This window comes from Chenopodium quinoa, unplaced genomic scaffold, assembly GCF_001683475.1.
Source record: "Chenopodium quinoa cultivar QQ74 unplaced genomic scaffold, ASM168347v1, whole genome shotgun sequence".
Taxonomy (NCBI): Eukaryota; Viridiplantae; Streptophyta; class Magnoliopsida; order Caryophyllales; family Amaranthaceae; genus Chenopodium; species Chenopodium quinoa.
In genome coordinates, this window is record NW_018744284.1 from 569,901 (window position 1) to 641,989 (window position 72,089).

The window sequence follows — 72,089 nt, forward strand, 5'->3', positions numbered from 1 at the left end:
TGTCGTGCTGTTAAATTAGAAATATTAGAAATTTGCCGGGCTCAACACCAAAGACACACTTCTTTGGATTTAACATCATCTTATGCCGCCTGAGTTCGGTAAACGTTTCTCGAAGGTCACTCAGATGATTGGCCGGCCTCTTTGATTTTACAATCGTATCATCAATATAAGCCTCCATGTTCCGGCCGGTCTGATCTCTAAAGACCGTATTCACAAGTCTCTGAAAGGTGGAAGGGGCATTCTTCAGGCCGAATGACATGACTTTGTAGCAGTATAGACCTTGCTTGGTCACAAATGATGTTTGTTCTAGGTCTTCTTCCTACATAGGGATTTGATGGAATCTAGAGTATTCGTCCATAAAGCTCATCCGGGCATGCCCGGCGGTCGAATCAACCAAGCGGTCAATTTTAGGCAAGGGAAAGCTATATTTAGGGCATGCCTTGTAGAGGTCAGTGTAATCCATGTACATCCTCCAAGTTCCATTCAGCTTTTTGACAAGAGCTACATTGGCCACCAAGTCAGGGTAGTAACATTGTCAAATGAAGCCGGCGTCTAGAAGTTTCTTTACATCGGTTGCGTCCGCCTAATACCTTACTTCACCATGGTTCCTCTTTTTCTAACGGACAGGTTTTTACAGCCGGATTCATTGTCAGCTTATGAACTGCTAATTCTGGGCTTATACCAAGCATCCTCTAAACTTCAAATGCAAACACATCTCTTAGCTCTTTTAACAGTTTCACCAAGTCGTCTCTAAGGAAGCCCATGGCCATAGCTCCTAATTTGACCGTCCGATCAGGGTGGTTTGGGTCAAGCACTATGTTCGTATATTCGCCAGCTGGCTGCGGCCTCAATTCTTCTGGTCGGCCGACGGTCATTAACTACTACACTTGCTCTTTCTCGATCGACTTGCGCTTTTTACCGACCTGGTATGCTTGGAGTGACCCTTCTATCATAATTTTGCTTGGACGCTTTTCCTTGTCTGTGCGCTGTTGGTTTTACAGACAGTTGATTACATTCTTTGGCCATCTTTTGATTTCCTTGAATGGAACCTATCTTCCCATCCGACCGCTCAAACTTCATCAGCTTCAAGTGAGGGACTATTACTGCCTTTGCTAATGTCAAAGTTGGGTGGCCGATGATAACTTTGTAGCTAGTGAGCACCGTAACAACTAGGAAGTGGATTACCATGTCCTTTCCTTCTTCCTTACACCTAAATCGGACGGGCAAGTCTATGCGTCCGATGGGGTGGATGATGCTCCCACCGATTCTTCAAACAAGCTAAACTGATTATGTCGGATGAGCTGCTTGTGTCTATTAGCACTTGTCTGACCCTCAAATTGGTGACTTTCAAGATGAACACCATGGGGTCATTATGGGGGGCTTTGATTTTGCCTTGGCCAGCCTCACAGATTGTCACCTCTAGAAAGGGCTCGGCTCTGACCCCTTCGGTGTACATGACATTCCCCAAGTTCTAAGCAACTTGCTTGATTCCCTTCATGGTTGGACCGCCTGTAGTAAAGCCACCTGATATGATAGCCACAAAGCCTGAGTTTGTGCTATTTCCAACGTCATCTTTTTCTTTTTCTTTCTTCTTCACGGACTTGTTGTCTGTTTGAGAATAAATGAACTTGGACTTCAGAACATATGAGTTGAGCATGCCCTTCTCGGCCAACTTATCAAGCAACCTTTTCAAATTGTTGCAATCGTTTGTGTCATGCCCCACATCCTAGTGGTAGTGACAGTACTTGTTCATGTTTATGTACCAAGCCGGCCCTCTCAAAGGTTGGGGCTTCACAAACTCGAACTTATCTTTGTTTCCCATCAAAATTGAGTAACAATCTTTGTTGTACTCGTATTGCGGCTCATACGTCTTGGCTTTCTTTGACTTTTTCTGTTGGTAGTCGGCCACCCAGATCCTTTTTCTTTTGTTGTTTCCTTCCTTCTTTTTGCCGGTCGAGTCTTGCCGAGAAGATTGTTTCTTCTCGGCACCCTTGGCCGAATCTTCTGTTTTTGTAAGAGAACAAAAATCAGCTGCCTTAATATATGATTCGGCCTCCCGCAAAACATCTGCGTATGTCCGAATCTTTTTCCTGGTCAGATCAAATTTGAAACCATTGTGCCTTAACCCTCGAAGGAACTTTGAGTAGGCCATTTCATTCGACAGATTCTAAATTTGCGCCTTCTCCATATTGAACCTCTATACGTACAAACGCATCCCCTATTTCTTCCCTTGGACGATGATTGCCAAGTTAAGACTAGTCTTGTTAGGTGGTATATTGTAGGAGAAGTTTCTAATGAACAATAAGCTGAGAGTTGTGAAGCAGTTGATACATCCGGCTAGCAGACTATTGTACCAGTCTTAAACCACACCCTTGAGGGTGGGGGGAAAACATTTGGACCAGGTGGCATCATCCACACTTTGCAAGTACATTAAATATCTGTACGAGGAGATGTGATCTTCTAGGATGCTCGTACCTTCATAGGCGCCCACAAGTACACTCTTCACTTTAACTGGATGAGGAGAGTTGAGAATTTCATGAGAAAATGGAGGCGGCTTGTCACCAAGATTCAATAAGCGCATTTGCCAATCAATAGGCTTAGGTTGTGCGGCCGGTCCGCCCAGGTATGTGGCTTGGTTATACGGCCGACCATATTTCCCATACTACCTGTACGCTGGGGTTATAGGCGGCAATACTGCACCATAATCATGGGGCATCTGAAAATGAATTGGTTATGTTAAAGGAACTGGAGTTGGAGTACAGTGAGCTTGACTCCTGCTGGTCGTGGCCGAGCTGGTATGCTTGGAGATAGTGTGGTTGGAGAATTCATCCGGCATGATAGGAGTGGAGGTAGTGTTCGAGTAGTGTGCCTGCTCTTGCCGCTTGTGCTGGAGATAGTATCTAACATCTTTCTAGCGCTGGGACGGTTCATTTGCCAACCTCTGAGGTTGCTTGGCCAGCCCCTTAGCTGACTGTGTTTTCTCAAGTAGCCTAGACCAGTTCATCCGGGGCACCCTTCGTGACCTTGCATGTCTCCTAAACGGAGTATCTCGACGTCCTTAGTACTGGCCATCTTGCCCTGGGGTTTCTTAAGGACACCCTCTCCTTCTGTTCTAGACGGTTGTCTAGAAGAAGAGGGGATCTTACCCTCAAGCTCCTTTTGGAGCTTTTCTAAGGCGGCCTTTAAGGAAGCAGTCGTGATAGGTGGATCCTCTACCTCATGAAATGAACCGGTCAAAGGAACGCTAGTGTTAATTATTGCAATGAGATTCTCTACACGGCCGTCCTGACCACGACCAGGTGTCTTGGGGTTTTTTGGAATCCCTCAGGGTACATGCCTTGAATACAGCCGGACGGTCTTGGACACCTATAAAATAACGAATATTCCTTTTGACAGAATATTCGCCTCCGACGATCAAGTTAATCGAAAAACGAAGTAATTTTATAGAGAGAAAGTAGAGAGAAGTTAGAACAATTTAATACTCTTGAATGATATGTCTCAATCCACCCCTCCCATCGTAAATGATTGGGGTATTTATAGAGGTGGGAATGTGTGCCACTTTAAGGTTAGTACCCTAAAAAGGTGGGCTCTGATTGGCGGCACATCAGGAGAGGAAAAGTGTCGTTCTAGGGGCGTCGTTTTAGTGCTTTTCTCGGGAATTGGGCCTCCTGATGTAAGGAGGCCTTTATATTATTTCAAGAGCTCTTAGGGTTGCCACGTGTCATCATCCTACATGATACGTGTCACCCTTTTTTGGGCCACGTGTCATTATGGGATTGGACCACGTGTTGGGGTATTTTTTTTACCCTAAACACATAGCTCTTTGATACGTTGCCCCTGCATTCTTGATCATATTCATAGAGTCCTAAAGAACCTAGCCACCAAAATGCCGTCTTTGAGCGATCATCTTCAGCAATCCCTATTTGGTGGTACCTAGTAAAGCTATCTAGCGTTGATATAAACTCATGTCTTGATCATGAGGCATTTTTCAAAATATCTGCTATAGGCATGGGTACTGATCCTTTGGGGATGCAAACTAAACAATCTCACCACCTAAGAAACTACCCACTTTCCCATTAATTTTCCCATTACATACATCTCATAACCCCTAGTTGGAACTTTCAGAATAGTTCTCAACCATTCAACATCAAATCCAATAGCAATTTTGTTAATTTCACTAGAAATTACCCCTTGTTTCACCTTAAATTTTTCACAGAACTTATTCATAGCAAGTGGAAACATGCAATTATTAGAAGATTTAGACAACATATGTTCCCATCCCTAAAACCGTAACAAACCAAGAAATTCCAAAAACCTAGCTTTCCTACACCAAGTTAAATCTAATATGTGGCAAATAACATACCTTCTAGCACTAGATTCCTATACGGATTGATCATCCTCCTCCTCAATTGGATCGTTCTCTTCACCCAATTCCAATTCCCCCTCAGCAAAATCTTCAACTTCCTTGATGAGTTTTTCAAGAGATTTTACTTTGCATTTTTTCTTTTCACTCCTTTAGTCTATCGAGAACATTAGAGGACGAAACTTCTCCAACTACTAAAGCTTTCTTCTTAACCATTGGGTTTTTCTTTGTGGTAGAGGTAGTGGGGGTGTTTACTGTAGGAACTTCTTCAGAGTTTTCTTCATTCTTCTTAGGTGAATTGAAACCACCATAGCTAGAGGTGAAGTTTCTTCTGGATTGGATTGTTGTGGTGTGGGAATTTTTTCAATGGAATTCTTGCTGGTTCCAATTTCCATGGATGAGGGTTTAAGGGTTTTTGGTGAGTTTGATGGTTTTACCGATAGTAGTTTTTGTGATTTGACAGTGGAGAGATAAAGTGTGTGAAAGATGCCTTTTATAATTAATGAGGCGGTGCAAAGAATATGAATGGGTTACTGTTCGGTCATTAACTGAACAAGTTCAATTTATTTTTCAAAAATTACCCAGGGTGAGTTTTTTAATAAAATTTATTCTTCCCAAATTCAAGTAATTTCCAAAATTAAGATTTTCCAAAAATCAAACGGATTTGGAACACGCTTTATACACATATGCAATGTACAATACTAATTACACACGCTTTCAAGTATTAGTGAACTAACCTCCAAGAATTTTACCAATGGTGACACTTCTACTATGTTTAGTACACCAAGGTTGTGCTAGATGTCCTTTTAGCTCTTCCACATTGTTTCTGACTTTGCCACATCTTGGAACTTTAGAAGCAATCAAGTAAGCTTGATCATCCCAAGTTCCAATCTCAATTTCTCAAATCTTTCTCTATTCAAGGGCTTGGTTAGAAAATTAGCAATTTGATTTTTAGTATGACAAAATTCTAACTTAATATTCCCTTGTTCCACATTGTCCTTTAGGAAGTAATGCCTAATGTGGATGTGCTTGACCTTTAAGTGTTGAACTGGATCTTTAGAAATACATATAGCACTAGTATTATCACAGTAGATAGGTACACATTTAAATAAAATACCAAATCTATAACCTGTTACTTTATCCATAACATTTGAGAACAACATGTTGAAACAGCTACATATTCAGCTTCAGCTGCAGATAATGCAACTGTGTTTTGTTTCTTGGAACCCCAAGATACTAAACAGGTCCTAAAAAGTTTACCATACCTGAAGTGATCTTTCTATTAACCAAGTTACCTACATAGTCAGCGTCAATAAAACCATTTAATTCAAATGAGTCACTTCTAGGATAGAAGAGACCCAAGTCAATAGTTCATTTTAAGTAACGAAGGATTCTTTTTACTGCTATCAGGTGTGACTCCTTTGGGTTTGCTTGGAACCTGGCACCCAGACCTACACTAAAAGATATGTCAGGTCTACTAGCTATCAAGTAAAGTAGAGATCCAATCATACCTCAGTACATATTCTGATCTATGCAAGTTCCTGATAAGTCTTCATTCAGCTTAGTTGCAACACCCATGGGAATTAAATTGGTCTTAGCATTTTCAAGCTTATATTTCTTGATCAGTTCCTTTATGTACTTTTGTTAATGGATCATGATCCCTTCTTCAGTTTGCTTAATTTGCAAACCAAGAAAGAGATTTAACTCACCCATCATGCTCATTTCAAATCTCCACCCATGAGGTCAGCAAAGTACTTACACAAAGATTCATTAGTTACACCAAATAATATATCATCAACATAAATCTGTACAACTAAGATGTTAGTTCCTTTTGATTTTAAAAAGAAGGTTTTATCAATTTTACCACGTTTAAAACCATTATTCAAAAGGAACTTGGACAACCTTTCATAACATGCTCTAGGAGCTTGCTTCAGTCCATAGAGGGCTTTGTCAAGCTTGTAAACATGGTTTGGGAACTCTGGATTTTCAAATACAGGAGGTTGTTCCGCATAAACTTCATCTTCAAGAAATCCATTTAGAAATGCACACTTGACATCCATCTGGTAAAACCTAAACCCCATGTAAGTAGCAAATGCTATGAGTAAGCGAATGACTTCTAACCTTGCTACAGGAGCAAATGTCTCATCATAGTTGATTCTTTCCTGTTGATTGAATCCTTGAATAACATGTCTTGCTTTGTTTCTGACAATAATACCATGCTCATCCAGTTTGTTCTTGTATACCCATTTGAGACCTATAGTCTTTTGATGTCTGGGTCTAGGTTCCAGGTGCCAAACTTTGTCTCTCTCAAACTCATTCAATTTGGCTTGCATAGCATTAATCCAGTCTGCATCAGTCAAAGATTTAACATGGTTCTTAGGTTCCATGGAGGATAAGAATGCATAGAAAGCACAAAAGTTCCTAAGCTAAGATCTGGTCTAAGTTCCTTTAGCGATATCACTTAGAATAGCCTCCACTGGATGTGATATCTGATGCTTCCAAGACTTAGGTTGAAAGTCTCTGATGGGATACAACCTTTCTTGTGTAGCATTGTTGACTGGTACTTTAGTTGGAACTTTTCCTTGAGTTTCAGCTTGGACTTCTAAAGGAACTTCCACTTGCACTTGTTGTTGATTCTGGAGAGGAGATCCTGGTGCTTCCTCTGTTGTTTTCTCTTTATTTGCTTCATGATTCGCTTCACCTTCCTTTTCAGAGTGCTGCTTCTGCAATGAAGTTTATTCCTCATTTGGATCATACTTTCGCACAAGTACAATTTCAAAATCATCATCACCTTCCCGTACATCAATCAATTGTTCATTTTCATTAAAAATAACATTTACAGATTCTTAAACACACAATGTTCTTTTATTATAGACTCTATAAGCTTTACCATTTGAGGCATATCCTAAGTATAGCCTCATCACTTCGCTCATCAAACTTTCCCAAGTTTCTTTTACCATTATTATGAATAAAACATCTACAACCAAAAGATCCAAAGTAAGAAATATTAGGCTTTCTCCCTTTGATAAGCTCATATGGTGTCTTGTTGGTGATGGCTCTAACAGTAACTCTATTTAGTATATAGCATGTTGTATTCAATACTTTTGTCCAAAAGTTCCTAGGCAGACCACTTGAAATCAGCATTGTCCTAGCCATATCCTCAAGGCTTCTGTTCTTGCGTTCTACCACTCCATTTTTTTGTGGTGTTCTTGGGGAAGAGAAGTTGTGATCCATTCCATGTTCTTTGCAGAATTCATCAAACTTGAAGTTTTCAAACTCTGTTCCATAGAGTAATATGAGATGCAAAAACTGATTACCTATTCTTCTGTTCTTTCTTCACAAAAGCAACAAACTCATCAAATGTTTCATCTTTGCTAACAAGTAAGAAAAGCCATGTAAACCTTGAGAAATCATCAACTATTACCGTAACATACCTCTTACCACTTCTACTTTAGATTCACATTGGACCACAGAGATCCATATGAATAAGTTCTAAAGGTCTTTTGGTGCTGACCATATTTTTAAATTTAAAAGAAATACGAGTTTGTTTTCCTCTAACATATGCATGACAAACTTTATCATTTAGGAATTTTATAAAAGGAATATCGACCTTCCACAAGTTCCGTAGATCTAATCTTATCAAGTAAAGAAAAACTTGCATGACCAAACCTCTTATGCCATAGCAGAGGATCATCCTCAATAACACTAAGACATGTCAAACTACTACTTGGAATCTCATTGAGATTCACTGTATAAGTGTTCCTCTTTTGAGTTCCTTCCAGTATAGTGTTCCTAGTGTCATTGTTGATGATTCTACATGAATTGGAAGTAAAGCTGACAGAGTTACCTTTGTCACAGAATTGTGAAATACTCAACAAGTTGTGTCTTAGACCCTCGACCAAAAATACATTATCAATATCATGGGAACTTGACCTTCCTACTTTTCCAATAGCAATAATATTACCTTTCACATTATCTCCAAAGGTCACAGTCCCACCATAGTAAGAGTCTAGTGAGAGAAATCTTGAGTTATCTCTAGTCATGTGCTTAGAACAACCACTGTCGAGGTACCATGTGTTGTTCCCCCTCACTGGAACCTACATGAAAAATCAAACGTTAGTGTCAGGAACCCAGGTCTCCTTGTATTCCTGTGTAACAGATACAATATCAGATTTCCTAATCCAAATCTGTCTAACATGATTTTCATTCTTAAGAGTGCTCTTTTCTTTCTTAGGACATTTGTTTTGCTTATGTCCTGTCTTACTATAGAAATAATAGACAATACTACTTGGCAAGTCAACATACTTCTTTTCTTTCTGGAACTTCTTCTTGTATCCTAAACCTTCTGTTCTTTTAGCTTGAGCATTAGCAATCCATTTAGGTACGGTGAACTCTATGGTTTGCTTGCCCTTCCTAGCTCTTTCAAGTTCCCCCTTAAGTCTTGCTTTATCCATTTTCTGTTCTTCTAAATCAAATTTTAATTTTTCAAAATTTGGATATTGATCAAGAAGAGGAACTTTAGAGTTAGGAGTAGCACCACTAAGTTTCAATAAGGAGAGTTCAACGTTCGTAAGTATGTTATCATGTTTTAGATGTTCAACAATTTCTTTTAGCTTCACATTATCATCAAACAAGTCAAAGAATCTCTGTTGAAAGTCAAGTTTCATATTATCTATCCATTCATTGTGTTCTTTGTAAGTTTTAAGTTCTTTTTCAACATAAAGATCCATTAAATGACCTTGAACTTCCAAAACAACATCAATTAGTTTTTCTTTAGAGAAAAGTTTTAATTCATTAGAAGTAAACCATACCTTAGCCTCTAGCTCCTTTAATTTGGACTTTTCATCGTTTTTGGCCATCAGACACAAGTGTGTTGATTCTTCTGAGGGTTGTTCTTCTTCTTCTTCTTCTAAATTCGAGTCTCCCCAGGCAGCTATCATTTCCTTTCTCACATTCTCCTTTGAGAAGGATGGATTGTAGGCTTTAAACTCCTTAGCTTGGTTCTTTCCTTTGAACTTTGATCTATCATTCTCCTTTAGAGGACAGTCCCTTATGAAGTGATCTTTTGAACCACACTTGGAACAGGTAGTCTCTTTGGAACTTGAAAATTTCTTGCTCCTATCAAACTTTCTGTTACCCATCATCTTCTTGAATCTTCTCACCAACATAGCCATCTCATCTTCATCAACTTCAGATTCATCCGAGTCTTGAGCTTTCAGAGTAAGACTCTTGTTCTTCGAACATTCAGCATTGGAACCTAAGTGAAGTTCATGAGTCATCAATGATCCAGCCAGTTGTTCCATATTGAACTTTGTGAAGTCCTTGGTTTCTTGTAATGCAGTCACCTTGGATCTCCGACGTCCATCTTGCGGAAGACTCCTTAACACCTTTCTAGCTTGTTCATCTATAGGAATATGCCTATCCAGGGCACCCAACTTATTAATTATATCATTATACTAGTAAACATTTCTTCTATGGTTTCCTTTGGTAGCATTTCAAATCTCTCATATTTAGACATCAATAAATCAATTTTAGAACGTTTTACCTCGTTTGTACCTTCATGAGAAACATCCAGTAGATCCCATATTTGCTTAGCAGACTTGCATCCCATGATTCTGTTGCGCTCATGGGGTCCAAGTTCATATTTTTGAAAATCCTCTTTTTCAAAATCACATAAAGGTTTAGGAACTACCTCGTTTTTCTCATTAGTTTTGGTTACCTCAAAGTCACCAGACTCAATAACGCGCCAAACCTGGTAATTTTCATCCTTGATGAATATCTTCATCCCGTTCATCTAATAAGTATAGAACTTACCATTGAACAAAGGTGGACGTTAGGTAGAGTACCCTTCTTCAAGCTTATCTCGATAGTTCATCTCTACTCAGGAACATACTGAGCAAAGTCATTGGCTTCTACATGAGAACCAATGCTCTGATACCAATTGTTAGTTGAGACGAATACTACAAAGGGTGGTGAATTGTATGTGAGTTCCTATTGACTACTTTTGCGGAATTAAAACAGAATATAAAGGAAATTGGCAATGCACACAAGATTTTACGAGGAAACCTTCCAGGGCCCAACTAAAAGTAAAACCTTGACCCTCCTAGAGTTTTCAAACACAAAAACAATTCACTATAATAGGGAAAACTCTCCTAGTTATAGCCTATTATAATCAGACCTTTACTCACAAGTTCCTTACTGAACTTGCTACTCGATAGGACCTTATCCTACCCAATCTAAATCCTATACTTTGATTCTGCTCTATACTCCCTGAATGTGTACTCACTCAGCTTCAATCTAGAAGCCTACAATCTGTATGCAATAAGCTAAACACTCACCCAAACCAAAACAATACAAACTCTTTGACTCTAATATGTGATACGAAAGCTACACATGGAATCCGAAACTAATATGACAAAGTTTAGACTTAGCAAACTTACCCTAAGAGCTCTCTTCGGATTCTTCACGCATAAACTCACAAGTTGTGTAAATTATGAATTCTACTTTACATACAAGAAGTACTCATATGTAAAGTAGGGTTTTCAAAAAGATAGAAATTATAAAACTACTAATTTCATGAAAAACACGTTTTTTATGTAAATCTTTTGTAAGGAAAATCTTTTTAGAAAACTTATCAAAGATATAATTTATGAAAGGAATAATGATTTGTAAAAGTGGATTTTATAAGATAATATATTTAGAAATTTTTTTCATAAATTAAAACTTATCTTTTATAAACTTTTCATTTTTTAAAGCTTGCCAAGATTTGTCACGTCTCTGATAAATTCCATGCATAAACTAACCTAACTTATTTACAATAATCCTTAGATAAATAAACTTAACAAAAAGACTTAAATAATCTAGCTGGATTATCTCATCATACGCTGTATTGTTTAGGATACTTGGGCTTCACGCAGACCAGGATTGAGTTCCTGTTTCCCTTCACTCTCCAGCTCCTTGCTGGTACCTCGCAGGCTAAGTTCTTATAGAACTTGATGTCTTCATCGCAGACCAAGTCAAACTTCTCAACATGTTATCAAGCTCCTGTTAGAGAGCTTCACTTCATGTTCCTGTTAGGGAACTCAATTAGTTCCACTGAGGAACTCTTCTTCTACTTTCCTTACCTTTCCTTTGAGTCTCTTTGTGTCTTCATAGTCAGATTACTCTTCCACTTCCAAAGTCAACTTCACCTGTTCTAGTTACAACACTTAGAGAAATCACATTAGTTGAAGTTTGCTTTTACTCATCATCATCAAAACTCTTAAGCTTCAACACTACTTACTTCATAATGCATTTTAGAGTCCATAAACACTTCAACTTTGATCTAGCATGAAGAACGAGTTTTTGTAACATCATCGCACTTCTTGTCGAGATAGGAGGCCAAAAGTAGGTGTCTACAGTTAGCCTTCACTTTGATCAAGTCTATAATAGACGTAGATCAAAGTAGTCAAGTAAGTAAATCCGAGACTCATGGCTGATGTCATGTTATGAAAAGGTATCAGGATTAAAAAGATTAAAAGAGGATGATACCCTCTCAATATAGCATCGGCAGTCTAAAGTCCCATGATTTTGTCATTGAAACTTTAGTCCATGATTTTAACAAAAGAAAAGATGATAAATAAGGGGTGTTTCGGCATTCGTAGCCTAACACTTGAATAAAAGTTTGACATACGCTGTCAAAGCAAAGATTTGATGTCCACAAGATAGAAATACATGTCTCAAAGACTGGAGATACATATCCAAATCAAGTGAGAGAAATTAAAATCGGCAACTCTCTCAGAAGTTTTGTCCACAAGATGAAAACACATGTCTTAGGACTAGGGGCACGTGTCTAAATAGGTGTAGCTTCAGTTTAGGCCGCTCTTTATACAAGGGGTGGTCGGACACCTTAATTGTTCGGTGAAGCAAGATTGCTTTCAAGCTAACTATATTTGCTTCCAACGGGGGTCGTCTGCCCCGATGGTCGGCGCGCTTTGTTGACTCGTTAAGCTATCGCCTAAAAAAGGTTCTATCGTTTTTGACGAGAGGCAGATCACGTTGGTAGTGCAATTTTACAAAGCACATACGCCATACAATTTTACGTTGTACGATACGCGGTATTTTTGTTAAGTAACGATAAAGATACGAAAAACATGGCATTTCTTAAGCAAAATAGGAAAAATGCCAAACTGTCTATGGGAGTTTTTACATAAATCACCACTACGTGATATTTTTTAGTCATTTTCCGAGAAATATCCAAAACATATGCTTGGGCAGGCACAAAGCACGGTGCGCATGTAGGAAAAACAATCAAAGAATAAGATAAACTACAAAACGCAAAGCAATAAAAGGTTTTTGAAGGTTTTAAAAATTTTGCGAGAAAGCCTGTCGAGGCACGAATTCGACGAGCTAAAACTTTTGGTTTGGAAGACTTAATAAAAATCGGGAAATGGTCATTTTAACTGACCAGTATCGTGCGCAACTTTGAGGGTTGCGCTGGAGTGTCACGCGTAATATAAGAAGTTGCGCGTAGTTGTCCCGCGCAACTTTGTGAATTGCGCGCAGAACTCAAACAACGAACAATTCTAGAAGAAACACGATCCGCGACTTGTGCTCTTCTTTGTCATTCGCCATTTTTTTATCTCTTTCTCTAGAGCTCTATTTTCGCTGTTGTTTGAAGGTAAGAAAAGTAAATCTTTGATAGGGTCATAAAAGTATATTATTTTATTTCATTAGACTCTTGATTTTATAATGACTACTAATGATTTAAGAGTAATATTAAGCAGTTTTATTCACGAGACACGAGCTACTACTATTTTATTTATTTGTTTGTAGGAAGGTAGATTTTGGTATTACAGTGCAATTTACCAATGTTTGGGTTAAAATTAGCAAATAGCCACGTGGGCCTTCAAGTACATTAACTCCTACTCTTTCATAACAAACTAAAACAGGAGCAGCTCAAAACCTTTCAATTACCTCATTGTTCTTGCGGGTAAACAACAAATATATCTTCCACCGATTCTTGCGGAATCAACTCTAAAACCAGAAGATAAGGATGAAATCAGATGAGGATGAGAGCAAGAAATTCGGGATAGGAAAAGATCTTAAAATAAAAAGAGGTGTATTTTGGCGGATCCGGGGGGAGAAATTTTGGAACTTATCTTAAGAGCTTATTGGCAGCAAAAATCAGCAACAAACGGGAGGAAAACCAGCAGCGTTTTGGAGCTCTAATTGCTACGAAATCAGCAAATTTGGTGGGGTTGAAAACTGTACTTTGGGGCGACACTCTCGAGGACAGCTGGGTAGTTTTCTAGCAGCAGCAACGAAACTTGGTGGGAGTACTGTACCGTTCATGGTTCTTTCATCCATCAATTTGTTATTCTTACTTTAATTGATTGTTTATAAATTTTGCACCAAGAATTTCAATTCATGGGTAATTGTTAAGTTATTTTTGTCTCTAATATTTCATTCGGTTATTAGATCTTGTCAAATAATTTTATAGTTTGTTCCATTATAGTTATTTATATTCTACTTCAAAAATATGATTTATATAAGTGTCATTGTTAGTACTTCAATTCTTGATATGTTAAGCTAGATTACTAGTGGGTACGGGGATTTATTATACATTGGATTATTGTGTTGTGAGAATAAGAATGTGGTAATTTTATAGTATCATGTGTATATCTTGATTGGATTGATAATCTGTTTTATCAGTATGAATTAGTTAAATTATATTCTAGACCGGTCATCTTTAGTTTAGTTTGCTAGTTTATTTGCTAGAATATTAATTTGTGAACGTAACTATCCGGATTATTACTCTTTAGTACCACTTAGGTGTTTGATAGGTGACTAAAATTTGTCCGATGCCTATGATTATCAACCCTTACGAATCCGAGCTCGTGAGATTTGTTTCTCAAGTTAGCTACTTCCTAGTTATTAATGCTGCTAATTAACCGAGTCTAGAGAGCTTGTTCTAGATTGTTAGTTAGTTAGACAATACTCCAAGAGCTTGTTTTTTTTTTTTTGCAATTAAGGGATGTGTCAAATGCTTATTTGTGTTCATCGGCTAACATTGAGATAAAAACGTGATTTATATAATTCGATGATCAATCGATATTCCAATGCTATATTATATCTCCCGTTCCCTATTTCGTCATTCTTGATTTTTGATTATTTATTATTAATGTTAGTTTTATATCTCCGTACTAAGCTTAATTTCAAGTTCGTAGTTTTACATATTAGATCGTAATAGTCATTCTTCAAATCAGGGTTTTTAACATACACAAGTAATAATTTAATAATCCAATTCTTTGTGGGATCGACCCTAGCTTACCCTACTACATTTTTAGGAGGTTAGAGTTAGGTTTTTTTTTTGGTAGAAACGCGACAGTCGTACCAAATTTTGGCGCCGTTGCCGGGGAATTGGCTATTTATTACATTATTACTTGTATTTTTGGTAGAAACGCGACAGTCGTACCAAATTTCTAGTTCCATGTTTGTTTATGTGTGACAAAAATTCGAAGAAACAAAGATTAAGGGAATTTGCAGCAAGGAACCAAGGACTAATAATTAATCATTTTTCTATGTCTTTTGTATTTAAAAGGACTCGTGCTTAGATATTGGAGCAAGCTTGTTAGATTTCGTTGCCCTAAGTGAGAGTTCATTATCTTTGGAAAAGGAAACTGAAGAAATTTTTGAGATGGCTGACGGTACCTTAAAGCAGCTTGCTTTTCCTACCTTTGATCCTAATATGCTCAACATATTAGATGGTGAGACAGAATGTGAGATTAAGCCTAGATTGATTAGAGCATTACCCACATTTTTAGGCTTCCGCAATACTAGCTCCTTGGGTTCAGTTTACATGAATGAGGCGAACAGATTCTTGAAATAATTTCACATAGCATGTGCGGGGATGAAACCTGATAGTTAACCCTTGACCAGCTCAAGTTAAAGGCATTTCCTTTTGCTTTGACTGATGCTGCCAAGGAGTGGTTGTTCGGACTTCCTACAGGAACCATCACAACCTGGACTCAGATGCAAGAAAAATTCATAGAAAAATATTTTCCGGCATCTTTGGCAACAAACATTAGAAAAGAAATATGTGGGATTCGACAAGAAGATGTAGAGTCACTTCATGAGTATTGAGAGCGTTTCAAAAAGTTATATGACAGCTGTCCTAATCATCAGATCAATGAGCAATTGCTAGTGCAATACTTTTATGAAGGGCTCACGGAGTCGGATCGGAACTTAATTGATGCTGCAAGTGGTGGAGCAATGGTTGATAAGACACCCGCAGATGCAAAGATACTGATAGCGAACATGGGAGCAAACTCTCAGTATCGAGGAGGTCGAAATATCAAGTCACTTTTGAACGTCAAGTTAATGAAGTGGTGAGTTCTAACCTCGAGCAACAAGTAGCTAAACTCACTTCCTTAGTGGAGCGAATAATGATAAAAAAAAGGGGCAAGAAATAGCATGTGGCATCTGTATAATGGTAGGACACCCAATTGATATGTGCCCCACTATGCAAGAGGAACAAGTGAATTCTATTGGTGGTGGTCAGGGGTAGCAAAGACGTTATGATTGATTCTCTCAAACTTATAATCCGGGGTGGAGAAATCATCCAAACGTGAGATATGTTCAACAACAGACAGGCAACTCCAACCTCAGAAAATCAGCTTTCCATCAACAACAAGCATCTAATCCTCCACCTGGTTTTCATCAGCAACCACAATATCAGCCGCGACCTCAAAATTAGCAAGTTTCCCAGCCACAATCTGGTAGCATGTCTCTGGAAGATATCGTGAAGGCAATGGCTGACAACACTTTGCATTTTCAGCAAGAAACAAGAAGTGGTCTAAAAAACTTGGAGAACCAAGTTTCTCAGTTAGCTAACACAGTGGGAAAGCTCCAAGCTCAGAGTTCTAACAAGTTGCCAAGTCAACCAGAGAGAAATCCAAAGGATAACGCAAGTGCAATATCACTTAGAAGTGGCAATTCAAGCAATTAGAGGTCCAAGCGAAAACGACTGAAGTGCTGGCTGAACACCAAGAGGAACATGAGACCATTGTTCCAGAAAAAGATGAGCAGCCCTCTAAGGTAAGTGATGTTGTTTCATCCAAAACTGACCATTTTTCTTCTTCTGTACCTTTCCCTAGCAGGTTGTCATCTAAGGATAAAAAGAAAGAGATGGAGAAAGAGGTGCTAGATGTATTTCGCAAGGTAGAGGTGAATATACTTTTACTGGAAGCCGTTAGACAAGTGCCACGGTATGCAAAGTTCTTGAAGGAGTTGTGCACTAACAAGAGGAGATTGAGTGGAGATGAAAAATTCAATGTAAGTAAGAATGTTTCTGCTATTTTACAGAGGAAAGTTCCTCCCAAGTGCAAGGATCCAGGTATTTTTACTATGTCTTGTAAAATAGGTAACAAGAGATACGATAAATGTATGAAAGACTTAGGAGCTTCTACTAATGTCATGCCTTTATATATCTATAAAGCTCTGAACTTAGGACCTTTGAAAGACACTCGAGTGATTATTCAGCTTGCCGACCGTTCTAATACATACCCTGTATGAGTAGTTGAGGATGTCTTAGTGCAAGTGAATGAATTAGTATTTCCTGCTGACTTTTATGTTTTAGATATGCCAAATGATGAATCCCATAGTACAACACCTATCTTATTAGGAAGACCTTTTCTGAAAACATCCAGAACTAAAATTGATGTTCATAGTGGGGTGTTTGACCATGGAATTCGATGGGGAGGTCATACGGTTTAATTTATTCAATGCAATGAGATATCCTGCTGATTATGAATCTGTTTCTAGGATAGATATTGTTGATATTCTAACTGAACAGGTTCAATTTATTTCAAGTCAAGATGCGTTAGACTTTGTTTTAACTGCACTTATGGAAAAAGAAAAATATGCTGACTTGCAAGAACATTTTGAGCTTAAGGGTGAAGTTAAGGAAGCTTTTTCCTCTCTGGAAATACTTCCCGAAAAGAAATTAAGGTATGACAATCGGTTTATGCAGTTACCGATCACTTCTAACATATTGTTACCTTCTATTATGTTTTTTAGGCAAAAATAACACTCTTCCCGTCATAATCGTGAGTAATCTAACTCCGACTCAAGAGCAAAAGCTGGTGCAAGTTCATAGGGAGCATAAAACAGCTCTAGGGTGGACAGTTGCTGATATAAAAGGAATTAGCCCCTATATGTGTCAGCATAGAATCTTATTAGAAGAGGGAGCTAAACCAGTGCGGCAAGTGCAAAGGCGACTTAATCCACCTATGATGGAAGTGGTGAAGAAAGAAGTAATGAAGCTTCTTGAAGTAGGGGTGATATACCCTATATCAGATAGCCCTTGGGTCAGTCCCTTGCAAGTGGTCCCAAAAAAGTCAGGAGTCATAATGGTGGAAGACGATAAGGGAGAAATGGTACCCACCCGAGTGCAAAATGGGTGGAGAGTTTGTGTAGATTACTGAAAACTTAATTCTATGACTCGAAAAGATCATTTTCCCTTACCCTTTATTAATTAAATGGTAGAACGTCTTGCTGGTCATGCTTATTAATGTTTTCTTGACGGATATTGAGGTTATGTGCAGGTCCCTATAGCTCCGGAAGATCAAGAAAAAACGACGTTCACATGCCAGTATGACACATTTATGTATTGTTGTATGCCATTTGGGTTGTGCAATGCTCCAGCGACTTTTCAGAGATGTATGGAAAGCATCTTTTCAGATCATCTTGAAAATTTCATAGAAGTTTTCATGGATGATTTCACTATACATGGAGATTCTTTTGATAGTTGCTTAAAACACCTCACTTTAGTTCTTAAACGTTGTCTTAGCTCGAAACTAACCTTGTGCTTAATTTTGAAAAATGTCATTTCATGGTTCAACAAGGTATAGTTTTAGGCCATTTTGTGTCTTCTAAAGGAATAAAAGTCGATAAAGCTAAAATTGATCTTATTTCTTCTCTGCCTTACCCCGCCTCTGTGCGAGAAGTTCGTTATTTTATTGGCTATGCAGGTTTCTATCGAAGGTTTATTGAAAGCTTTTCGAAGATTGCACAACCACTATGTAGACTACTCCAAAAAGATGTGGAGTTCCACTTTGATGAGGCCTATAAGCAAGCATTTGACAAGCTGAAAGACAAGTTGATCACTGCCCCTGTTCTGCAACCTCCTAACTAGGAGCTTCCATTCAAATTAATGTGCGACGAGTCCAATTATGCTGTAAGGCCAGTACTAGGCCAACGAGTTGGAAAAGTTCCCCATGCCATTTACTATGCCTCGAGGACTTTGGATGCAGCTCAAGCTAATTATACTACAACTGAGAAAGAACTTTTAGCTGTAGTTTTTGCTTTAGACAAATTCAGGTCTTATTTATTGGGTACTAAAATTGTTGTGTTTACTGATCATGCAGCGTTAAAATATTTATGGTCAAAAGATGTATCCAAACCTAGGCTAATAAATTGGATTTTATTGCTTCAACAATTTAATGTTGAAGCAATAGATAAAAAAGGTTATGACAATAGTGTTGCTGGTCATTTAAGCAGGTTAGTTGGGGAAGCTGATGAAGGTAAAGCTCTAATCAATGAAGAGCTCCCTGACGAGAAACTTCATGCCTTGAATTCAGGAACTCCGTGGTATGCTAATTTGGTGAATTTTCTAGTATTTGGGAAGTTTCTAGCCAGCTACACCAATGCACAAAAGGACCGGATGCAAAACATAGCAAAGAACTACATATGGGATGACACATATCTCTGAAAATTTTGTGCTGATCAACTGATCAAAAGGTGCGTACCTGATTCCGAATTTCTTTCTATACTAACTTTCTGCCATTCTTATGCATGTGGGGGACATTTTGGACCAAAGAGAACCGCATGCAAGGTTTTAGAGAGCGAATTCTACTGGCCATCCATATTTAAAGACGCATACGAAATTTGTAAGGCATGTGATATTTGTCAAAGAACAAGTACACTAGGTCCTAGGAATGAAATGCCCCAGACTCCTATTTTAATATGTGAAATCTTTGACGTTTGGGGTATGGATTTCATGGGACCCTTCCCCTCTTCTTTCGGTTTTCAATATATTTTTCTGGCTGTCGATTATGTTTCGAAATGGGTGGAAGCTATAGCCACCCGTATTGATGATTCTAAAGTGGTTACATAATATTTGAAATTGAACATTATTGCTAGATACGGATTTCTGAGGGCTATTATCAACGATAAGGGGACACAATTCTGTAATATAACCGTAAGGGATCTTTTACAGAAGTACAATGTGTTCCATAGAGTCTCCACAGCATACCACCCGTAAACAAATGGACAAGCTAAAGTTTCCAACCGGAAAATCAAATCCATTCTGGAGAAGACTGTGAATCCAACTAGGAAAGATTGGAGTCTCCGCCTCAACGATGCTCTGTGGGCGTACAAAACAGCGTATAAAACACCGATTGGGATGTCTCATTACAGGCTAGTGTTCGGCAAACCTTGTCACCTTCTAGTAGAATTGGAACACAAAGCCTTTTGGGTCGTGAAGCAATGCAATATGGAGATGGATGCAGCAGGTGAGCAAAGGAAACTTCAGTTACAAGAGCTTGAGGAAATCCGAAATGATGCTTATGAGAACACGAGAATTTATAAGGAGAAGACTAAGGCATTTCATGATGAGCGCATCACACGAAAGAAATTTACAATGGGGCAGAAAGTTCTCTTATACCACTCTCGGCTCAAACTTTTCCTGGTAAACTTCGTTCACGATGGGTAGGGCCATTTGTTGTTACCAAGGTATATGACCATGGTGCGGTGGAGATTCGTTGTGAGGACACAGGGAAGGAATTTAAGGTGAACGGTCATCAACTCAAGCCTTATTATGAAGGTTATCAGGTCCAGAACATTAAAGTGATGGAGTTAAAAGCTCCAAGTTATGAAGACTAGTATGCTAGAAAGATGTCGAGCTAACTACGATAAATAAAGCGCTCTTGGGAGGCAGCCCAAGTTTAGGATTATAACATGATTGTTTTTCATTTTTATTTTCATAATTTTATTTTAACTGTTATGTAGTGTGTAAAAAAAATAAAAATAAAAAACAGAGAGCTTCCAGATTTCTGATACGCTTATTTTCAAATCCTTCATAATCTTCTGGAAACAGACACATTTAATTTGCGTGAAATTGGTATTGTTTGTTACAGGCCACATTTAATGGAGAACAGACATATGCTGCTAGATTCAGAGGTGTGAAATATCTAACATTGTGTGGGTAGTCATTTCAGCAACCTAGGAGTGTGCAACGAGAATATGGAGGCATTTTACATAAAGACACATTCACCTCCACTGCTATCTAGCTGTAGCATAAGCATTTTTTTTTAGAAGATTGACAGTGCAGTTGAGCAACTCCAATGTGTTTAAAGCAAGACTTTATGAGCAAGTCCAAGCTTGGGGGGATGTCATCAGGCTAGCTACACGGTAAGTACCCTACGATATTCAACTTCATCCGGTGAGCTCGTTTCTTTGTCTCTTTCTATTATTATCCCCTTTATTTATTTTATTTATTTATTTTTTTACAGTCACACATTGAGGGCAATGTGTGAATTAATCTTAGGAGGATTACATTATATTCAGTCTCTCGGTATGTCTCTAGGTATGGTATTGAGTCTGGTATTGAGTCTGACGATGCAATTTAGACAGCGCTTTGCATATGTGTCAACATTCACTCTTCAATGCTTAACTTTGGTCGATAGACTTGTATGTATGCAGAAAAGAAAAAAAAATGATTCTGTAAACAATTGCTAGCCTGGTGAAAGTCACTATTGTGGTGTTATAATAAGAATGAAATGATTTAGGCATAATTTTTTTTTTACCACATAAGCCAAAAGGTACCATTGAAATGATCCATTATCAAACCGATTTTGAGATTTATTAACCTACTTTTCTTGGGAAATTTCCGGAACATGAAATTCTTACCTTATAAGATTAGTCCAGCATATTGAAGGGTGAATTGGATTATCGTTGTGGTAGTGATGTAATTTGGTGGTGATTTTATATTTTAATAGTTTCATGTTAAAGGCTCTACGTACCAATGTATGGGTTTGGAAAAAAAAATGAATGTTAAATGAATTTCTTTAAAAAAAAAAAAAAACAAAAAAAAAAAAAAAAAAAAAAAAAAAAAAAAACAAGAACCTATATATGTACGTGTGATTAGTAAATCCGTAGGGGTATCTTAAAACCTAGTGTTTAGGGTAAAAATACCCTGTCCACGTGGCCCAATGGCATGCTAACACGTGTCAGCCTCAGAAAGGCCCAAGGGGATCCAATCCTCCTCCGCTGACACGTGGCACCTTAACCCTAAAAGGGGAACTGATCCCCTTCTACTATAAATAGAGGAAAATCCTAATTTATTACACATTCATAAATACAAACACAAAAAATCGAGCAATATTAATTGCAGAATTCTCTCTGAATCATAGAAAAAAAACCTTTATATTCCGCACATCTATACATCCGGAAACGTTCCAACTTGATCGTCGGAGGCGAAACTCCACCCAACCGGAGTTTTGGTGGTTTTGCAGGTACAGACGGTCGACGAGCATTCTTGGAATTGTAACTCTCCCGAGGGACTCCAAAAACCCCGAAACATTTGGCATCGTCTGTGGGGAGAGTACTTCCGAGAAGGCATCCAAATCGGAAAGCGGCCTATGGCCGAGCCGAGGTCCACACGGACCAAGATAGTGGTGACGACTATGAGATCGACACCTATGTGGCCCCAAATGGGTCATTCCGAACTAGGCGGACCCGTTCTAAAGAAACAAGGGAACGGGGCGAAGACAAAGCTGGTCCTAGCAGCCCAATCGGCAAGCCGGCTGAGCGACCCCATGCAGCGGAGGGTACTGCCCCCGTCACCAGAGACGAACTCATGAAATTCATGACGAGTTTCAAAGGGGAGATCAAGGACATAATAAAAAAGTCAATGGGCAGCAACAAGGGTCAGTCAGTCAAGAAGCCTTCTCTCTCCGGGAAGAAGCATATCAAAGATCGGGTGCCTACTCGTCACCCTAAACCAAAGGGGGTGGACGGGCCCCTGATCGACCTATCCAAACTTCGTTTCCCTAAATTAGGGTAAAGGAAGGATATCTGGCAAGTTCAACTGGATGGGTCAAAAAAGACTTACTCAGACGCCCGGATATTCATCCAGGAGAAGAGAAGTCAACAAATGTCTGAGTCGGCCTCAACGTCGACTTACCCAGACAGTTTCCGAAATACTTTAATGAAGTATTCGGAAAAAAATCGAGAGAGTCAGTCACGCGATATGTCCGTGCGTACTGGCCCTCAGATTATCCAGCCGGCTTCGTATGTGCCCCAACCGCCATACATGCCGTATGGATCTCCATACATGCAGTCGACCCTCTTTTGGGGTCAGGCGACACAACAGGTCCACCCCATGGACTGACAGCTCCGGCTGCTAAACGTTGGGGAACAGCCGTCGTCGTTCACTAGGGAGATAACCGAGGCGGCTCAGCAAGCCAAGGTTAAGAACGTGTTGGTTGGAACCTATGACGGTACCACCAACCCGGAAGACTACCTAATGGCTTACACCAACCTCATGTACTTACAGGGGTTAGATGATGCTGCGTGGTGCCGATGCATAACAGCAACATTAAAGGGCATAACCCAACGATGGTTTGTCAATCTGCCAGCCGAATGCATCAACAACTTCAAGACGCTTGCATACCTGTTCGCATCTAACTTCTCCATGAACATCCCTACCAAAAAGACAAGTCTCGACTTGGGGGCTATTCAGCAGGGTGACAAGGAGGGACTAAGGTCTTATGTCAGGCGGTTCAATCTGATGAGAATTCATATCCAAGGGATGTTTGATGAAGTTCCCTATATAGACTTCTTCAAGGGTCTGAAGGACGGGTCAAAAAGAGGGTTGTTACCCTCCAAGAGGCATTGATGGAAGCCGAAGCCTACATACAGACGACGGAGCTATGTGCCATCAAGCACTGGTCGGATCTTAAAAAGACCGTAAAAAAAGAGAGCCACTCTGCTCAGTCGGCCAAAAAGAAGAAAGCAAGAAAAGAAAAGAAGTCTGGGCGGCGGACCATTCTGGTCAGCCGTCCCAGAAGAAAAAGAGGGAGTTGAAGCCGTACGTCCCCAAGTACGAGTTCAATAAGGACTGCTCCTCCATCCTCATGGAGATCAAAGACCGATTGACCCTTGAAAAACCGGCAGCAATGAAGAGTCCCATCAACAGCCGGGACAAAAGCAAGTACTGTCATTTCCATGAGGATATTGGCCATGACACCAATGGTTGCTATAGCCTTAGGCGGCTATTGGACCGTCTTGCTAATGAGGGGGCTTTGAAGTCCTATATGATGAAAACCAAAGCTAACCCCAAAACAAACAATGGACAATCGTCCAAGAAGCCGGCTATGAGCTTTAACACTGATGAAGAGCAGATCCTCACCATAGCAAGCGGCTTCACGGGAGGGGGTCCTACCATCCAGAATACCAAGGACAACATCCGAAAGCTGGTCAACTCAGTGGATGAGGGCCATGCGTTGAAAGACACCTTCCCTAAGGTCCTCATCTCTAAGAAGGATTGGGGCAAGGTCAGGCGGCCTCATGATGACCCAATTGTCATCGAATGCAAGGTTGCCAACCAACGAGTGAGTTAGATTCTTATTGATACCAGGAGCTCGTCTGACCTTCTAAGCTATCAGTGCATGGCGAAGCTCAAGTACAAGCCTAGAAGCATGCACAAGGTCCCTCACCCCTTAGTTGGTTTTGGGGGAGGGGTAGTGCATCCGGTGGGAAGGATTGACCTACCCATCCGGCTAGGAGAGAAGGGGGAAAGACGGCACATGGTCGTCAAGTTCTTGGTGGTCGAGGAATTGACCGCCTACAATCTGATTTTGGGCCGTCCAACCCTCAACGAGTCTAAAGCAGTCATCATCCCATCCCTCATGCTGATTAAATTTGATAGGGATGATGGGTCAGTGGGTTCCCTGAACGGGGATCAGAAGACGGTAAGGGAGTGTTAACTCTCAGACGTCAAGCCTACTGTGGCCGCAGCCGGACAAAGCGAGGAACCCATCGACCTTGATGACTTCAAGGAAGCCGCGCCTGCTCCCAAAGCAGCCGGAAAAAAGAGAAAGGCGGACCACCTGGTGGCCGTAAAAAAAGAGAAGCAATAGTAATCACTGATCGGGGAACGGTCAGATGATCTCCGTCCCCAGCCTGTTGGTGAAAATTTGGACATTGTTCTAGATGACAGCGTCCGGAACGAACCGTTAAAGTGGGGACGGTTGCTTTTGCCAAGTTGGGTGCAGACTTGCGACTTGCACCAACTGCTGAAGGAATTTAAAGACATTTTTGCCTTTGAAGTGGAAGATATGCCAGGCGTCAGCCCGGATCTTGATGTCCAAATACTTGCCGTGGATCCAAAAAAGAAGTCGGTTAGGCAAAAGAAAAGGAACCACAGCGAGGAAAGATCTCAGGCGGCAGCCGCCGAGGTCAAGAAGCTACTTGAGGCCGGGTTCATTCGGCAATGTTACTACTCGGATTGGGTAGCCAATGGTGTCCTTGTCAAAAAGTCGAATGGTACCTGACGGATGTGTGTTGATTACACAAATCTGAACAAGGCATGTCTGAAGGATAGCTATCCACTTCCAAAGATCGACAGTCTGGCCGATTCTACAGCCGGTCATGCCTTGATGAGCTTCATGGACGCCTATTCAGGCTTTCATTAGATACCCTTGTGGAAAAAATATCAAGAGAAGACGACATTCGTCACTGATCAAGGGTTATTTTGTTATACGGTGATGCCGTTTGGGCTGAAGAATGTGTCTGGTACCTTCCAACGGTAATTAATACGGTCTTCATTAATCAAATTGGGAGGAATGTAGAGGCGTACATTGATGACATGATAGTCAAATCCAAGCTCTAGATGGATCACCTTGCTGACCTCCGAGAAACCTTCACCACCCTCAGGCGGCATAAGGTCATGCTTAATCCCAAAAAGTGTGTCTTTGGTGTTGAGTTTGGGAAGTTTCTCGGATTCTTGATTGATCAAAGGGGGATAGAGGCCAATCCGGAATTACAGGCGGTAATTGACATGAAGTCACCCCGCATTGTCAAGGAAGTCCAAAAGCTTATCGGTTGTCTGGCGGCATTGGGGAGATTCCTCAACCGGTCAGGCGACAAGTGCCTCTACTTCTTCTAGGCAATCAAGAAGAAGACTAGATTCGAATTGGGGGAAAATGCTGAGGCGGCATTCTAGAAATTGAAAGAGAACCTCCACTCATTGCCACGGCTGGTCAGCCCTCTAGCAGGAGAGGTTCTATATATGTATTTGGCCGTCTCAGACCATGCCCTCAGTGCCGTTGTCCTAGCTGAAAGAGACGGTATCTAGTTCCCGGTCTATTTCATTAGCCATGTTCTTCGAAATGCTGAGCTGCGGTACCCCTTGGTTGAAAAATTTGGTCTCGCCCTATTCATGGCAGTTAAGAAGTTGAAACCATACTTCTTGGCACATCCGGTGGTGGTCTACATAGACCAACCCCTCAATCGGCCAATGACAACCTTGGAGTCATCCGGCAAAATGCTCAAGTGGGCTATTAAAATGCAAAGTATGGAAATCACCTTCGAGCCAAGGAAGGCAGTGAAGGGTCAGGCGTTCAACGACTTCATTGTAGAAATGACAAGGCCGGCTCAGCCAGACAATGTTGATCAGGTCTGGAAGATTTATGTAGACGAGAGCTCTACTATGAATGGTTGTGGTGTAGGCGTAATTTGCAAGTCTCCGGAAGGGGACAAATATGAATATGCACTACGGTTCAAGTTCCAAGCCCCTAACAACGAGGCGGAGTATGAAGCCCTGCTAGCCGATATCCGCATGTGTAAGGCGGCAGGGGCAAGGAAGGTTGACGCCTACTCAGATTCTCAGTTGATCGTTAGCCAATACTATGGTGACTACTAGGCCACTCATCCGGCTATGATCAAGTATCTGCAGGCGGTCAAAGATAAGGCAAGGACACTTGACCAATTTCATCTCAGTCAAGTGCCCAGGTCAGAAAATAATTAGGCGGATGCGCTGTCTAAGTTGGCATCATCCTCCACTTGTGATGCGCTTAGATCAGTCTTTTGGGAAGTCATGGAAAAAAGAAGCATTGAGCATGATCCCATTGGAGTTCTTGACCAAAGCTCTACCTAGATGTATGCCATCCGGGATTACTTAGCATACGACACTTTGCCGGATGCCCCTTCAGAAGCGGCTATGTTGAAAAAGCGAGCCTCAAATTTTGAGATCTATAAGGGGGAACTCTTTAGGAAGGGTTACCTCCAGCCGTTGCTGAAGTGTGTTACCCCTGAAAGGGGGAAAGAGGTTCTAGAGGATCTTTACTCGAGCTTTTGTGCATCACATATAGGCGGCAGAACTTTAGCAAAAGGCTAGGCGACAAGGCTACTTTTGGCCCACTCTTGAGGCAGACGCCATGGAAATGGTGAAGAAGTGCGACAAGTGTTAAAGAGTTGGCCAGCTCATACACCGACCGACCACTGACTTGACGGATATCTACAACCCGGTTCCATTTGCAAAATGGGGCATGGACATTCTAGGTCCATATACGCCTGCCACAGGCGGACGGAGGTACATCCTGGTGGCTGTAGATTACTTCACCAAATGGATTGAGGCAGAGAAACATCATCACCCGGATTAGGGTACCTATGTCTATGGTCTTTGACAATGCCCTTCAATTTGAAACGCCTACCCTCAAGAGCTGGTTGGGAGATCAAGGGATCTCACATTGTTTTGCATCAGTCGGCCGCCCCCAAGCAAACGGCCAAGTAGATGCTTTCAACAAGCTCATCTCATACGGCATTAAGAAGAAAATTGAAAGGGTTGGCGGTCTATGGGCGGATGAGTTGCCTTATGTCTTATGGGCCATCAGAACAACTGAAAAAGGGGCAACCGGTGAAACCCCATTTCTCATGACATACGCCACTAAAGCCATCCTGCCAATTGAACTTTTTGAGCCAACACTCCGAATCATGCTCTATGATGAAGAGGAAAATTGGGAGGCCATGCATCTAGCATTAGATTCACTCCCGGAGCGCAGGGGCAATGCTGCCTTGTTTCATGAGATATATCGTTTGAGAATGACGAGGTCCTACAACAAAAGAGTACACAAACAGCCCCTCAAAGTGGGGGACTTTGTGTTACGAAAAATGGAGGCGACCGGTAGAGCAAATGAGCAAGGAAAGCTAACCCCTAATTGGGAGGGCCCCTACCGGATTTTTGAAGAAGTTAGAGGCGCACCTACCGCCTGGAAACTCCAGACGGCAGGCAGCTAGCTAGTTGCTGGAATGTAGATAACTTGAAAAAGTACTACTTCTAAGGACTTGTAAATTTTTGTAAATAGAGTATATTAATGAAAGAATGCTTTATTTCCATTGTATTTTGTAAAAGTTCCATCTGTGCAATGCATAATCAGACAACCGTCTACTCTAAACTGAGTAGTCGTAGGCTAAGTATCGAACTTAGCTATTCATAAGGCCAATGGCCGAACATATTTTAAACCATCTACTCCAACATGAGAAGGAATCCGGCGACGCCCATTTGGGTGAATTTGTCGAAGAGAGCATCTCCCATTCGGGTGGTACATTGTTCTACAGATCATAACTCAAACGGCTTTAACTGACTGTAGGTTAAAGATAACTCATGGCCATTAGAATGATTAATGGAACCCAAGATAAAGTCGGTCGTTGCTTCAAAGAAACAAAGGTGGTAATTCAAATCTTGGTCGAATGTAGCCGCCCTTTGCTCAAAAGCACTACAGTCGGTTACAAACTGGAATTACGCAAGGTCAAAACCTTAGCATTTAATCCATAACTTGGTTACTATGCATACGTCTGGCTAATGGACGCTTACATACCAACCAACGACAATGAAGGATACCCAAAGGGTAACCCGCAGCCGGTTAAAAGAGTACTATTTTAAATACGGTCAAGGACCGCCTATCTATTCGTCTAGATTCTTGTGTGGACGGCTGCCTGCTTAGAGTTGGATAATAAGCAAACAACAATCCAGGGGCAGGCAGAGCCAATGCATCTGGCTTACCGCATGTATTAATTCAAATGGCTAAAAAGAAAGATTTGTACGAGGCAAAAACTGCAAAAATTGAAGCAAATAATATCAAGGCAAAACCAACTCAGTCGGCAAATATATTAAAAGTAAAAAGATCGTCAGCCGGACCTATGTCGGGGGAAGCAGATACATCTTAAAATACACGGCTCGTAGGCCGGAAGTAGAAATAATGAAGGGAATAAATAAAGCTATTGCTGTTGTTGTTCCTATGGCTGTGACGGCTAGCCGTGGCCGGAAGGAAGAGCTTCTTGAGTTTGCTGGGCTTGGGCTTTGGTAGCCCCACCTGACATCTGATCTTCCGCCTGCTCCTCTTCCTCCTCTGGAATGCCGGCCCACTCTTCAAAGGGCGCCGGCTTCTCGGTCCTGAGAACCTGGGCTTCAAATACCTCAGTGGCATATTTGTACCGCAGATCAAAAAAGACATAGTCGATGTCCGGATGGATCATAGATCAGGCCATCTTCATGCGCTCTTCTCAGTCGTGCTCGTTCTCGATAACCAGCCGGTCTTGTTCAGCCAACAACTTGTCTTTGTGGTCGCCTAGGTCTGGGCCAGCTCATTCTTCAGCCGGTCGACCTTAGCCCCCAGCTAAGTGTTCTCCTTGTCAGCATCCCCCAAGGCTTTGACGTCAGCATGGAGGTTTTAACTTGGAGTTCAAAGTCGGCTGCTTTCTTGTTGGCCACATCAGCAGCAGCCGTGAGCTCCTTAATAAGCTCCTCCTATTTCATCTCCCGGCTTTTAGTTTGGATTTCATACATTAGGGAGTTATATTGCATAACATCAATGAGTTCGACTGCCCTTCTCTAGGCATCCCTTACCTCCTCCTGCTTCTTTCTCAGGGGAACCTTGAGGCCTTCTATTCTGATCATTGTCTGGAAGAACAGCCGAAAAAGGGTTAGATCATTCAAATAATGTGCAACAGGGAAAAGATGAAAATACATTGTATAGACCAGTCGGTGGCAAGCCAGATTGGCTCTCAATACCCCAACCAGCAAAATTACCTCAGCAAGAAGGGCAGTAAGGCGGTCAAGGTTGACCTGGTGCACAGTCGGCACCGCCTCCTTCTCGGACCGGGTAAGGGTCCTCAACATTCTCTTGGCGTAATTTTGAAGATCCGGCCAACGAGAAGAGGCATCTGCATCAATAGATTTATCGGTTAAGTATTGAGTATATGCGGCACCTATATTCTACCGGCTGCCTGAAGAATCCCCTGATTGGATAGCTTGGGAGTTGACTCGTAGAGGCCCAAGCGGCCAGGTGGGATCAAAGGTGAGAGCAGTACCTTGATTTTCAGGCAGAAGGGTCACACCACCCCCAGCCGCATTAGAGTCGGATGCTACAGCAAGCACCCGCCTTAAGGAGACTTCGGGCTTCCCAGTTCTGGCCTCAGCCGGCCTTGAGCTCAAACCTAGATCTTTCAGGCTTTTGCCTGCTAAGGTAGGCCTCTTAGGAGTCGGCCGCCTTCCGGCAGAGGCAGGGGCATCCGGAACCCTCCGGCTTTTAGAAGCAGGATGGGAGGGCTCCTCTCCCGGTCTCTTCAGCATTTGCCTGATGGAACAACATTCTTGCTCCCCGTCTGCAAAAGAAAATAACACAACCGGTTAGTATCAAAATAAGCTACAAATAATACAGACGGTAAAGAGCTCAGCCGGCGCTTACCCCATCATCTTTAGCCGCCAATTGGGCCCTATTTTTCTCTAATTGATCCTTCCGGATCTCAGCAGCAGATTTAGCCGGTGTCTTTTCAGGAGGCACCATTTCTAATCCTTTCTCTGCAAGAAAAGTCAAAAATAAAAAACCATTCAAGCATGATACAGACGGCATAAAGTATCGGTTAACAATCAACATACTTCTGCTCCAAAATGTGCTAAGGCCACAGGCAGAAAGAAACGCCTCGTCCTTAAGTCATTCCAGATGAGGGACCTAGTGTTTAGGGACAATGACTTCTGTCCCATCATCCAAAGGCCTCTCCGGTACTTTGGGAAGGGCGCACTTCTTTCCCAGGAGAGTCGGGAGTGTGTTGTAGCGACGCAGCCGGTGGTTAAGTTGTGGAGAGAGGGAAGAAACCATGTAAAATTTGCTCTTCCAGCTACTCCACTTAGACGACTTATCGAGCGTCATCATATATTCCGGAGGCGTGGTCAATGTATTCCACGCATTCCAGCCGCCTGGGGCACGACTGAGGTAGTACGTATGTGCAAACACCTCCTAGCTAGGCATTATGTCCTGCATCTCGCAGGCGGCGATGTATCCTAGTATGTTCATCCATAAGTTGGGTGTTAGCTTCCAGACACCAAGGTCGTAACCCCATAGAATGGCTTTTATTGTGTTGTGAAGGGGGAACCGGAGGCCGGCTTTGAATGCTGCCTCATAGCAACCAAAGTAGTCATCGATGTGGTCAAGGTCGTCCTCCCAGACGACGAATGCCTCTACGGGCGGCACAACAATTTCCCATTCGGCCCCTACCGGACGCTTTTCCAAAAATGCCGGAAGGGTTGCGTTCAAAGTGACCACATCCCGAGCGCTCATATGCGCCTCTGTTGGATTTTTTATAGAAAACCACTTATATGCCTCCTCGTCCTCTTGAGGGGCATCCGGTTCCATGGTTGACTTAGTGGAGTCTAATTGCTGGACGGTCTCTTTGCCGTCTAAACTCTCGGATTCCTCCAAGATCTCATCACCGGGCGTGCTAGGCACGCCCGGCTGGTCATAAGGTAGATCATCAGCAGGAGCTTCGGCTGAGCCGTCTGACTGATACTCGGGGTCTACAGCCATGCGTCTAGTCCGAGCCATTCTGTCCTGCACATGAACAGAGACGGTCGGATTCGCAGATGAGTAAGGGAGGTCCAAACACCCCCAGACGGCATCCCTAGTCCTAGACTCAGCCGTGCCTGGTGACCGATTGACAACTATCCTAGGCCATGCCGTGTGTGTGTTGGGTGAGTCCATTATTCACTAACAACCTATACAACCAGAAAAAGCGCAAAAAAGTTGCAAGGGGCAGAGACAGTACCTTAAAGTTGTAAAAATCTGAAGACGGTTGACTTCTTGAAGTCAGCAGCCGGAAATCTGATTTATTGCTTGGTGATACCCCATATGGTAGCCCGGATGTACCCTCTTCAAAGAGCAACTGAATTGTTGAAGCAACCCAGCCGTTTCTCTGAAATGTGGCTTATGACCGGCTGTGGGTGTATTGAAGGCTAAGGAAAATAAAAGGGTGCTCTGGCGGTTTTGAAGAAAGTGGCTTGAAGATGCCCCAAACGTTGTGACCGGATGTGGGTATACTGAGAGCAAAGGGAAGAAGCTTGACTAAAGTCAGGCGGAATCTGAGAGGTTTGAGCAAAGAACACTCAGACGGAAGCCGGATGAGTGAAGAAAGAGAAGATGGTTGTGAATGCAATAGCAGCCGGTATCAGAGCATTCTCTCAGAATTCTCTCAAGAATGAAAATTTGCAAAGTGTGAAAATGAGAGGAGGAGGGCTTCTACTTATAGAAGAACCCTGAAGACGAACCGTCACCTCCCTGTTCAAATTCGAAATTCGAATCCAAAAAAAAAAGAAAAAGAAAAAGAGAGAGGGAAGGAGACGAACCGTCACCTTCCCAGAATGTGACACCTGTCACAGGTGCCACGTGGCAAGCCATGTCACACTTGTGAGGGGAAAATGTTTAGGGTAAAAATACCCTTTCCACGTGGCCCAATGGCATGCTGACACATGTCAGCCTCAGAGAGGCCCAAGGGGATCCAATCCTCCGCTGAGACGTGGCACCTTAACCCTAAAAGGGGAACTGATCCCCTTCCACTATAAATAGAGGAAAATCCTCATTTATTACACATTCATAAATACAAACACAAAAAACCGAGTAATATTAATTGCAAAATTCTCTCTGAATCAAAGAAAAAAACCTTTATATTCCGCGCATTTATACATCCGAAAACGTTTTTAACTTGATTGTCGGAGGCGGAACTCCATCCAACCGGAGTTTCCGTGGTTTTGCAGGTACAAACGGTCGACGTGCATTCTTGGAATTGTAACTCTCCCGAGGGACTCCATAAACCCCGAAACACCTAGTGCCTTGGGCCAACTGGACCGGGAGTCACTAGTAGAAAGCTCGCTACATGGGTTACTTAACAAGTACTTGACATTAAGAGTCGTGAAACACAAGAAAAAAAATCATGAAGTTTGAAGGGCTTGTGATATGAGTTCTTATGTGGTGGTTGTGGTTTAATATATTTTGCTCTGCTAATCTTAATCCTTCTTACCACATCCCGAGTGCTCTCTAAAACCTCACTTTACCTTGGCCCTATTTTATCCTTGATTCAAGTCCTAAGGATCTTTGATTTACTCCACTACATTGTTGACGGAAGGTAGGTTGTAATTGTTTTAAGAGATGGTAATTGATTTTGTAATCATAAAAATGATTTTCCTTCTGCATATTTACTTAACTTGACGCTGTTATTGAGCAAAGTGGAGTGAATATTACTGAATCTTTAGTTGTTTTTGATGTGTAAAGAGTCTAATTTAATCCCTCTGTAATTTCATGTCTTTGCTTGAGGACAAGTAAAATTATAAGGTTGGGGGTGTTTGATAGGGTCATAAAAGTATATTATTTTATTTCATTAGACTTTTAATTTTATAATGGCTTTTAATGATTTAAGAGTAATATTAAGCAGCTTTATTCCCAAGACATGAGCTACTACTATTTTATTTATTTGTCTGTAGAAAGGAAGATTTTGGTATCAAAGTGCAATTTACCAATGTTTGGGTTAAAAGTAGCAAATAGCCACGTGGGCTTTAAAGTACATCAATTCCACTCTTTCAAAACAATCTAAAATAGGAGCAGCTCAAAACCTTTCAATTACCTCATTGTTCTTGCGGTTAAACCACAAATATAACTCCCGCCAATTCTTGCGGAATCAACTCTAAAAACAGAAGATAAGGATGAAATCAGATGAGGATGAGAGCAAGAAATTCGGGATAGGAAAAGATCCAAAAAGCAAAAGAGGTGTATTTTGGCAATCCGGGGGGAGAAATTTTGGAACTTATCTTGAGAGCTTATTGGCAGCAAAAATTAGCAACAAACGAGAGGAAAACCAGCAGCGTTTTGGAGCTCTAATTGCTACGAAATCAACAAATTTGGTGGGGTTGAAAACTGTACTTTGTGGCGACACTCTCGAGGACATCTGGGTAGTTTTTTGGCTGCAGCAACGAAACTTGGTGGGAGTACCGTTCATGGTTCTTTCATCCATCAATTTGGTATTCTTACTTTAATTGATTGTTTATAAATTTTGCACTGAGAATTTCAGTTCATGGGTAATTGTTAAGTTATTTTTGTCTTTAATATTTCATTCGGTTATTAGATCTTGTCAAATAATTTTACCATTTGTTCCATTATAGTTATTTATCTTCTACTTCAGAAATATATATAAGAGTCATTGTTAGTACTTCAATTCTTGATATGTTAGGCTAGATTACTAGTGGGTACGGGGAATTATTATACATTGGATTATTGTATTGTGAGAATAAGAATGTGGTAATTTGATAGTATTATGTTTATATCTTGATTGGATTGATAATTTGTTTTATTGGTAATAATTAGTTAAATATTCTAGACCGGCCATCTTTAGTTTAGTTTGCTAGTTTAATTGTTAGAATATTAATTTGTGATACGTAATTGTCCGGATTATTACTCTTTAGTACCACTTAGGTGTTTGATAGGTGACTAAAATTTGCCCGATGCCTATGATTATCAACCCTTTAAGCTGCACGAATCCGAGCTCGTGAGATTTGTGGCTTAAGTTAGCTACTTCCTAGTTATTAATGCTGCTAATTAATCGAGTCTAGAGAGCTTGTTCTAGATTGTTAGTTAGTTAGACAATACTCCAAGAGCTTGTTTGGTTTATTTGCAATTAAGGGAAGTGTCGAATTCTTGTTTGTGTTCATCGGCTAACATTGAGATAAAAACATGATTTATATAATTCGATGATCAATCGATATTCCAATGCTATATTGTATCTCTCGATCCCTATTTCGTCATTCTTGATTTTTGATATTTATTATTACTGTTAGTTTTATATCTCAGTACTTAGCTTATTTTCAAGTCCGTAGTTTTATATATTAGATCGTAATAGTCATTCTTCAAATCAGGGGTTTTTAACATACACAAGTAATAATTTAATAATCCAATTCTCTGTGGGATCGACCCTAACTTACCCTACTTCATTATTAGGAGTTAGAGTTAGGTTTATATTTGGTAGAAACGCGACTGTCGTACCAATCTTCTCCTTGTTTATTGTGCCAAACTTTGAATTTGGTCAATAAAATGACGAAAATCGAAAGAAGAACCCTAATTTTTGAAATTAGGAGTATTAGATTTCGCTTGTTTTCATGAATTTGTTCTATGTTGTTGTGACATGTTTAAGGAGTATCTAGCAACAAATTTCACATGGAATGGTAAAGTATCGAGTCTTGTATGAGCGTATACAAACATATATGAGTGTTTCTTCGTTTGAGTTCGAATTCGTGCTTGAACTTATTTCCTTTTTCCTCACATGGACTATACTTGTTAATTTTAATGTAAATTGAAGTGTTAATACAACAATTATGCATTAAAATTAGGATTGAAATTTTGAACTTGACAATGGCATGAAACTGTTCTTGTGACTCGTGTTTATTTTTTCCATGCTTATGTTGCAAATTTAGTTTTATCAATGATAACAACAATTAATAGTTATTATTATTCACTTATAAAATTGTGATTTCAAGATTTACATAAACAAGTTAGTTTAGGTAATTCTTGAAGACATCATCGAACTAGTATAGTTTAGGCTATATTTTGGGCTTTTGAGCCCCCATCTTATATTTTCGAGTGTTGCAGCCCCCAATATTGGGTGGCTTCAATGACTTGTTTTTAGAATTAGACCCTTTCATTTATGTTGCTTGAAATGGGTCTTAGAAATCCCGTGTTTCGTCTTATTATGATAACAACTAGGATCTTGGGAATGAGTAAATGAGTGTTTAAATCGTTTTCGACCATTTATAGTTTAACAAAGGAAACTTGCTATTGGTCATTCGTTAGAACAAGTAAGGGGGGAAATGAAATGTAGTTGTTAAACTTTTCCTCTATTCTCGCTGCTTTTGAGTTCTTTCTTTTGAGCTCAAATTTTGTTATTGATTGATGCTTGAGAAAATAGATATCATCCTCTTTACAAAATTTCAATGTTTCAATTTTATCATTCGTACAAATAGAGAATTTACAATGAAGACCTCTTAATTTTGAACTTAGAAGTCTTTTATTCACGTTTTAACTCATGAAATTGTTTGTCTTATGTCAATAAAGTGTCTTGATACAATTTTCATGATTAATGGTTGAGTATTAAACTTTCGTATAGACAAGCATGTCGTATGTATTTGATTTCTTCATTATTTTGATACTCATGATTGTGTTTCTTTTGCTCTATACTAGTCATACTCTCTAATATTTAGAGTAAATTAAAGTATTGAAATAACAATAATTATGCACTAAGATTTGTTTTTGAAGTTGAACTTGAAGATGGCTCGAATTTTTAGCTTATTCTATGGCCAATTTCAGTTGCAAACTTAGTTTTCAAAGGAACAAAATGATTATTAAACCATTGTGATGCATTTGAAAATTGTAAGGCTCGAGATCTATGTAAACCATTTATAGTTTAGGCGATTCTCTAGAGTAGCTTGAATGGCATGAATATTTTATTTTGTTTGTTATGGATATTGGAGCCCCCATGTGTCGGGCTCTGCGCATTCTTGCTATTTCCCAAGTCTTGGAGCCCCCAATTTGGGGTAGTTCTAATGATTTGCTATTGTTTAGCCCATTCATATCATCATGATGTGGGAACGGGCCTATTTATCCCATGTTCTGCGTTTTGAGAACATTTTAGGATAATGACATGTCTTACGCATTTTTAGCTAATGTCAAAACGTTCGTAGAGATCATTGCAGTGATATTATTCTCAAAGTTGATTTAGAACATCAAATATTTTCTTCGTTCTTATCAATCTTTTTTTGGTCTATTAGATGATTTGTTTACCATCCTTAAGCCAATATTCGCAGGATGACTAGGCGAGAACATGTTTGAGTTAAGAAGAAGTCGAATCTTAGTTCATTCCTTTGGGAAATATTTATGGAAAATCTGAAATTTTATTTATTTTGAGAAAATGAAAAAAATTTCAGAAAGGGAATTTTGAAGAATTTTTTTTTAGAGAGTAGGAAACATTTTGGAGAGGGTCCAATAAATTTAATGAAAGTTCGTTTTGAAAATAAAGTGAAGATACTATTTCTAGTACGCAAAATACATAAACATGTTATTTTCGAAACTGGACCCAAAATGGAAAGAAAAGCGTAGCTCGTAATTGAGTGTGATTTTTTGTCTAAAAATTGATGAAGGCAAGTTGAAATTTGTAACTTATTTCAAAAAAGATATGAAAATGTGAGTAAACTCTTGTATATCTAGCTTGTTATCTCTCCTTTGTTAGTGTTTGTCATCACTGTCATATTTTGCTAATTGAAAGTGAAGTTCTTCCCATTAAGCAGACACCATGGTTTGAAATATGAATATTTATCAAACTTAGGTTTGATGGAGTGTTAGAATAATTTATAAAAACATTCGAATCACTTTCCAAAATATGGTCTAATATAAAACGAAAGTTAGAATTGACCTATATTTTTGTAGGCCCCCCAAGTGCACACTTGGGTGGCTTTTGGAATTCATGTATACATATGCTAGGGTATGTTTCTCATATTCGAAACCTTTGGAATTTGTGTTTCCAATTTGTTGTATTTTTCTTATGTTTATCATGAATTACGGTTTGATCAAGTAACATAATCATCTTGGTCAAATAATAAGAAGTAGTATTCTTCCCTTTGTCATTTAAATTTATTAAGATGGTTCGTAATAAGTTTTGCATGACATTGATTTTGTAACATAATAATTAGCATGTTCAAATCTATAAATAGAGGGAAGTAAGGATGTCATGGCTTTCTTAGCCCCCAGTTAAGGCAAAGCAAAAAATCATACCATCTTTTAGGGTATTTTAATTGCCAAATAGGAGGGATCATCCCGACTTACCCCCTAAAAAAGACATGAACAAAAAAGACGGATTTGCATTAAAAGGAAGGAGAATCAAACTTTCCCAAAGAAGAAAGAGAATTAGACATGTTTTCGAAAAGCAAGGATTATTGACTTAATAGTTGAATCATCATCGTGATGACTTGGCAGTGAGGTATACATGTAATAGCAATAACGATCATTTTTTCCATGTAGGGATCATGTTTAATCAATGTTCCTCGCTTAGAGAGGATTAGGATATCCCACGCAGGCGGTCATGATAAATGAGATGGCTAATTCTCAAGAGAAGTAAGAGACATCTAAAGTTGACGTCGAGGTTGTCAATGTATCAAATCAATTAACCGTATTCACTCGTTTTCTTTCTGGCTTAGGCACGCAATGTATATAGGACTTGGATCATCTTGGTAAAAATAGCCCTATTATTAATAGAAAATAAGATGATTGTTTTGAAAGTGATAGTCATCTTAATTTTCTTGGCAAAAGATATGAAAAACATCGAATAAATTTGATTCGATTGCTCTAATAAAATGATGTAATCAAGCTAATGGCTATAAAATCATCCCAATTATTTTGGTTTTTTTTTTTCCGATTTTGTAATCATTGCTCAACACTTCATGCACTTTATGAATGGGCATAAATACTCAATAGTAGGTCCATATGTGCAAAGGCCTAAGGTGGGCCATATTACTGTAGAATGATGACTTTCGTGGTACATGGTTATGGTCTACCTCAAGGAGGGCTTTCCAAAGTAGTAACATGGCTAGGCTTAGGATTATAATAAAAATGGACGGGCTTAAGTGCACTCCCTTAATCCCTTAATTTTGGTGCTTCTCAAATTAAAACCTTTCTAGTGTATTTAACAACTCCTACATTAGGTGCCTTTTTCCTTGTCCTCTCTCTTTTTTTTTCTTCTTTTTTTTGACAAGTTTGGTTTTGGGTTTAGAATGATTTTGTCTTTTGCATAAGAGTTTTTTTTTTTCCTTTTTAGATTTAGACTAACTTTGTGTCCACTCTTATGTTTCTTTCCCCCAATTTTTCAATTGTATCTCTTTGCACCATTCCCATCCCAAGGTTTGGAATAATGTAGGTTGAATAAGCAAGGCTCAATTGACGAGGCTCAAAAGGCTGCCAAAAAGATGGATTTGTTCTAAGGTTAAAAACATGGGATCATCTTCGTGGAGTTTCAAGTTGCCTCCTGTGTTGGTGTATATTCATCATATCCCTTCTTGGAGGGGCAAAAGAAGGATCTGTTTTGATTCGATAAATCTTGTAAGCCAAAGCTCATCAAGATTCTTAAAGTGTCGAGTATGTATGCCTTTTTTTATATTACCTATTTGTATGTGTATTTCATTAAATTCGAGCTAATAACAGCAAAGTGATTGAAAAGAGAACAAGATAGACATACTTGAAAATAGAATTATTATTCATTAATTAGTGAAAGTACATAATAAGTAGATTCGAAAGCATGAATCTCTTAGTCCATCATGAAGAAAACAAAAGGGAAAGAAACAAAACAAGACCTAGGGTGCTACATCTTTAATTGTTGGCAACTTCTTGAGATCACATCTTCGAGCTTTGTCTGTTTCTAACATAGGTGAGATCCTCTCTAAAAATCTAGACCATTTATATAATTTATGATTTCATATATCAAATCCCTTTCAATTAATGTTCCTACATTATAGATGTAATACCCCGTATTTTTATACGTATTTTTATATGTATTTTAATTTAAATAAGTATTTTCTTAAAAGTATTTAAATAATTCGAAATGAATTATTTAGGGTTTTTCATTAATTTAAAAAGAATGATTTTTATTAAAAGTGTATTTTTAATTATTTTATAATCTTGAAAATATTTTAATTTATGATATGGAAATATGGGGCATATTATTTTATAAAAGATAATTTTTAAAAGTCAAAGTTTTAAAGAAAGTCAAAATCCTAGTTTGATTAGGAATCCTAGTTTGAGTAGGAAAGGGATTATTAAGGGTAGTAAGTAGGAGGTTATGAGAGAGGGTATAAATACCCATCATATGCCTAAGGTAGAGTGCACCCAAAGTTAAATTCTCTCTCCTCTTATTTCCTTTTCTCCTTAATTTTTCCCCTTCCCCATTATTTTTAATCACGTTTAGATTCTAACTCGTCCGATTTTTACAAAAAAATAGTGTTTTTTGTGTGTAAACAACGTTTTATCAAAACTCACTACCTTTTGTAGTGATCACCACCCTCTCGTGGCCAAATTCAGCCTCTATATATGGTTTTCGGGCAATTTTTGATTTTTAACAAAGGATTAATGTTTTAATATAATTTTCAGATTTAGTTTTTAATCAAAAGCCCCAAATTGAAAACCCTAGGTTTCTAAATTAATGTTTATTGTTGGAATTTGATTGTGGTTAATTAAAACCATTAAAATTAATGTTTTTAAAGTAAATTACAGCAATTTTATAAGTTTTAATAATGCTGGAATTTTTATATATAAGCTATAGTTATGTTTCTTGAAAGGATTTTTAATTACCCATTAATTGGGAATAAGAGTAAGGGTTTAAATTAAGTTTCAGATTATTTTAGACGGTTTATGAGTTATTTAAAGAGAGTATATATTGCTAGAAATTGTGTAATCAAGGGAGTAATTGAGTTTATGTATTTGGTATTGTAGGAGGCTTTAAGTTGAGTAATTTCTAGCGTTGTTGCTAGTTGGAAAGATTATTTAAGGTACATTCGCGTACTTAGTAAGTATTTGAATATGTAGAGGCATGCTAGGCTTTGTTTAATTAATTCCAATTAGTATAATGGTAGGTATTGGTTGGAATTTGTTGATTGGAATGATTTGGTGATTGATTTATGAAGTATGAATTATTTGTGATGAATTAGTGATTGGAATTAATTATGTTGACATATAGATATGAACCACACTTTTATTATTGGCATGATAAAGAGCATGTTTAATTAAACTAAGTGTTTAATTTGGTTTAGAATATTGAAAAGGAATTTTATTATGGTTCATATAATTTTTATTGATGTTATAAGCATGAGGAAGGAGCTATTAAGTGTCTATGTACACGAGGATTAAATTATATTTTGGTGCCCAAGTGCACTTAAGGTGTTTCTAGCACCGAGGGATAGATAGGTTTGTGGCACATTATGCGTTTAAGGTGTCTTTGACACCGAGGTAGATTAAAAAGGGTTTAACTATAAATTATGTGGTCACTAATTATTCAAAAATTTAAATTGGTATGTTTGAATGCTTGAATAAATTATAGTGTTTGATTTTTGTAGTGTTTGAGAGTCATCACCAAGTCTAATAATTTGTAAATAACGTAAAGTGAAAGAGATTACGCACCAAAACTCTTGGAACGCTTATACCTTGAGTATGAACATATGGGGGGAGTTATGCGATTTTATATTTGACCATAACTTCTACTAGGAGTACAGGACGCTGTATTTTCCTTTTTATTATGCGCAGGAATTCCGCCACTTACAAGTGGTTTATTTTATACTGGCACAGTTAGCTCCCGTGCTAGTACCCCTTTATTCAGGCAGGTTAGGGGGAAACCCATTCGATGCGTAATCAAATTAAATGAACATTAGTATTTATCTATTTAGGTGTTGGGTGTCTTGTATGCTTGTGAACAGGTGCAACAAGGTAAGTTGTGTGTTGATAGGATGAAAGCATGTTAGTGTGTTTTATTACGCTTATGTACTCAGCATTGTTGATTGTGTGTTTGCATGTTTGTTTGGCCTTGTCTTTACCTTGACCCTACGACGACCCATTTCTAATGGCGAGTAGTGGGGACAAGTAGAGAGAAGTTTTCAGGTGATGAAGCATATCAAGCATGATGGGTTTGAGCAAAGAGGGTTACATGTTTCTTTGTTTATTACTTATTGTATTGAATTATTTATGTAATTTTTGACACTAACATTAGTTAATGTTTATATTTACTTTGGTTTTAAAAGGGGCTTTAATGGTTCCAAGTTATTGTTTTAGTGTAAGTTGGTTTTAAAATTTGAGTTGATTTTATTAAACTTTAGTTCATTTGGGTTTTTAAAAGATAGTCTTCCGCTGTGTGTCTTTGATATTTGCCTTAGCCGTTTTCACGGTGGCGATAATGTCTTAGATTTTCCTATTTTGTATTTCAAAAGGGAAAAAAAGGTATTTCAAAGAAAAGGAATTTCTAGGGTGTTACAAAGTGGTATCAGAGCCAGGTTTCGATCCTGGGACCTGTGGGTTATGGGCCCACCACGCTTTCGCTGCGCCACTCTGATATATTTTAATTTTATATATTTTTATTGTTTTTCCAAGTGGCTACTCATTTCTTCTTTCTTTTCAAGTAGCAGTCCATTGGGATATTTTTATTTTTAAATTGTTGTTTAATTAAATGAAATATGGTTGTTTATCAATCAAGATTTTATGCATTCGAATTATCGAGAATGAGGACATAAATATTTTACCTCAAACCTTAATTCGAATTAAATAATAATTGTGTCTTGATTGAGCTTATTGGTTGGTGTTAGTTGAGTAGAATAAGAAGAAGCTAAGTGTTTTGACCTAACCTAAGTATATAGCAACTAGTTTTATCATCAAGAAAGTATGGTGACAAGAAATAATTCCACTATTAGAAATGGTATAAGAAAGGTAGTAAGGTAGGCTTGATAGCTTGCCAATAATGAAATAATCACCAATATCCCATGGTGAAAATGTAACAAGATAGTGTAGAAAAGTGAAAACTACCTATATACCAAAGGGAGATCAATTCCTAAAGTTTTCTAAAGGTGAGTTAAAGAGCTATGCAAGTTGTTTACAGACAATTTGTGTCTTGAGAATTTGAGAGTCAATGAAAGTTTATATGGTAAGTAAGGGAAGAATTTGATTTTAACATGCCAATGGGAACGGATAATTGTGAATTCACACAATCTTCTTTGAAAGACGTTTGAGATAACAAACCCGAAATAATTTCTACCAGGCTTTCATGCAGATAGAAGGAAAAGGTAGTGAAGCTTATAGTTGAAATGGAAATATTGCTTGCTTTGGAGTAGTACTCCAAGTTTTTAAGATCTTGAGGTTTTTAATGTAGTGGTATTGCTTAGAAGCCCAAAGAATGAGTTGAAGGATGGTGAACTATGAGTTTCAATGGTAGTTGTCAAGATATAAAGTCTTGATTGAGAGTGTAATTGGATTGTATGAATAATCAATTCATGTATTCGTTGAAGGAAAAGTGTAACTAAGTTTAAAGGTAAGGAATTAAAACGAGAAAGAAGGTTGATGAAAGGCTAACAGGATGACTAAGGATATTTTGAGGGAATATTTTGGAAATGAGAAGAAGCGTAAAGGTGGCTTGAGTAACTCTTGAAAGTTAAGGAATTTTGAATTATAAAGAAATAGTATATTGGGAAGCATTAATGTTATAAAGCTATCGATATGAGAAGGTCAAAAAGAACTGAATCTATGGCAAGATTTATGAAGTTGATTGCAAAATGTTGATATAATTTTAGTATGGATTATTTATGAGGTAATTGAAGTTGAAATTAATTGTGAATCATAAGAGATTTATTCAAGGAATGCTGGAGGAAAGGTGATGGTTTTTATGGAAAAATGTAAGCAAAGGATATAAAGGTTGTTTAAAGTTTGAGGTAAGATAAGTACACTCTTGTGTGAGGAGAAAGGATAATATAATATTGCTGGAGGAGTTAAAGGGTGTAATTGCAAGATCGTTGAAAGAAGGTTACATCGCCTTCGAGAGCACATGTAATTGTAAAAGAGGAAGGATAAAAGTCTTTGTAAAGTTCCTATGGGAGGATTAATCAAGGTGACAATGAGAAATAACTATCTTTTGATTCGAAGTGGAGATTCCGTTTGATCAATCGAAAGGAGGAACAATATTTTCGAGGTTAGACTTGAGGATAGGAATTACTAAGTGAGAATATTCGAAAGAGGACATTTCGAAATTGGCATATATGACAAGATTTGGAAGTTCTTGAGGGAGTAATAAGCGTGAAATAATTTGTATGGAAACATGATTATTTGAGTGAAGTGTAAAGTTTGAGGTAGACTTCCACACATAAGGATTTGAATATGTAACAAAGAAATAATGATTGGAATTGATAAAGACCATGGTCAAGACATTAAATATTGTTGAAAGGGAAGCAATGTAAAAGATGGATACTTTGGTGATACTCGGCGAAGTGAATGGGAAAAAAGGAGGTTAACATCCTAAAAATTGTTGGAAAAGGAATAAGTAAAGAACATGCGGTTCAACTAGTGTATGAGAACAACATTGTTCGAGGATATGAAGGAAAATCGAGTAAAGAATGCAAAGTATGATCAATTTGTGAAAGTTTGATTGATTTTAATATTCATAGAGATAAAAGCTTGAATATATTTTGTAAGAGTAAAAGGTTTAAAGGAAACTAATGGAAGAAAGGCGCAATACACCCTATCCAGAAAAGGACAAGTTGTATAAGGATTTGGTAAAGGTATATTGATGGTGTAGAATGAAAGTGATATAATTTGGATTATGATGGATAGATTGTTTAAGTCTGCGATGTATAGAACCAATGACGGAGACTTGGAGGATGTGGAGCAACTTGCGAAGGCTTACATCAAATTCGTTATCAGATACATGGAGTTACATGTTTCTTTGTTTGTTATTTATTGTATTGAATTATTTATGTAATTGTTGACACTAACATTAGTTAATGTTTATATTTACTTTGGTTTTTAAAGCGCCTTTAATTGTTCCAAGTTATTGTTTTAGTGTAAGTTGGTTTTAAATTTTGAGTTGATTTTATTAAACTTTATTTCATTTGTGTTTTTAAAAGATATGTCTTTGATATTTGCCTTAGCCATTTTCATGGTGGCGGTAATGTCTTAGATTTTCCTATTCCGTATTTCAAAAGGGCAAAACATGTATTTTAAAGGAAAGGAATTTCTAGGGGGTTACAATAGACTTTACGAAATGTGTCTAAACTAAGGTATTGTAAATGACACTTATATGGTGGAGACATGTTGTGTATGAACTTTGGGACATGTTCTTGATCCGGAGGTCTTTGTGAAAGAAGAGCAACCTTTGATCGCCACCTAGAAAAGAAGTCAATGAAGCCTTCTTCATCCCCTTGCTTTAGTAATTCAAGATCGCGCAAGGTAGTTGTGAGCTTGATGTTATCTCCATATTGGGCTAGAAACGCTTTTACAACGTCCTCCCAAGTGGAAGTTTGTTTTGCATCGAGGTTATAAAACCATGATCTAGTAGTTGGGTCCAAAGAAAGAGGGAAAGTACATGCATATAAGAAATAGTCAACCCCTTTCAATGCCATAATTCCAAGAAAGCTCATTAAGTGAATCCTAGGATTTCCGCAACCTTAAGGATTGGTAAATCCGTAGTCAAGAACTTTTTTGGGAGAGTCTTGCCACTAGGTTGTGGTGTAAGATCATAATTGAAGAACTTAATCCCTAAGCTATCTTGAATGACAAGTTTCTCCAAGGCCTCTAGTCTTTCGACTCTTGCTTTTTCTTGTAGAATTTTTTCTTTTTCTTTCTCTGCTTTTACTTTAGCTTTTTCTGCTTTTATATGAGCCTTCATTTGGGCTTCTTCTTCTTGTAGGGCCTTTAGGTTTTGGAGTTCCTCTCTAAGTTTCTCCAATGCTGCCTTTTCACGCATGATTGGACTAGGATGCGAATGTGGAATATGATCTACTAATGTGTATCACGAGAAATTGCGTGGGTTCACTGAAAACCCTTTTTGCCAAGCATTCAAATAATAAATTAGTCAAAATGTTTATTTTTTTATCCTTCAAATACGAATTCACTTTAAGCAAGTTTGTTGATGAAAAATGTCAATAAATTCATGAACAATCAATAACGAAATGCCATGATTTATGTTGACTTCAACAAGGTAATCATCTAAGGATTTTACTTTAGGTGAAGTGTTTTCGAAAAAGGTAGAAGAGAATGAAAAGGGAAAGTTGGATTGAAAATGTTCATCAAATTTTTTAGAAATATTAATCAACCCAAATAAACTCCTTAAAATGATCAATGTACTAGAATGTGGTATTTGTTGATCATTTAGATTTCAATAGAGATCTTTATATTTTTTTAAGATTCTCATATTGTTCATCTTTAAAGGATAATAACGATTGGTTTAAATAGAATGGTTGCCTCCAAACGCAAAAGCCAAGAAATAATTAAATCATTTTCTCGGATTTATCATTCATTATTCTCTCTTCTTTTTTGAGTTTTTCTTTTTGTACTATACTCATTTTTGTAGAAGGGTTTCTCATTATTATTATTTTTTTGAGGAAATTATCCCAAGTAAGGTTCTCGAGATTTTCTTTTTTAAACCAAAAAAGAATTAAATATATTATACTCTTAAATCAAGGTTAATTAATTACAACTAAAAGATAATGACCATGAAAATAGGCACGTTTATGAATGGAATATTGATGACGTCCTATTAGGGGATGCGAACTTCTATGACAAAATTTATAAAAAGTAATGTCATTAGTTCGATTAAAAAGTACATAAAGGAATCATCGTAATCGAAAACAGTATCGCGCGCAATTTTCCGTCTTACACTAAGGTGAAGAGTGGAACTTTAAGGGTAGTGCATGCCACATGCTTTTTTTTATTTATTTATTTTTATTTTTATTTTATTTTATTGCGAAAATAAAATAAGAGAACGATAAAAAAAACATGTTTTGTTTTTTTTTTTAAAAAAAAAAAAAAAAAAAAAACGAACAAATTAAGGCAACTAAGTTAAACAGCAATGTTAGACAAAGAGATATTATTAGCACCAATTTAACGATTAACCTTAAAGCAGTATTATCGTTCTCTCCGTAAAACATTGCTTGTAACGAGTCAAAGTCAACATTGAACAGTGAGCGCGCACAAGAATTAGAGTTGCGTTGTAAAGTCGCGCTCAACTTAAAAACTTGCGCTTAGAGGGAGCACGCAACTTTAATAGTTGCACATGCCACCTGGCAGGTTTGACATTTTGATTTTTTTTTTTATTTATAAATTGAAATGCTTTTTTTTTTTTTTTTTGTGAATTTTTTAATATCTCTAGGTAACAAGTTGGAGTTTATTAAACTAGACACAAAACATATAAGCACATAGTCATGTAGTCACATAAGAATATAAACATGAGGAATAAAGCCTTTAAAATACAATGTCATTCTATGGTCAAGGTTTGGGTGTCTAAAGGTACCATACCTTAAGAACGATGCATGAATCAATCACCCAACGTGTTGACCCATGACATGGTTCTCCCAATATTTTGTTGGCGATATGGGTGGGATGATTGTTAATGATTTCGGGGTAGAAGCCTAGTGTTGGTGACCCCTAGTCAATTAGTCAATCCCCATTGTTTAAAGTGTGTTATGATTATGCACGATTCAATGTTGCTTATTTGGTTTTTACTTTTGTGAAAAAGGAAGATGTTATGTATTCCTGTCTTGCTCTCTAACTAGAGATTATCCAAGTTAGCCTTTCATTACAACTCATAGGTAACCTAAGTGGGCATACTTGAACCATAACCAAAAGCAAATCTTGTAACCTCTAAGTTTCCAGTGGAGTCGCCATTGTGAGGAGGGTAGCCCGTTGTTAGGGATCCCACTTCCTCTATGCCCATGACCCTTTAAAAGCCTAGGACTTTACACCTTTTAGGGTGTGATAGGATTTGAATTTCTGAATGTTTGGGAGACCTTGAGTTAGAATTGATTCCATCATTACTTTTTTTTATAAGAAACCAATAGAGATTCGCCAATGAGGTTTAGGAAAACTCATAAACCTCGTTCATGCCTTTCTCCCAAGTAGTATTCAAGGGATAATTAGCATGAACCATAAGTTTACCCATGCCCAAATTGGTCTACTAAACCAGAAATGAGTTCGGGAGCGAGGGTACTAGGATAACGTTTCTTTTTGAGGGGAATTGCCACCCTAGCCCTAGTGCAGCCTCTACTAGCTCTTCCTTTTTCACAATTTCATTACCAAATAATATATGCAACACGAATCCTAAAAACTAAGTTAGTTGATTTTATTTACAAACATTAATAAAAAAAAGTCTACATTACAACGAATGTTGTTATTCTTTTTTAATTCAAATTCGTGAAAAAAACAAGAAATAAAACAAGATTCGCCTTGACTTAAGTGATAAAACAACAATTTATTATTCAATTCTAGCCTTTAATTAACGCAATATACTATGTGAATGAATTAAATAAAGTTAATTTAAATTGATCAGACAACACAAATTAATTGATTAAAGTTATTTAAACAAGAAAGGAAAAGAGATTTAACTAAGTGCTTAGGAAACTAACTATTCTCCTTTGTTTGCAAGATCTTGTTTTGGATGTTTATAGATCTTCCTTCTTCTTAGTACCTCCAAGTCTTCAATGGAATAAATTAGGGTTGGAGAATATTTGGGAAGATAGGGGAAAAGTAGTATGATAGCAAGAGAGTATGAGCGACTAGGGATTTTAGAGTTTAGGGTTTTTAATTCTGAATTTTCTGTTGTAATTAGGGCTAACGAAGACCCCTAATTTTAGGCGTAGAAATCTAGGTTTAGGGTTTTAGGGCCGCGGAGTCAGGAAGTGTGCAACTCTCAAAGTCGTGCTGGAGTGCCGATCGCAAATCTAGGACTTGCACGCGGCTGGTGCGCACGGTGCAGTTTGCCTTATACGATAACTGATTTTTAAAACTTCCATAACTTTTGATGAAGAAGTTGGATTAAGGCAATAAGATATCATTGGAAAGCTCTGAATGTCTACTTTCAAATGCCGTTGGAATAAGGTTAAAATCTGTTATGGATCAAATAATATGGCCATTTGAGTGCAAGGGTGTCGGTTTTAGGGCTTGGTTTAGTATTTTGATGATAACTTCTTTGTTTTAACTCGGAATTGGGCTTATAATGTACAGTTGGAAAGCTCTTTGAAAGGGATACCCATCTGTATAGTCCATACAGATATTAGGTGGTTAATTGTTCCGATTGGCTTGGTTTTCGACAATGTAAAATCTATTTGATCCAATCACTGCATTTGACGCATTTAAGTTCGTTATTAATCAAGACTAAACATGTATGAACATGTTTTAAGCCTAATTAGTAATCGGACTAGGCTTTTAGATCATTTTGTCTCAAATACGGGTTATAACTTACTTCATAATGCATTTCAAATTCTATAAACACTTCAACTTTGATCTAGCATGAAGAACGAGTTTTTGTAACATCATCGCACTTCCCGTCGAGACAGGAGGCCAAAAGTAGGTGTCTATAGCAACATAATTAAATTAACTCATTTAATGATTAAATTAATTATTTATTTGACCAAACTAGTTGAATGAATTAATTAACCATCCAATGAAATATAATTTATTCAACCAACCCTCATACATATTTGAATATTTCACCCATCTAAAGAAGAATAATATTCAAGCATAAATGTGAACATTCATGATTTTAATCAATTTCCAAAATTATTAAAACTCAAAATAAGTTCACTTTTCTATTTTAGCAAGTCAAAATTCCATCAATAAACCATTAAAGATTCAATCTTTGACTATTTTAAGGGTTCATAAATCACATTCAACATAAACTCATACATTTCAAGCAATCCAATTGCAAAAATGAACAATTTCCAAGTTTATGTGAATATTAGAGCAATCTAAAATATGCAATCAAATGATATCAAATACATGCTTAATAAGGAATAAAACTGCAGTAGACTAATGCCATAATCAATCTCATAATCCAATAATTACATGTCATAATTAATCAAGTTTAAAGATATAAAAAAAAATTCGTTCTAAACCAAAAACCCTCGAGAAAAACATATTTCTGGGCAGATTTTGGCCACTAGAATCCAAATTTTAATCACTTTGTGGATGATGGTTGATTTAGAACATCGATTCCAAAAAACACTATTTTTGAGTCGAAATCTAGGTTTGTAATAATAATATAGCAATAAATCGATTTTATTAGATAAAATCGTGATCCTAATCTAATTGTGTTGCTTATCCAGATTTTTAAATCTATTTAAATCACCTTAATTACTTTTTAGTTGCAAAAATTAAATGAACTTGGCTCTGATACCGCTGTTGGGTTTTACGGTGCACAAGCACCGTGCGAAACCAAAACTCGCCCCGAACCACATGCATAATTAATACAACTAACTAATAAACATGTAATTAATAAAGCAATAAACACATAAGAAATAGATATATAAAGAAGGAAAAGACGATCATACCCTTGAGGCAATTCTGCGTCGCACGAGCAAGAACCTAACACTACCACAAAAGTGGGAATAAGAAACACACAATACACAACAGTCAAGTTGGATAGGCGATCTTCTAGAATTTTACAGATCGCCTAAGTAAGATGAGCGCTTTATAAGTTGAAACTTATAGAGTGCCTTCCTTATTTAACCATTCTATATGATTTATTATTATTTTAATGAAAAAGTGACTTTGCAATATAAAGCGCCTATCTTAGTTAACAACTCTATTTGTTTTTAACATAATAATAAAAAATTAAAGAAATGATTACAAAATAATTAAAAAAAACTGAAAAAAAACCCTAGAGCTCCTTTGATTTTGCAATTAGTCGTTCACTCTCATTCCCCTCAAAAAAATTTCTTTCTCTCACCTCCTTTTCCTCCTCTCTTCCTCTTTAGATCTACCTAATTTGTTGAATGAACAGATGAACAGGGAGCCTCTCATCTTCTTCTAGCCCACCATAGAAGCGCGCACTCTACATTCACCGCAGACGTTTCCTCGAGTCATCTTCATTTCTTCTACACTCGATTATTGAAGACTATTGGTTATATTTGAAGCTGCTGATTTTAGGTAAGATGTTTCTCTTTGTAATCATCGAATATCAATTTCGAAGTTTTTTTAGTTTGAAAGTTGTAAATGATGATTGTTTTAGTTTATTTAACTTTATTGTTTCAAATGTATATAGTTTTGAGTTGATTTAAGTTTCTGGGTACTGGATTTTTGGGATTGTTTGTGCCGAATTTTTGCGGATTCAGAGATGAATTTTTTTTTTTTTTTTTTTTCAAGCTAAAGTTATCGATTTTATTCTAATTCTAATTTGATTTTCATTTTAAATTTTCGTTTTAATCCTTAATTATTTAAGCTCTCTAATTTGAGTAATTTCTGATTTTCATCTTTAGATTTGTTTTTTATTTTCAATTATATTAGATCTAAAATTTCTGATTTTCATTTTAAAATTACTTCAGATCTAAAGTTTCTATTTGGTGCGATTTGTTCTGATTTTGTGCGTTGATGGTGTGGTTGTGGGTGTTTTGTGCGGTTGCTCTAATTTTGTGCGCCGATGGTGGAAGGCTGGAAGTGTTGCTGTAATGGTGGCAGGTTAGTTTATATTTGTTCATTTTTTATATTTAGTTTCTAGGTTTTGAATGAGTCAATTAATTTTATGTTGAATTCGGTAGAGTCATCTGGGTTTCTAGCAAGGACATGATTGAAGTTGTATAAAATTCACTTTAAATTACATTGTAATTATAATCTTATCATTTGTTGTTACATGTTTTTACAGATTTATGAGTGGAAATTTGCTTGGCAACTACAGGCTTGACACAATCGGCTTAATTAGTTGTATCTTGTATTATAGAACTTGTAATTTAAATTTCTTGTTTAGTTGTATTATGGAACTTGTAATGCAAATTTCTTATAAGTAATTTAATTATTATAAATTATTTTAATCAATTTTATGTTATTTCTAGCTGCTACGATATTTTATAATAATTATAATATAATTTTTTTTTTATTAAAAAAAGTAAGAAAAAGAGAGCGCCTATTTTTTGTAGGCATTCTCTTTTTATATAGCTTTAGAATGCCTATCCTAAGATGTATGAAGTGCCTATTTGAGATAGGCGATCAGTATTGTGATAGATATAGAACGGCTCAAAGAGGCATTCTGTAGACTTTACAAGGCACCCCCCCCTCAAAAGAACGTCTTTGAGGCGTTCTATATTGCTTGTTTTAGGTGTTTTGTATTCCTATTTTTGTGGTAGTGTAGAACAGAGCGAGAACCTCAAGCGTGGTCCTTCCAATGGAGTCCACCCACGCGCCCAAACTTGGTCGGTATTAGTTGTTAGACTAATACACGACACTACTACAAGAATTTTACGTACTCCAAGGGTTTTCTCACGTTTTATGTAGAGATGCCCTTTTGAGTCCAACTCTTGCATTTAATTCCCTAGCCAAGCCTAGGTATTTATAGGACATGCATCTCCCATCCCATTGAAAGCTTTCAATGTGGGACTTTTTAAAGTTGAGAAAAGATAGCATTTAATTTAATTCTAAATTAAATTAAATAGTTAGAACAAATAGTTAGCAACACTTTTCCAACAATTACAAGGGTTAAGTGAGGAACAAAGGGAGGACCACATGGCCTCCTTATTCCCCAAGCATACCTAACTTCCACAAATCGGGCCAACCATGTGCGGCAAGCCAGTCGTGCTGACCCATGGTGAACCAGCCCGCACAAGCAGGCCTCGCATTTGATGTGGGCTGATGTGCGATACGGGGTTGCTGATGCTCTTGCTGGGCAAGCACCCCGGGCTGGCTAGCGCTAGCCGCAGTTAGCGAGGCCCAGCGTGTTAGCATGTGGTTGTCCTTGCTAGCACTTCTAGCACGAAAGCTCAGCCAGCAAGCCCCGGCCAGAATCCACATGGGGTTGCTTGGCTTGCGGCCTAGCTAGCGCTTAGGCTAGAAACCCTATATAGCCTAGCCCTCGCTTGGCTAGGCCAATATGAGGCTAGGGCTATGCGTTGAATGTTGTTTGACTTATTTATCATCTTCGTCGATTCCTTGAATTGACTCGACATTCGACGCTCTAAGCTCAGTATCCGACATTTGAGTACAAATTATCTTGATCGACGTATTAAGTCTTTCAGCCTATTTCATGGCCTTAGTTTGGTTGCACACTTGGGTGTGACCCATTGGGTTCAGTAAAAGGAAAGTTGTTTTTATTAATCTCACTGATCGGAAATGGCCTCTAGCCCGACTTTTTGATCACTTGACTTCACTGAATAATTAACTCCGTAATTAATTTTGAACCTTGTATTGGAATACTATACTTGTTCAAAGGATAATATTCATTTCATTTATACTCGGTGTGTAAATTCCCAACTCCAAAGGTTGGTATTTATAGGCAAATCATTCCCAATTCCCACAATAATCTTTCCATGTGTGAGAGTTGCTAAGGTGATAAAATAAGCATTTAATTTGCAGATTTTTCACCATATACCTCTGAGTTATTTTTTTATACACGATATACCCAAAAAATATTTGAAATTCAACATATACATAAAAATGTCACTAAATGCCCAAATAACTAACGAACGTTAACTCTGTTAGTCATGAAGCCTTAATTTGCCACGTGGCAACATATGATTGGTTGTCATTTAAATTAAATAAATTTTGAAAGAATTATTTAATTAATAATCATAAAATAAAAAAACCCACCCATGAGTTTCCCAGCCGCAGCCACCACCGTGTCACCGCCAAACCCCTGGCCGACAGGCTGACGTCGAATCGGCCAGAATCCCACGCAGGCGCCACCTTATACCCGACACCCACCTGCAGACCTTGACCCCGACACCCCACCATTTGCGACTAAACCCCAAAACCAGAATCCCAAAATCGAAACCCTCTCCCCTTCCCACCGCATGCGTCCAAGAATCCTCCCCCGCGCAGGCAAACCCTAATCGCCCCTCCTCCTACCATCTCCACCCCCTGGATAACCACGCAAAAACCCCAAATTAAAAAACCCTAAAATCGAAATATAGGGTTTTGATTTTGGGGTTTTTGGGTGTTAAGGTGGTGGTTTTTGGCTATGGTGGGCGGTGGCGACGTGGGGAAGGGGATCTGGGCTGCCGACGAAGTGGTTTCGGGGTGGTTGCCTAATTTTCGATTAAGATGGAAAGGCGGGGAAGGGTTTTAACGGTTCAAGATGAGGGTGGGGGCATGGTAGTTCAGGGGAATGGGCGGGCACCGGCGCGGGGTTCAGGCGCGTTAGGGAGGGGCTGCGATGGCGAGGAGGCTGGGTTGGGTGACGGTTGTGGGGAGGTGGCTGGGCTAAGGTGGCTGCAATGGTGGGGGTTAAAGGTGGTGTTTTGATTTTTTTTTTATGCTTTTTTAAAAAAAATTAATTAATTAATATAAAAACCGATAAGATGATGCCACGTGGCATAATTAACCCTAATATAAACGAAATTGACTATCGTTAGTCATTAAGGGCATATGGTGACATTTTTGTGGAACTCAAGTGTATATGGTGAATTTGAAATTTTTTTTTGGGTATATGGTGAACAAAAAAATAACTTAGGGGTATATGGTGAAAAATCTGATTAATTTAATTCTAAATTTGATTAAATAGCATGAATAATAAGCAAACGACAAGTGTCAATCCAAGGGAGGGGTTAGGTAAGGACCACAAACCCTTCCTTGGGGAGCAAGCAAACCCCCTACCAAACCCATGTGCACGGCACGACCCAACCTTAGGCCTCAAGGCATCCCGCACAAGCAGCCTTCTCCTTCGGTTACGCCTGCACTCGCAAGCCCAGCGCGCTGCTGGTGCTTGTGAGATTGCGGGCTGGTGTGCTCGCTGCTACTAGCGCTACGATGCGAGGCCCGCAAGACAATAGTCCCTGCTAGAAATCTGCACAAGCAAGTGCGGGCTGCTAGCGCTGGGTGCTGCTTTTTCTAGCAATGCTTACCCGCAAGGCTTCTTGGCCTAGCTCGCCCAGCCATGGCATGCGATGCATTTTGAGCTTGCAGCCAAGCTTTGCCTTGTAGCAGGCCGCCCGGCTAGCCTAGCCCTTGCATGGTCAGCTGCTAGCTAGGCCATTGCGAGACGAACCCTCTATCGGAATAATACACTTGTTCGAAGGATACCATTATTTTCAATTTCCTACTTGTCCTTCCGAACAAGTGTGATGTATATGTATTGCCCTTTTCCTATGTCACTTAATTCCCCTTCATGAACTATAAGGTAAGATTCATCGTCATCCTTATTACATCCAAAAGTGTTTCTCAAAATTCCGAGTTCAACTGTCAAGTACAAATGATTTCTAAAATCCATCTGAGCACGACCATGCATTTTCACAGTCTCGCTCTTCGGGAGGCCTTGTAAACAACAAAGACATATTACCTATTGTTAATAGAGACATTCCCAATCTTGCATTGTCAAGCTTCCCTTAATTACTAAGAGGCCTAGCTGCCTGAGTGTTGCCTTTATAATCCCCTTATACGGCATACGTTTGACAACATCAAAACATACTGGTACTGAAACAAGAGAACTTACAATACTCATGGTTGAGGAAAGAGGTACCGATAGCCATAATGAGTGACATACTTATGACGATTGTTAAATCTCTTAAATTATTCTTATAGGTCGATCCTATATAGTTCTAAACTTATACCTGTGCAAATGATTTATGACATTCATGTCCTTGTAGCAAAAGAAACAGTGATATAAATCATACTACACACTAGTCTCACATGGCCATTAGTCGTCCAACCTTCAAATAACCTTGATTAAGGATAATTTCGATATGATATTCAATGTTCACTTAATAGGTGTTACTTTATCTAAGACATTGTCTTGATACCCTACTTTGAATATCGTCGAATCGAATGGACTCATTATTTAATTCTAAACCACAATTAAATAGACATGGAATAATAATAACCATATTTATTCCACTATGAAACTTTTCAACGTTTCATCTTATGATAAATGGTTTTCCCAAATGTTTTAAGAGTAATAATCTGTAGAAAACATTTATAGAAATCACACACATATCTAATATGCTTGATTTCTTTTATGCAATTGTGAATGTTGTGGTTCACTTATTACATAGGTTTAGTTATCATTATTTTAAAAATCTTAGCATCTTCATTATCGAACACTTTCACAATAAGATGATAGAATTTTAAGTGTGTTATGGATTACATGTGATTTAGGATTTATTTCCCAAGTGATGGCTCCGACTCATTTTCATGATTCGAGACCTTCAACTTGGAAACATACAATCATCAAAGTTCAACAACAAACTATCCATTGAACGACTTCCCTTTTATTGCCTTAAGGCAGCAATGCTCTCAATATACTTTAATAGACTTCCTAATGATGCTTTGTTTGGATTTCACTCCAACAAATTCAAATTGATTTGGGATACCTTAATCATTTGTGATCATGGAAATTTACCTTAAATTTATGTACGTTACACATGGATGCAAGTCCCTGTTACGATTCTCAAGCGACGACGCATCTAAGCTCGTGCTTATAAATGGCTTCCTTATATATCATGGATCTAATCCTTGCTAAGGATGTTCTCAAACATCAATACTTAATTATACTTGCTTCCATGCATCAAGAACTCATCCTTTTACTTAACCAAGTACTTTGGATGTTCTTGATCATAATCTAATGATCCATTATTTAGATTCAAGTCGATTGGTACTTTATACTTGTCATGCTCTAAGCATGTAAGTCTTGTGACGTTCCATATCGTAGCATACATGATGGATTCAATTGCAGAAATATTCCCAATTTGATCTTACTCATGTGACTTTTAGCTCATCCAGTTTTACTGAGTCTTGCTAAACTGTTTGCTATATGATATGATTGAAAGTCTCTACTAGATTCTTTCATGTTTGACTTAGTATATTCCTAGCTAATACTTAGTTCAAACATTTACTTAGTCTTATACATATGGGTCGAAGACCTTTTCAAGTCCTTCATGTTTAACACAGTAAATTCCTTTACTCGTTCAAATATTTTATTAAGTGTATCCAATAGATCTTAATTCCCACTATGTACTAAGTATCGTCTTAGCTTGGTCCATTATTGGAAAATACTTTCAAATCTAAGAATTTGGCATTCGATGTAAACTTCATGTTAGACCTTACAAAATCAACTTTTCTCCCACTAAACTTCTTATCTAAAAGAAATTTCTATGATTCTCAATAATCCAAACCTTTTATTAACTTTATGAGAAAACATATTCCAATTCCTACATGTTTCCCTCTATCCACCAATGGATTTCTTGAGCTTGCTATCAAATCTAGAATTATTTAGATTAACTAAACCCTTAGAGTATATCCATAGTTTCCTCTAAAATACCATTTTAGGAAGGCGGTTTCGATATCTTCTTTGCCATATTTCATATGCACAATTTTTTACTAGAATAATCACAAAAAGACTTAAGCATTCTAATTAGTGAATAGGTTTTATTAAAATCAACGCCGTGAATTTAATTGTAAACTTTTAAACCAATCTAGCTATGTATGCATATAATTTTCATATTTATTAGTTTTCTCCTTAAAAACTAATTTACGATCAATGGGTCTTTACCCTTTATGCAATTTAATCAAGTTCCAAACTTGATTTTCAAACATGGAGTCTATTTCGGATTTTATGGCCTCTAACCATTTTTTCGGAATTTGGATTTGTCGTAGCTATTGTACAAGACACTACCCCTTTACTATCCAATAATGGATGATATGATTGCAAGATTTTAGTTCATTTCTAACTTTTATAGGAATCAATCCAAGCTTTTTGGTGAATTCTACACCTATATGGGGTAATTGCATCAAACACTGATTTTTCAGGCACTTCTAAAGCCCTTTGATTATCTTGATCTTACTCCAACACTTCTAGAGTTTGTGAGTGATCATGAATTCTCTTATGGCACTTGTAAAGTCCTTTGAGTATTCTTGATCAATCATTCTCATAAATCCCTTCTAAAGTCTTCCGAGATTCAGTTTCAGTTTGTTGCTCGTCTCGATGGTCATCGAGTTCATTTTCCTCCCACTTGTCGTTTTGGAAATGCATTACTTTCCATAAAGACACCACTTAGAGAAACAAGTGCTATGTTCTCAATTTGGTTGTGGAAGTAATGCCCCTAGTCTCACTTAGCTTGAATGCTTACAAAGAGACATGTATATTGTCTTTGGGTAAAAGTTTGTTGCGAAACAAACAATTAGCTCTCAGTTGAGCTACCTTAGCCCTTATTGAGCCACCTAGATCCCACTGAGCTAATGAGCTCCCACTGAGGCTAAGAGCCCTAGACATATACTTGAAAAGACACTAGGAACTATTTCTGTCCATAACTGAATATGATGTCTTTTCTTAGCTTCGACAATTTTGATTAGTGTAACATTAGTCATTGGTGCAATTCTTGAAGAACATTATGGGAAGGGATGTGATTCATCATTGTTCGAGTCATTTCCAGATAGCTTCGAGGTCTCCGTCAAGACATACTATATTCTTTGCGGAGCTGATTATGAAATTTCAATTTTATAACCTTGAGATGATCACTCTTGGCTCAAGCAAACATCACTCGATCTAATCTAGACGTTTTGATATCTTGCCAAGTCGATTCTATACTTCACTGAACTTTTGAGCTACTCCAGATTCAGTTTGTTTCACATTTGATGAATATAGCCATATTCATTCAAATTCTTGTGTAAACATTTAAGTAATGGAATCATCTTTAGCTTTTGGATTCAATTGTCTAAATCAAGCACAATAGCTCCTTTCTTTGTCGGTTTCAACAAGTAAGACTTCTTTGCCTTATAACGATTCCAAATCGATCAACTTTCAAGAATCTATCTAATAGAACCTTGTTTACATTCTTGTCGATGTGACATTGCTAAAGATAGTAGAAACATAAATCATATCCATGACTTGAACCTTATGAGTTTATGACTTGAACCTAACCAACGACACCAGCAGCACCGACAACCAACAACCACCGCCGCAACAACACCACCGCGCGAGCATCTCAAGGTTTCCACAACAACAACAACACCGCAAAACAACGACCACCGTCACAACAACACCAAGGTTTTTTTGTAGATCTAGTTTTAGTTAAGGTTAAATTGTAGATCTTGTTTTGTTTTTTAACATTTATGATTACATTTAATTATTTTTTTAATTGTAATTGTAGTTTATAAATTTATTAGATATTTGTAATGATAATAGTGAATTGTCGTTTTTTTTATTGAAATTCCGATCAAATATGCATATCTACTGGTTTAGATCTTGTTTTTAAGGTAATTTTTGTTTCGGATTTTACGTTTTTAATTTTTTCGATTTGGTAATTTTTTTTTGTTTTTCTGGGTGGGTGGGTTAGGGGGTTGGTTAGGTGGGGTGGTGGTGGCTCAACAGGGTGGGGTAGGGTAGGGATCTGGTCAGGGGTGGGTGGGGGAGATTTGGTAGGGGTGGGTGGGTGGTCTGGTCTGAGTGGGTGGGTGGGGTGGGGGGATCTGGGTGTGGGGTCAGGTCTAGGTGGGGAGGTCTGGGTGTGGTTGGGGTGATGCTGGGTTTTTTTTATTTTTTGTTGCAGCAATTTCCGACTGAATTTCCGTCGGAATTTTCCAACGAATTTGTATTCCGTCGGAAATTTCCGACGGACTTTCTGGTGCCAGAAAACCACTTCCGATGAAAAAATTCCGTCGAAAATTCCGACGGAAATTCCGTCGAAAAAGGTTTTTTTTTCGTACAAACGGTTTTCCGACAACCGGTTTCGATGGAAATCCCGTCAAAAACGGGTTTTCCTACGGAATTCAGGGTGATTCCGACGTAATTTTTCCATTGGAAATGGCCTGTTTTCTAGTAGTGATTATTCTTTTACTTTGAATGTGAGTCTTTCTGTGTGTGAATAGAACGTTTGCTGATTATGGAACACAATAACCATTATTTGTTCTAACCTTAGCTTTAATAGGTCTTTTAACAAAGCAGATAATCTTACAGCTTATGTTGCACCACTTGCTTCTTTCCAAACTCATAAGGCAATACCTTAGCTTAACCTTAATGGTTTTAAGGTCACTTCAAAAGTGGAACACTCAAGCAGTATCTAATGCTTGTGAAGAAAAGTTTCTAAGTTAACTACGATAACATGAACTCTTAGGTAGAACGACAAACCAGGTACTTCATTTTGGGAACACTACAACATGTAGAGTTGAGAGCGCTCATAGAGCTACCAAGGACTGGATTGATTCATCGACCGCTGCTTTGGATACACTGTTCGCTAGACTGAACAAGTCAATTGAAACTCAGAAGAACGACATCAGGAACTCTCTAGAGGACTCCAGACGACGACATGGTACGATGTATAGCCATTTTATATTTAAGATTCTCCATGGTCGTGTGTCGCACTACTGCTTGGGGTTGATTCTCACTGAGCTGAACAGGGTGAGGGACTTGGCTGACGAAGTGTATACTCGGTGTGGGTGTACTATTTCAGTAACTCATGGATTACCTTGCGCATGCACCATTCATCGCGTTATTACAGAAGAAAGGGCGTCGTTACATGTTGATCAGGTCCATTCATTCTGGAGGACGCTTGTTAGTGGTGAGCATGCAGACAATCAAACGGCCGACCGTGAACAGGAAGAGTTGGAGCAGTTCCGTTCGATGTACGACCGAGTGTCCTCCAGCCATCCTTCTATTATTCGTGACGCTACTCATGTGCTTCATGACATGTTCCACCCGTCTAACTTAGATTATGAGGAACCCGAAGGAGTTGACCGTCCTCGAGGTCGACAGCGGCGGAACAGGAGTGCGTTTGAGTATATCCGTGGTCATGGTCGTGGTCGTTCTCGTGGTCGGACATCGTCATCTAGTCGTAGTCAATCTTCATCGTCTGTGAATATGCCCCTGAGAACTGGTACGTTTTGGTTGTTTTTATTGCACATAGTTTTAAAGTGTTACTCCTGTCTTCTTAACTGTCTATAATTAATTATTTGGTGAATAGGAAGAAACGATGTTGATCAGTTTCCGTACAAGGAAAGGATACCTGCGATCATCATGTCGTACGTGGAAGGGTGGAATGATGTAATCGGAGATGGTAACTGCGGATTCCGGGTCGTGGCTGATGTTTTTCAAATGGGCGAAGACAACTACGGTTTGGTGTGTGAGTTGATGTACAGCGAAATTGCCTCTAACCGAAATGTTTATCGTCATGTGTACGAGGATGACTTGGATGGCGCTCTCCGACGTATCCGGTGGGGAGGTGGACCTTGCGGCGAAAATCATTATTTTGACGCGCCCCTAGATCTGTTTGCCGTTGCAAACATTTACAAATGCGCAGTCATGCATTTCGGCCTGGGAGTGCATAGTCAAGCTTATTATCCTTGTACCACGGTTCTCCCTTGGCGGTCGCGTGAGACTGTCACCACACCGGTCAGAGAGCTAGCTATTGCGTTTCTTGGGTCGTCATACAGACATTTCATCCGACTAGACATGTCAACCGATTTTCCGGTGCCACCGATTATACCTCGGTGGTACAACATTTGCACAGCGAGCGTAGAGGGTTGGGATGCGCTATATAATGACCGGATCCACGAATGGAACACCCTAGCTGCATTTTAGTTTTTCTTGTTTACATTCTTTATTTGTAATCTTATTTGTACGTTGCTCTTTTAATGAGAACATTAATATTTTATATTGTATTGCTTACTGCATTCTATATGTTGCATGGGTAAGTTGCGCGGATCCACGAACGGTTATATCAAAATTTAAAAACAGCACTGATAATATGTTTAAGTTGGAAGCTAAAAGAACAATCTAAAATGTTACAATTTTACAACATAATGTCCAAAATAATGTTCTATAAATAAAATACAATAACCATCAGTAATCCCTCCTCGACGACGACTCCCACTGCGCAAGGGTCTGTTCCAGACTATCAACAACAGCTCTCCCTGTTGCACTCATGCTGTCCTTCTCAAGAGAGAGTTTCTGAACGTCTTGCATTATCTTTCCCATCCACTGCATACAACAAAAAACAGAAGATGAAATACAATAACAGACAACGATAAATATAATAAAACTTAATTAAAAGACAACGATAAATATAATAAAAGACATACCGCTTCCGTGGCAGTAGGCGGTGGCACATAATCATCATCGCTGTGGTCGAGATCAGCGATCAACCTCGGGTGCGAATACCGGTTGAACCATTCCATGTAGTAATGGTCACACATGGGAGTAACCCCAGAGGGCGGCCGCTGCAACTCCGCTGTCCATAATCGAGCCACCATCGGAAACTGGTCCCACGTCCCGGTCATGATATCCGGCCATTCCACGACGTACTCCCTCGACGATGCAGGTCGGACCGCCTTCATCGGGCACGCCGGGGGAGGAGGGACAACTTGGACAAATCCAAGTTGGCGAAGACAACGCTGGGGCATGTACGCTTCGACGATGTCACGATACTGAATGAGTCCCGTGTACAGGGTCCTGGGTACCCTAACACTAGGGTTCGGGCCGAAAGGCATCCAGTTCACCTGTACAATTACAACATATAAAATATAATAACATGAATATAATATGTGCAAATAATAAAATGTAGACTCTATAAATAAACGTTACCTCTAAGGGGGACAGCCTGTCCAGCAATAACCGTATCGATCGGAGGCGGTCAACGGACTTCTTCTCCGAGCGGGGACTCCACGCACAAGCACGCGGCATCCCCTCATCAATAGGAACTGGGTCACGATGTGGTCGCAATGCAGGAAAATACTCGTATATCCAAGTCTGCAATAGAGTCAGACACCCAGTGATACCTGCCGCGTCAGCCCGACTCGCAAATCCTAGTTGGCGATACAAATACGCCAACGTAGCCGATCCCCAGGAAAACTGGCCTACACTGTCGGGGTCACACGCCTCTACGATGTCGCGTGGCCTGAGCTTGTTTCCGCCGCTCTTATCCGGAAACAAGGTACATCCGAGGAGTAGAAAAACATAAGCACTCAGCTGTGCGTCGGGCGTCCTACGTGCACTCGGGTACAAACACCGCTGCAACACAGATGCGATCTTCACACCTCCGTGTTCCCAAACACCTAGCGCCTCGGTGTACAGTGCAGCCCTGTCCACCGCCAACAACTCCGCCAGCGAATCTGCCTGATCCGCATCAGCCACAGCACAAAGTCGTTTACCCTCAACACGAATCCCCAGAATGGCCTCGACGTCATGTAACATGATCGTCATCTCACCGAACGGAAGGTGAAAAGAGTTTGTATCCGGCTGCCATCGCTCAATGAAAGCCGTGATCAGCGTACTGTCAATCTTATCGTGCATGGTGGCAGGAACGTGCTTCACCCCAGTGCCCTCCAGTCGCTCGAACATCTCGCTCTCCGCCGGCCAGGCCTCAGCCCATGTACGCAAAAAACTACAAGTCTTTTCCCGGGTATGACATTTCAACAACCCCGTAACTGAAGGCCTCTCCTGGTCCTCCCAAATACGGGCAGCTATGTGTCCTAGAAAGCTAGGAATCACACTCCCGTCAACAGGCCCACCGGGCACCTCACTCCTAACAACCCAAGAATCATTACCCGCCCTCGACCGTTTCCTGCTTGCCCCAGAGACAGTGGACGCAGATGATGTGCCAGATCTACTAACAAATCTACCACCCCTACCCTTACGCACCTCCACCATATGCGTCTCGTACATGTCATCAACCCTCTGACTGAATGGACCGTAATCATCATACGGTCCACTGCCATCGTCCACATCCTCATCCTCATCTGCGCCCTCCTCCTGCTCCTCCTCCTGGTCACCCTCCTCAGCATCATCATCGTCATCATCATCCTCATCCCGACGGTGGATCCGTTCTCTACGAACTGAGGCCGAAATACCACGGGATCTGACATGTCTATGCCCCGACCTCTCCACTGAATAACTTCTACTAAGAAGCTCTATATTCTTCCCCCCACCATGACGACCCTACACAAAATTTTAAAATATATAAACATACAAAAATTTATACGATAAATAATCATCATCGCAAATCAAATACACTAAAAACAAACAAATAATAGTAAACAAAATATAAACGTAGAAAAAATACAACGAAATTGAAAAAATTTATAAAAATAAACAACAAAATATAAAAACAATTCAAAATTATATTACAAAAAAAAAAAAAAAAAAAATTTAAAAACAATTTTTTAGAAAATTTTTTTTTAAAAAAAAAAAAAAAAAGGGGGGGGGGGCGCCCTGGCTGGACGCCCAGCCGGCGGTGGTGGCGCCAGATGCAGACGCCGCCACCAGTTGGCTGGCGTTTGGGCTGGACGCCACAGCCACGGCTGCGGCGCTTAGACTAAACGCCACAACCGTGGCGGTGGCGTCCAGCCCAGGCGCCAGACAACTGGTGGCGGCGTCTGCATCTGGCGCCACCACCGCCGGCTGGGCGTCCAGCCAGGGCGCCCCACCGCGTTCACGGCGGTTTCCCCCCCCCTTTTTTTTTTTTTTAAACAAAATATACCTTTCCACCTTGGGACATCCTTCCCTCCGCCGCCGCCGCCACTTCCTTGCCTTGCCGCCTCGACATTGCCGTTATTTTGAATTTTTTTTTTTTTAGAGAGGTTGAAAGAAGATGAGCAATAAGAGTGTGAGTGATGAGAGTGTGAGTGATGAGAGTGTGAGTGTTTTTTTTTTTTAAGGTCAAGGGCAATTTAGGGAAACCAAGTGAATTTTGTGGGCTTTATGTAGTAATTTGTGGGCGATGTTTAACAAATGAGAAAAAAAAAATATATATATTTTGTGTGAGACTGGACTTATGGTGAGTCCAATATGTTTAAAAATAATTTAATATCTGACAACAATATTCAAATATTTGACAATAATATTCTAATATATGACATTAATAACACTAGTAGAAAAATGGACATTCGCTATGGTTTTTTTTGGGGTATTTGCTACGGTCTTAAACTGTAACACTAGTGGGCGTAGCGAATAAGGTAATCAATTTGCTACGGTTTAGAACCGTAGCATTTTAACACTATTCGCAAAAAAAACCGTAGCATTTTTAATATTATCCGCTACAATTTTTTTAAGAAAAACCGTAGCGTTTTCCAACATTTTGTTACGGTTTTTTCAATAGAAGCACAGCGTTTTCCTTACGTTTTAATTTCTTTTTCTTTTTTTAATTAAAATATCAACATCCTGTATTTTATCCCTGTAAATATTTGTACTTGTATATATATTTTTGCACCTATGTATATATACTCCCTTCGTTCCTGAAAGTTCGGCTCACTTTGCAATTGCACGGTCTCCAATGAACATTTTTTACCATGAATAACTCCGGTTGTGTATAAGTGAAATTTGTAAAAAGATGATTTTCGGATTATTAATAGTCCAATATGATCTCACATGTTAATTTATTTATATTGTATAACACATAAAATATGGTCATAGTTATTTTATTTTGACCACATAAATAGTAAGTGAGTCGAACTTTCAAAAACGGAGGTATTATATATGTATATATATATAGGATCGAGTTATAACGAGAACCTCTTGTACAGTAGGAACTAGGAACTGAATTGGACCGTTAGATTAAAAGGTAATGGACGGATCAGATCATTTAATATCTAGAATTCAGGATCATGCGATTAGCTCTTCACACAATTCTCTATCCTCCAACCAATCTCTCTCCTCCATTGATGCTAGTGCTTTGAGTTCTCCATTAAACTAGTTATCGAGCTTTTTTTTCTCCATTAAAGCGGTATTCGTGCTCTCTGTACTCCATTGAAGTAGCTTGTGAGATAAGAGGTTTTTTATTTCTCTATTTTCGTGCTCGTCCATGGTGTTGTATAATTTGGTGATTTCACTTCGAATTGTCTGAAATTTACAGGTAAACATTGTGATTTTTGTTCTATCAAATTTCTAGGTTTTATTTATTTATTTTTATTTCTTACTCATGTATTACTCACAATTTGTGTTTGAATTTTGGAGAATTAGATTTCTAGGTTTTTATTAGAGAATTTTGGTGCTCGAATTTGTGCTATATTTTCCAGATGTAGCGTATGAATTTGATCAAAGTAGACTATTGATTTGTTCGATATCGATTATTGAGATTCGTTTTAGTGTTTCGGTTGGAGTATTGTTTTAATTTAATCAAATTAGACTATTTAACGAGCATATATTGAGTTTCTAAAATCCGCAAATTGATTAATTTCAAGATCATACATTATTTAGTGAATAGTGATATTTCAAAGCTATTCAATTTTTCACTACGAACGATTTTTTCCGGCTTTTGAGTTATTATAGCTAATTTTGACTACTTTTGGATGGAGCTTGAGTTTATGCTAATTGATCCTATGGATGATTCTTGTGAGATTTACAGGTTGAATTTGTTTAAAGTAAATAGAAACCAAGTAAAAGTGAACAAATTATAGTGTAAAGTATATAGAAAAACTAAAACCATTATTTACATTATATGAGCAATCAAAATCAGAGGGAGAACATAATTAGCTGTGTGGAAGCTGGTTGAGTTGAAGTGATTGTCAATGTTGTTATGGTAGATCTCATACCTATGTCCATGAAAGAATTTATCTCATTTAAGTAAATCAACTCTCCTTAAAAGTAAACTAAATCTCTCTAAAAGTAAATTAATCCTCTCTTAAAGTAACTAATGCCAACAATGAGGACTTTTTGATGTTTGTATCTTTGGTGTGGGGTGCGTGGTCTTATAGGTTCTCTATTGTGTTTAATGAGCCATGGAAAAACCGGGTTATTGGAGTCATGGGTTTTGTTCGATTGGTTAGGAATTATAAAAACTATACTGATAGGATTTATAGGACATCTAGGGAGGAGTATGAATAGGGCAGTTGTTAGGAGATCTTAGGTGCCGCCTGTTGCTTGTAGAGTTTGTGTATTCTGATGCAGCGCATTTTCAAAGGTACAGGGGTTGGCTTGGGTATTACAATTAAGGATTAGTAAGGGAAGATTATGGCTGTTATGTTGCAAAGATTGCATGCATAGGTGGCTGTTGTCTGTTGTCATGGCAGAATCCTTGCTGTTATGGTGCAAAAATAGTAAGCAATATACTTTCGATCCATTTCTATTTCTTCAGTTTTGTTTGCTTATACATTGCAGCCTGTTGCTATAAAAAGTGGCTGTTTACTTTGCAATTTTCAGAGCATGAAGAATTTGGCATTAAACATCATAAACTACTAGTGCAATTTTCCTCTGAAAGCTCACAAAGGCAAGCCTTATCTACCTTGCTAACATTTGAGCAGCAATTGAAAGAGCGTGAAAATCAGGTTGTATAACTGAAACTTGATCAAGAGTAGACTGGTAAACATTCACCTCAAAACCGTCAAGATCTGCCTCATTAGATTGACTTGTACGTGAACCTCATTAGATTGGCACAAAAATTGATGCAAAATCAACAATATGCATGGTCTGCAATCTATATTGCATGTTTATTCTTTAATGTAAATACCTTTGGATTGTCTTCTAGTGTTAAATGTTATTACCTTTGGGCTTTGGACTGTATTCTAGTGTGTGAGCAAGCATTTTCTATGGCACAGAATTTGGATCAGATGGCAGAGGTGTCCTGCAAGTTGATATTGTTGTCATACAAATTTGTGATTGTGTTGGGAATATCTTAAATAAGGGAGTGCTTAGATATGTTATATTTTTTATTTTATTTTAGAAAAGGTTAGGATCAGTGAGATATATGACTGATAATGGATATATTTTTTAATCCCACCAATTCTTTTGGGGTTTAAAATTTAGAGAACGAATAAGATTAGAAAGGTAGATTCCTTCATGAAAAAGAATTTAAAGTAAACCTATTAGCTCAAGTGTTAGAGCACTATGTGGATGCATAGAGATGTAGGTTCAAATCCTACAAAGGTTATTCAAACTACGTCAAAAAGACTTTAAACTTTAAAGTCCTCAATCATACAAAATAGTAAACTAATACATCTCAAGAGTAAAGTAAATTAAAATATATCAAACGAAAATTAAATTATCTGAAAAGTAAATTAAAATATTTCTTTTGAGATTGTACTTTGAAAGAGAATAAGAAATTTGTTACACATGCCTCCAATATATCTAAAAAGTCAATGCAAAATACTATAAAATAAATAAAAGTATTCCAAAAGTAAATCAAGATAATATTTCAAAATTAGAATCTCTCTTAAATAATGCAGAATAGCTCGACAAGAAATCAAAAGTAGATCAAAATATCCCAGAAGTAAATAATAAACACTAAAAAGTAATTATAAATTAAAATAATAAAAGTTAGTGTATGTATAATCAAATGACACAAAGCAATGAATAGTCGATCTTCATGGGTACCCTACATCATTGACCTTGAACTCTCTATAAAATGAGCCAAAACTCTACAAACATGAAGAGTGATAAAATATAAAAGAAGAATGAGGTCACAGTAAAGGTTTTCATATTAAAAGTAAATAAAACAATAAAAAAAGTAACTGAAAAAATTTAGAAATCAGATTTTCAAACATAGAAACTATTTTTTTTACGCTAAAGGAAAATACTAGTAGATTATATATTACGTCAAGGTGACAACAGCCAACCTAAACAAAAGATTGTTCAAAGATATTAAAAGTACCAGCATCCTACTACTTAGGGAAGAAATAAAATAAACTAAGCAACAAAAAATTAAAGATAACATAATGCCAGAAAAAGACCTGCAGAGAAAGACAAGATGAGCAAAAGGTGTTGAGCAGCCGTCATCATCAGGATTAAGCCATAGGGATTGTTGGTATTTCAGCAGCATAAGTGTCAAAGATCTCAGCAGGGGGATAGTGGAATAGCACCCTTTCACCAAGTTGAACTTTAGTCCTTACAATAGTTGCTAGTTTGTGAGCCACGTGGTTAATTGTTCTGCTAGCATGCAAAACAGTCACTGACCAGTTTCTTTGCAATAACTCATCCCTGATCGTGGTCTCTAAAGGAGTTAGGATTGCTCAGCATTTTCCCTAAAGCCTCTGCATCTGTTTCTAGTTCCAAGAACTTGATTTCTCCATCCCAGGAAATAAGGAGACCCTCCCTAATAGTCAGAAGCTCAGCTGAAGATGCAGACATAGCATTAAAATTCATAGCATAACATATTTGCCAAGTATCCTTATCACACCTCAAAATGCCACCACCTCCAGCTTTGTATAGATTGAGTTTAGTAGCCACATTACACAAATGAACCTACGTGGGATTCAAACCCACATCTTTGTGCATTTGCACAATGCTCTACCCGTTGAGCAAGTAGGCTAGTGTATCAAAGTAAAGTAAATCACTCTAAGGTAAATCAAAATATAACAAAAGTTTTTTACAAAAAATAATGTAAGAATAGTATAGCACAGGTAATTGGTCCTACAGTAGCAAATATTCACATAAATTTCTATTAATGTGGGTGCTTGTCGAACAATAATACGAGTAGCCTCATATAGAAGACAGAAATAAACAAAAGGAACCACAAAACTAAAGCCAACTTCTTAGCTTTTATGGACACATATGTAAGCTTTATTTGGTATTATATACAGTGCACAAATGTGATCTTATTGAGCTATAAATTTTCTATTGCTTACTTCTGCATTCATCCAAAGCTTAATATATAGAAGTGGTGCAAGAATGTGAGGGTTGAAAACCCCAGATTTGCTCAGTAGCACTAGTTGAGCCAACACCACCAAAAATTCTTACTGCATTTAATTTGGTTATCATTGTTAGATAAATAAGAGTTTAATGGAACTAGAATCACACATTTTGTTCAATGAAACTCAAATTGTATTTGCACATAAAGGCCTAACGCTGCTCTTTAATAAGATTAGTTTATACATTCTACAACTTTAACAAAATCATTTAAATTCACAATCAAACTAAGCCACAACAATAGAGCTACTACCATTAAATACTTTAAGGCAAGAACTTATTTAAATTTCAATGAATAATCTATATTTGTATAGTATGAATTCGAAAAATACTAAAATAAAGAGTTATTAATTACAAATAATAACAATAGATCCTGAAATTGATACCAAAACAACACAAAATATTGATCTGATTATAAATCAAAGAGAAAACACACATTAATCAAACAAAAATAGCAAAATCCCTATTTTAAACTTGATCGATACTAAAAATACTCAAACAAATAATTGGGAAAACCCTAATTTCGGAATCAAAATCGCAAAAAATGGTTTCAAAATCGAATTATATTATAGAAAGCAATATTACTGACAACTGAATCAACTTACTTGCCTATATAAACTTGCTAGAACGATGCACGAAGATGAGAAGATGAAAATCTGCAAAATTTAGAGTGCGTGAAGAGATTAGAGAAATCATGAGAAGAGAGAGTTTGTAGGAGAAAGAAAATGAATTGATGAGAGAGAAAGTGATTATGGAAAAAGGGACGTTTAGGATAGTCATTCTGCTAGTTCAAAAAATTTACCAAAATGCCAATACTCAACAAAAAGGCAGACAACTCAGATCAAATGAATCAATGGCTCAGATAAATTCTTAGTTCCTATTATAGGACTTGGTTTATATATATATAGAATTGAGATCATGTGAGAACCATGGTGAATAATAGGAACTAAGAACTCATCTAGACCGTTATTCGTGCTCAATCTAACGGCTCACATTCCTCCCGCCTCATTAAGGGCAAAATGGTAAATTTGCGATTTGAAGACTTGCTTCAACTGATCTAATTTTCATTTTTACTTTCTCTCTCTTCATTTCATTTTCTCTCTCTTCCTTTGAATCCTCTCTCTTGCTTCGAATTTTTCTGCGCTCTTATCGTCGTTGGATTTGCTTTTCTTCTTCGCTTTTGTTCATTGCAAATTGATACTGGACAAGTAAGTTATTTGATTGTGATGTTCTTGTGTTTAATTCAATTGTTGTATAATTGTTTGATTTTTTATGATTTCGAGTCTTAAATTAGGGTTTTCGTTATTTTCAGTTTGAGGATTTTCTATTTTGGTTATTTTTGTTGCGATTCTTATTAATCTTTCTTGCGATTTTTCAGTCCAAGATAGGGAATTTAATTTCAATTTTATTGTCAGTTTTCTGTAACTAGGTATTCGGTTGAAATCATAGAAATCAATCTGATTTTTTTTATTGTTTCCAATTGTATGTTTTTTTATGAATTTTGTTTCAAATTAGGGGTTATTATGTATTTTTATGGATTTGCTGCTATTAGCCTCTGGTAATGATCGAATTTTAAACTTTTTTTCTCCTAATATTTTCTTGTGGAAATTGAATTTTGATTATTGTAGTTTTCTTTGATTTTTTAATCAAGGTTATGCGATGTTGATTGCAATGCATAGATAGTTGCCTAGTTTGGTATTGGATCAGGAGAGTGTTTGCTGAATGTTGTTGAAGCTTGTACCATTTATGCTTATCCTTGAAAGGAATGGTGTCTTTCGAACAAGTGTATTATTCCGATAGAAGGTTCGGAATTATTAAAAAGCTAATTATTCAGTGAGGTCAAGTGATCGAAATGCTTAGCTGGAGGCCACTTCCGATCAATGCATAATTAATAATACAGCTTAATCTTGACTGAACCCTTCGGGTCACACCCAATCGAGTAACCGAACCGAAACGAGGAATTAATCTGAAGGATTAAATGAGTCATTAGAGTATTACGAACATAGACGTCGGATTCCGATCTTAGAGCGTCGGAAACCGAGCGTCGTAAGTCGAGTCGAATTTAGTAATCGACGAGACGAGAAATCAAGCAAACAACAAGTTACAAATATACCCCTAGCCTCGAAGTGCCCCGAGCAATCCGAGGGATAGGGGCAATATAGCTAGCCAAAGCTGCTAGCATGGCCGTAAGCCCAGCCGCAAGCCAATATGGCAGGCATGGCCGCAAGCCCAGCCGCAAGCATTCGCATGCTAGGCATGGCAGCATCCAGCCCGCACCATCGCAGGCGAGGCCAACAGTACATGCTAGCTGGGCCTTGCGCGCGAGGTAGCAGCGTGTGGGCTGCGCCTAGCATGAGCATCACATTAGCAATAACAACATGCTATGCGAGGGTATGCAGTGGGCTGTGTGTGCTTGCGTGCTAGGCTACGCCTAGCACAAGCATTGAAGCACCAGCTAGCAAATGCTAACGATAACAACAAAGCAACAACAGCTTGCAAGCTATGCCTGTGGTATGTGCGCCCAGCATGCCTGGCAGCAGCCCGCATGCATGCGTGGCGTTCTTGCTAGGCTGCTCGCACTCGCAGCCATGCTAATAGCACAGCCAAGCACTAGGCCACCAGCTGGGTGTGCCTTGGTGCGCAAGGCCTTGCGCCAGCTGGCTTGAGTTGGTTGGCTTGTGCGTGTGGGAGCCGGTTTGTGTGGGTTGCTTGGGGAGCAAGGGGAGGGTGCCCCCCCCCCTTTGTGGTCCTCACCTTACCCCTTGCTCTCCACTTGACATTTGTTGTTTGTTGATTCATTCGCATTTTAATTTGATTATTAAATTAGGTTAAATTGAATAAATGCATTTTGACCAACTCTCCCACATTAATGGGAGATTGAAATTCAAGGGCTCCTTTCCTTATAAATACCAATCACTTGGCATTGGGAAAGGGCACTTGAGTTGTGAACTTGAAAGGATCTTCACAAGCGAGAACACTTTCATTCTAATACTCTAAGTTCTCTTGGTCTAGCCCCGGACTAAACTTCGGGGTAGGGGCCGTTCGGGTCGGGTCTCGAGGGTGA

General features: G+C 38.4%; 3 long non-coding RNA genes and 1 other non-coding gene across 4 annotated transcripts; 3 read left to right on the top strand and 1 right to left on the bottom strand.

Moving 5' to 3' along the window:
* Window positions 1-14,723: 14,723 nt before the first annotated feature.
* LOC110694946 lies at window positions 14,724-34,376 on the top strand. The gene is made up of 2 exons (XR_002505992.1): window positions 14,724-20,815; window positions 33,216-34,376. It is a non-coding gene; the product is annotated as an uncharacterized LOC110694946 (long non-coding RNA).
* Window positions 34,377-41,786: 7,410 nt separating this feature from the next.
* On the bottom strand, window positions 41,787-41,858 carry TRNAM-CAU. The gene has a single exon. It is a non-coding gene; the product is annotated as a tRNA-Met (tRNA).
* A 7,926-nt stretch (window positions 41,859-49,784) lies between these two features.
* On the top strand, window positions 49,785-51,309 carry LOC110694947. Its single transcript, XR_002505993.1, has 3 exons — window positions 49,785-50,427; window positions 50,823-50,955; window positions 51,140-51,309. It is a non-coding gene; the product is annotated as an uncharacterized LOC110694947 (long non-coding RNA).
* A 13,601-nt stretch (window positions 51,310-64,910) lies between these two features.
* LOC110694948 lies at window positions 64,911-67,039 on the top strand. Its single transcript, XR_002505994.1, has 2 exons — window positions 64,911-66,441; window positions 66,545-67,039. It is a non-coding gene; the product is annotated as an uncharacterized LOC110694948 (long non-coding RNA).
* Window positions 67,040-72,089: the final 5,050 nt, after the last annotated feature.